At 38.7% G+C, this 72,089-nt stretch overlaps 3 protein-coding genes and 1 non-coding gene across 5 annotated transcripts; 3 read left to right on the top strand and 1 right to left on the bottom strand.

Annotated features, from left to right (window-relative positions):
* The first annotated feature begins 2,152 nt into the window (after nucleotides 1-2,152).
* LOC114481936 (neurabin-2-like) lies at nucleotides 2,153-27,264 on the top strand. Its single transcript, XM_028477012.1, has 10 exons — nucleotides 2,153-3,430; nucleotides 18,890-19,022; nucleotides 19,762-19,882; nucleotides 19,960-20,064; nucleotides 22,245-22,377; nucleotides 24,050-24,202; nucleotides 24,283-24,336; nucleotides 24,394-24,623; nucleotides 24,706-24,802; nucleotides 25,969-27,264. The coding sequence occupies exons 1-10, from the start codon at nucleotides 2,153-2,155 to the stop codon at nucleotides 26,017-26,019; spliced, it is 2,355 nt and encodes a 784-aa protein (XP_028332813.1). The 3' UTR covers nucleotides 26,020-27,264.
* Nucleotides 27,265-28,208: 944 nt separating this feature from the next.
* On the bottom strand, nucleotides 28,209-34,445 carry prdm9 (PR domain containing 9). 2 transcript variants are annotated; one of them, XM_028476214.1, is made up of 7 exons: nucleotides 34,281-34,445; nucleotides 33,895-33,988; nucleotides 33,155-33,247; nucleotides 32,010-32,281; nucleotides 31,871-31,938; nucleotides 31,595-31,785; nucleotides 28,209-30,393 (listed from the first exon to the last, which is right to left on the bottom strand). In XM_028476214.1, the coding sequence occupies exons 2-7, from the start codon at nucleotides 33,986-33,988 to the stop codon at nucleotides 28,391-28,393; spliced, it is 2,721 nt and encodes a 906-aa protein (XP_028332015.1). In that variant the 5' UTR covers nucleotides 34,281-34,445; the 3' UTR covers nucleotides 28,209-28,390. The 2 variants fall into 2 exon arrangements, with proteins under 2 accessions (XP_028332015.1, XP_028332016.1); XM_028476215.1 differs by having other exon boundaries at nucleotides 33,895-33,997.
* A 223-nt stretch (nucleotides 34,446-34,668) lies between these two features.
* On the top strand, nucleotides 34,669-34,739 carry trnag-ccc (transfer RNA glycine (anticodon CCC)). Its single transcript has one exon. It is a non-coding gene; the product is annotated as a tRNA-Gly (tRNA).
* A 1,394-nt stretch (nucleotides 34,740-36,133) lies between these two features.
* fbxw10 (F-box and WD repeat domain containing 10) lies at nucleotides 36,134-44,494 on the top strand. The gene is made up of 11 exons (XM_028476703.1): nucleotides 36,134-36,597; nucleotides 37,752-37,889; nucleotides 37,981-38,111; nucleotides 38,243-38,344; nucleotides 38,411-38,517; nucleotides 39,527-39,727; nucleotides 39,801-39,922; nucleotides 40,833-40,987; nucleotides 41,059-41,201; nucleotides 41,265-41,423; nucleotides 42,772-44,494. Exons 1-11 carry the CDS (start codon nucleotides 36,138-36,140, stop codon nucleotides 43,265-43,267), a joined length of 2,214 nt encoding a protein of 737 aa, XP_028332504.1. The 5' UTR covers nucleotides 36,134-36,137; the 3' UTR covers nucleotides 43,268-44,494.
* Nucleotides 44,495-72,089: the final 27,595 nt, after the last annotated feature.

Below are 72,089 nucleotides of genomic sequence, written 5' to 3' on the forward strand. Positions count from 1 at the left end.
GCTTTAATCAACAACTCATTCCTGGGTGTAGATTAGTGTTACAACTGTTAGCGGAAGTTTTCCATTCTGGCTCAACTTTGACCCAAGTAGGCAGAGCCATGTTAAGGGCGTAAGAAGAAATCGACTCAGAGATAAATCACAATATTTTAGCACATGATTATCGTATTGTTTCCAAAAATGTCCAAATCTATTTTTTAATCATGTTTTTAGCAAAAAAAAAAAAACAAAAAAAAAAAAAAAACACTGAATTGTGCTAATATTTGCATAGCACACGTAAACACCCGGTTGCTAGGTAAACCACATCTGACCTTATTAAACTACCTCACTCCTCAATACGTTTCAGCTGGAAGTTGATTGTGCTTTATTTTCATAAAACATACAGGGCACTTTTAAAATGTATGTGGTTACTTTTCTGAAAAATGTAATTGACAGATTGATAAACATACCACTTGTTTTTGATATTGGTATTTGAATTGGATTATTTACCATTTACTTGCTCCCACAAGTAAAAATAAATAAATAAATAAGTAAATTATATATTATTGTTTAGTACTGGGATATATCAGGGTATATTGTATCGTGACGTGCAAATTGTGAATTGGATCGTATCGTCAGATTCATGGTAATGCATTGCACACCCCTAAACCATACATTAACTGGGCCCTGGGCCACAGTACAGCATCTCTAGCTGGGTTTCCATTACAGATTTTCGTAAAATAAAAGCGCTATTTTTAAATGTCAACACAGTATCATTGCGCTTTGAATGTGTTTCCATTGAAGGCTGTTTTGGGCAGGAACCTTGCAACTCCTGGGAAATCTCAATTTCGCGAGACTTTGCTGCAGAAAGATGGACACTCAAAACCTTCGTATAACACTCCGTATTCCTGTTGTTTCACGTCTAATGTGGCAATAATAAAGCATAATGCTAAGAAATGTCCCGGTCTCCTCGGAGAGAAGTGGTCATGTGACCAAGTACGTCACACTCTGTGACGTGTATTTGCGGAAAAACTGTTTCCATAGCGCTTTTGCGACACTTTTCAATATCGAAACGTCTGAAAAACCTCCTCATAAAAGAGTCAAAACTTTTTAGCAAAATTTCAGTGTTTTTTTTTTTTTTTTTTTGAAATTCAGGTGTTTCCATGACCAGTTTTTATTGGATTTCGTGCATTTCCAAGGATAATGGAAACCCAGCTTCTGGTTCATTAAAACTGATATCCAGAGTTTCTGAGAGGACGTCTCGATGTCCCGCCCTCAACAGCTCCACTTCTTCCTCCTGCCTCTGCAATCTACCAAAAAGCTACGCCTCTACTTTTCTGCACGCGCATCGTGGAACATAACAAGGTCGTACCGGGTCGCATTGATATTGGTCTATGGGTCAGGTAAGAGCCAAAATCATATTTACCTGTTTGCTGGTGTGATGCGCGGCCTTGATTCCGTGCACAGTTCCACACTCACTTTGAATGACAGTCTCGAAAACAGGAAGTCGAAGCCTATTGGCTGGGCGGACTCGGCGATTGTTTTTTTTTTTTTTGTATAGGGGTCTATAGGATTTTTCAATCAAAGAAAAAAGTGTTCAAATGCAAAATATATAACTAATATAATATAACTTTTTTTTTAAAAATATATATCTATTTTTCTTTTTTTACAAATCTACTTCTATAGAGAGCCATATGTGGCCCCGGGCCACTGTACAGCGTTAAACAGAAGAGGCAGGCGCTAGGACCCAGCGTGCCTGCGCTCTACATGCAGCAGCAGAGGACCAGAGATCTGCAGCTCTCAGAATGAACAGATCTAAATGATGCTGTCTGCAAAAAGGGATTAAACACAACACTCTGTCATCAGCTACCTCCGAGCCTCCGCACTGCACATTTATTCCACGCAAACATGCGTTTTTTTGACAAACGTGCTTCTCACGGTAGGTTGCGTGTGCGCTGCTGACATCGTGCTCACTTTCTCCTTTGCACTGAAGCAGCAGCAGGAGGAAGAGGAGGAAGAGGAGGATCATCGCAGCGGATGCGCGCAGGGCCTTTAATGCGATCTGTTGTTTTTGTGTCTCCATCTGCTGACACCGGATCCTCCAGGATCGGCTCCGCGGGGTTGAGAAAAAAAAAAAAACGGAGACATGCCGACGCTGAGCATCCGCTGATCCACCATGATGAAGACTGAACCCACATCCAAGAGCACCGGCTCCGGCTCTACCCTCCGGAGCCCATCCCCGCACAGGAACGCGTACGAGGCGGGGATGCAGGCCCTGAAACCCGTCAGAGACAATGCGGAGAACGGGGACCTGATGATGCAGGATGGGCCCCGGGGCCGCAGGTACGGCTCCAACGTGCACCGCATCAAGAACATGTTCCAGCAGATGCAGAGCACGGCCCCCGGTGATGCTGAGGGGGAGCCGGACGGGCTGCGGACCGGCACCGGGGACAAGTCCGTGCGTCTGACCCTGCCCAGAGCCGGGAGCCTCAACGAGAACGTGGACCACAGCGCGTTGCTGAAGCTCGGTTCCACCGTGTCCGAACGAGTCAGCAAGTTCGACCCCAAGGCGGAGAACGGGCACCAGCGGGCGTCCTCTCCCAGCTACTCCAAACTGCAGGAGACCCGGCGCATCTTCGAGGAGAAGCAGCAGCAGGAGAAGCTTTGCTCCACCAAAGTCCTGCTGAAGACCGACAGACAGGCCTCGGGCTTCCAGGAGGGCAGGCTGGACGTGGTGTCCCGGTTCAACGGCAGCACCGAGTCCCTGGACAGCCTGGACACCAGCGAGGCGGTGTCCCCCACGGTGAGCCAGCTCAGCGCAGTGTTCGAAAGGGCGGCCGAGCTCAGGAACAACCTCCACCGCCTCTCCTCCACCCCCCCACTGCCCTCCAGGGGCGTCAGCACCAAGGTGGGGGTGCTGAACTCCAAGATCATCACCAAGAGGGTCAGTGCCTTGGCATCTAACAACCAAGAAGAGGAGGTGACCCCTAGGGGAAGGGCCACTCCTCCATCTGAGGGCATCAACGGGGGCCAAAGTTCTTCCCCAAACATTAAAGTTTCCACAAGAGAACCAAAGGAACTAAAGGGAAAGACTGTTTCAGATGCAGGCGTGGAGGCCAGATCTGAGCTGGAGCATCCATCCACCCACGATGAGCTCCACACCAGCATGGAGAATGGAGAACCAGCAGGAGACAAGGAGCCGTGCCCAAAGAGGGGGGGCGCGGACCAGGACGAGGACGACAGGACTGTGGATATCAGCACCTACAGCGCAGTGGGAGAGGACTTTGGGGGAAGCCACAAGGATGAAGAAGAGGAGGAGGTGGAAGATGAGGAGGAGGAGGAGGATGATGAGCGCTATGAGCCCGAGTCCAGCTGCGTGGAGATACCTGGACTCTGTGTGGAGGAGGAGCCCCCCCCCTCCAGGAAGATCCGCTTCAGCACTGAGCCCATCAAGGTGAGAGGGAATCAAAGTTGGAACAAATCACATCACGCAATGTGATTTCATATTCTGGCATTTTTGAGTTTGTATGTTCTCCTCAAGCGTGGGGGGTGGGTGGGGGTGGGGTTTCAACTTTTTTGTAACGCTTTACTTGAAGTTTTACACATAAGGCTGAGATTAAGTTGTCAATATTATCACATTATACTCATCATTAGCATGAATAAGGTGTCATCAAGGTTGTCATTAAGAGTCATTTGTTACCCTAACCCAGACATGGGCAACTGGTGGCCCCTGGGGGGCCGGTCTAGTTTTGTGGGGCCCCGAAAATAAATCTGCAAAAATTGTAATACGAGAAGTTGGAAAAAATAGCACAATGGAGTACAGAAAAAAAATCCTTAAATACACAAAATGACAACAAAGACGGACACAACATCCACTTAAACAAACAAAATGACCACAAAAACGCACAAAAACAACACATTACAAGAAAGCTCCAAAGACACACAAACTGTCATCAACAGCAACAACACAAATACAGAAAGTGACCCCAAAAACGCACAAATCGACAACATAAATGCAGAAAAAGACAGACAAATACACAAAATTACAAGAAGAACAGCCCCCGTATGAATGCGTTAATGCTCAGCAGATCAGTTGTTATTCTAAATAGTGACACAAAGGTTGATAATGTGGCTCTCGGACCAGATACAATCACATTTTTGTGGCCCCCAGTGTGATAATGTTGCCCTTCCCTGCCCTAACTCTTCGTTACCCTAAACCACACGTGTCAAACTCAAGGCCCGGGAGCCAAATACGGCTCTTTAGAGCATTAAATGTGGCCCACAGGGGAAAGTAAAAATGACAGAGAAAACATAAATCATTGTGTAAATTACAAACTAATTCAGTTGTAGATATTTCAGTCCCTCTAAATACAAAAATTCCCTAAAATTCCACAATATTTTTGGGGGCTTTCACTTTTCTTATTGTTTTTGTCACATGAATTTAGATTTATATTGTATAAAAAAAATATATCAATATGAGTTTTGGTCTGTATCGCCCAGTAATAGAGGAAACACTTTATTATATTGAAATTGAGTCAATATTTGACTGTTTTTACTTTGAAATGGAAACAAAAATGAATCCCCTGAAGAAAACAAACATATGAAAACAAAAGTTAGCCTTAAAATGAATGAATGGATTCTCACTGGAGTGTCAGAGTTCTTCCGTCTGCTCGTTTTGTAAAGAGTTTCCATGTTCTCCTTGATCATGTGACATTTCTTCTGGTGTTTTAACACCTTCTTCCCTAAAAAAAGGACAAAGTGAGCCCCTCCTTTGCCCTCCACGCAGGGCTTTGCTGCTCTTGACCTTCGTGCTTATCTTCTGTTTCCGTCAGCTTTTTTCTCACCAACCACCCGTGCGTCGTCCAGCCACACTGATGCTGACATATTGACTTCACCCCGTGTGTGCACTGTAGTGTGTAGCCTCCCTCCACATTCCTGCTGTGCAGTTGACTCAGGGCCCCCAAAAGGCCTCTGTCTAGATCAGACATGGGCAAAACCACAGCAAGAATACAGTAAAATATACAAAAAAATGACAACAGTACAGAAAAATACACTATAAGACAATAAAAACACAGAAAATACTACAAAAGACACAAAACTACTACAAAAAACTTAACAAAAAAGACAACAGAAACACACAAAATGACTCAAAAAACATACAGAATTACAGAAAATGACAACAAAAGTAAACAAAAATACAAAAAAAACCTCAACAACAGAAATACAAAAAAATGACAAAAAACTCCCCTAAAAGACAACACAAATTAACAATTTGACTCCAAAAGACTTAGATTTAACAGGAAAATTACATAAAAGGAAGGAAATAAATAAATTACAGAAAATACACTAAAGACAAAAGAAAAAAAAAAAAACTACAGTAAATACTACAAAAATCCAAACCAAAATACATAAAAAAACTCCAAGTAACACCAAACAACAACAAAAGTACACAAAATTATAAAAAAAAAAAACATACAGAATTACAGAAAATGAAAACAAAAGTAAACAAAATGACAAGAAAAATACAAAAATAACTTTGCAAACTCACAGTACTACGAGCAAACAAAAATACAACACAAATACACAATATGACTCCAAAAGACATCCATTTTACAGGGAAAATACACAAAAGGACAATAGAAATGCACATAATAAACAAACACACATAATGACAGAAAAACACACAAAATTACTCTAAAAACTCTTGGTTTTTTCCTATATTAATGCTCAGATTGGTCATTATTCTAAATTAAAGTACATATTGTGGCCCTTCACTCAATCAAACATGTTTTTGTGGCCCCTGTTGTGATAGAGGTTGCCCACCTCTGGTCGAGATGCATGTGCTACACAGCGAGGATGATAATGGCACATAATCGGTCAGTGATGGGATAAAATAAGAACAGCTGGGATAGTTAAATCAAGAAATAGAGAAAATTGAATAAAGGAAGAGTTGGCGTTTGAAGGGAGGCCAAAGGAAGTGTGACACAGCTGTGAGATGATAGAGCAGCTCAGACACGGAGGAGGAGGAAGATTTCATCTCAAGTGTCTCTCTGCGTCTGGGGTTTGTGTACTGAGCGTCAGATTCTCCTCAGCTCAGTCTCGCTGCTAATGCTGCGCTGTGCCTCGAGCTCTGGGACGTGCACGTTGGCTGCCACAGAAAGATCCTGTTGTTTATCACAGCCAGTCACAGCTGAAGCTGTCCCTGCACCACCACTCTCAGTGCTGTATGCTAGCTATGCTATGCTAACAATGCTGCTATATGCTATAATGTGTGCGCTATGAAATTATTTAGCTAAAAAAAAAAGCGTCAATAGCTGTGTTTCCATTACCCTTGGAAATGCGTAAAATATAAATGGCGCAATCAAAAATGGGAATGGAAACACCCAAATTTAAAAAAAAAAAAAAAACACTCAAATATCGCAAAAAAGTTTTTACGCTTTCATGAGAACGTTTCGATGTTGAAATGTGTCGCAAAAGCACTATGGAAACACTTTTTCCGCAAATGCACATCACATGACATGACGTACCTAGTCACATGACCACTTCTCTCCCACGTGGTACGTGTAGACAGAAGACCGAAACATTTCTTAGCTTTATACTTAAACAATTATTACTGCCACTTTAGACGTGAAAGAACAAAGGAATACAAAGTGTTATAAGGAGGTTTGGAGCATCCGCCGGTGGCTTCGTAACACGTACTTCCTGCAACACACAGCCTTGTTGTCCATAGTGATAATAATCACAATAATATTCATAAGAAAATGTGGAGAAAATAACTACTAAAACCAGAATGTAAACACTGCACCAGAATCAACAACTTGATGTTACATCTGGCCGAACACGACTGCTCCCTGTGAATTGTATTTAAAGGTATAAAATTGTTAGGCTCCTGCAACACTGATCAAGATAAGCATGTATAGAAAATGTCAGGATCCAGATGTTTGCATATTGAGAGAAATGCATTGTTAAGGCACGGATTATTTCTAAATTTTATGACCACGATACAGATTTTGTGCAGTTTTCGTCACACTTTGATACAAAGGGGAAGTCTTGTCTCTGCGCTGATGTAAAGTTGTATCTGATCTGTTGTGATGAAAAAAAGCAGAATGTGCTCGTGACCCTGCGGGTGTCACTGCAGAATGACCCCCCGCTGGGCTCGTTCACACTGTATCACTGTGGCCTTTGTTATGGAGATTGATGCCAGGATGGATGTGAGTAAAAGGATGGGGGGGGTTGAGGTCAACTGGAGGGACGTTATTATGCAGCTTAAATGTCATGCCACTGTGCAGCATGATGTGGCAGCACACTACTGTCAGTCTCTCAACACAACAGGAAGTGCTCATTTTTAGTGCATACTTCCCCTCAGAGCAGGGGTGGGCTGGCAATCTGGCATACTGGGCATTGTCCTGGTGGGCCGTCGACCCAAAGTGGGCCTGTCCAGTCCGCTACATTTTTTTTTTCTGACGACTGTGGGGAGGCAGACATGGTAATAGAAATAGATGGGCAAAAATGGTTCAAAAGTGGTAATAAAAGAGTGAAAAGTGACTAAAATGGGCCAAAAGCAGTCAAGAGTGGCCAAAAAATTGGCAAATTGGTGAAACTGGTGGTTTGTAATGGCAAAAGGGTAGCTTAAATGGGCAAAATGTGGCAAACAATAATGAAAAAGGGCAAGAATATGGAACAAAAAGTGGCAAAATATAGGAAAAAAAGGAAACAAGTGGTATTTATTGGGCAAAAGTTAGTTTATTTGGATGAAGTGGCCAAAAAAATAAAAGAAACACAATGAGCACAATATGCACAACTATAATATCACATCTCACTTTCACTTTAAAACACTCAACTCTCCCTCACCCCTTCCATTCTCCTTCCCTGATTCCCTCTTCCCTGTTCCCTTCCCCCTCACCTGTAGGTGTAACACTGCTCTCTCTTTTTTTATCCTCCCTTTAATAAAGTGTTTTTTACTCTTCCTTAGAGAGGGCTGGTCATGGTCACAATTTTGCAATAAAATAAATTCATTTATTTAACTGCGATAACAAAACATGCATTGCTGTCTTTGAAAGATTGCTCTTCTTGTAGTGTTGACCTTCAGCAGCATGTGCTGACAAAGGAGAAAAAAATGAAAGAAAGGACAAACATTTGATAAAAGTGGCAAAAAAAGAACTTGCAGAAATGGACAAAAATAGGAAAAAATTGATATTTATTGGCACGAGGTTGCCAAAGTGTCGTAACTTTTTGAAAAGTGGCAAAAATGGGACAAAGGAAGTTGTAAAATGGCCAAAGGAAATATGTGAAAAGGGTTAAAAATGTTTTTATATCCCCTTTTAAGGTTTTCAGAGGTAATATAATGAAAATGAAGACATAAAGAGCAACATATTGAGCATCACTGATGTAATAACAGCTTCTACATGGTGTCTCTGATAATATAGTGGACTGGTCTGGACACAAAATGCCAGGGCTGAAGTTTTGTCCCAGTCCACCACTGCCTCGGAGCCACATTCTGGCTCCTAGCCACAGTCGGGTCTCTGGATCTCCGTGTTTTACGTTCTTTCTGGAAGAGGCAAAAAATAGCAGCTCAGCTTCAGGGTGGAGTTCACACTCGTCTCTTTGTTTGCCTCTCCTCTCCCTCTCTCTTCTCCATTCCACTCTTTGTTGTTCGTCTGCTGCTGGCTGTATAAATAGCATCCATCATCATCATCATCCCAGCGTTGCCTCGCCGTCCATCGCAGGCCTCTCATGTCATATTTATCAGTTTTGCTTGTTTGTTTTGCTTCTATCTGTTTCACTCAAGAGTATGAATAGTATAGGTCCTGATGTGATTTTTTAATAATTTAACCCACAGCTTTAAAAAAAATAATAAATTAGGAGGATCCTCTGCACTGGATTTGTTCTGTGTTTCTTTCAAAGTAGAAATAATCACATGTGTTTTTCGTACTTCACAGTCATCTTGCTCACTCATCACCTAGCCCACACTGCTCCACCAGCACCTCACACACACGCACGCACGCACGCACACACACGCACGCACACACACACACACACACACACACACACACACACACACACACACACACACACACACACACACACACACACACACACACACACACCCGCCCTCTCATGTGGGTTTGCGCTGCCTACTCAGAGCTGCAATCCTTCCAGCTTGCTCCGAGGACACCTATAATTTTCTTTCACACTTGATTGTTGACTGCTGTGCTTATGCTGCTTCTGAACGAACCCCTGTAACCCGCTGTGTTGCGATCCTGCTACGGGTGCAAAGTTAAGGCAGCGTTCACGGGGATAACACCCAGTTTGCATCCGCAACGCACTTTTGGAACTGCTCCACCTTGGTGAAAGAAAAATTTACTTTATTGTATTTGAAGTATATTAAAAATGTACTTACATAAAATAACATCACACTTTCACGGAAACACTTTTTACTAAAATATACTGTAAATTAAATGTGTACTTGTTTGTAGTTCAATTTTACACATATTCATTTCAGAAGTACACATTTTAATATCAATACTCTGATATTAGGTCTGAACGTAATTTAAGGTTACATTTGAGTCTAATTGTGAAGTTATCTTGTACCTTATTTATTTGTCAAATTCATTTGGAAAGTGTCCAATAGTATTACTGCAAACAAGCATTCCAATTAGGGATGTAACGATTCACTCAACTCCCGATACGATTCGATTCACGATACTGGGTTCGCGATACGATTCTCTCATGATTTACTTAACAAAATGGGACTGTAGACAAATGATGACTGAAAAGTATTCCTTTATTTTTTTTGGGGAAAAAAAAAAAAACTATAAAAAAGTGTACTGTTTTCCCTTTATTTTTCATTGGAGGAAGAATCCCTTGATAAACTATTCAAAACAATGCAATTTAACTAAAAATAAATCTTTAATGAAATAAATAAAGGAATAATACAAATCAAGAAGAAGCCTATTAATTTAAATTCTGGTTCTATAGTAAACAATGCAAAACTGCATAATAGTTCTTTTTCTTTTTAAAAGTGTAACTGAAATTGTATTTTGTGCCTTAACAATTGGACTTAAAAAAAAGAAAACAGTCATTGCACAGTATTTGCGTCAGATATTTGTTTGGACCAGCAGAGGGCGCTGGTAACCCAGTGGTCGGTTGGCATGCAGATATCTTGCTGTGACTTTTACAGATATTCACGTAATATTACAGATATTCTTTCGGTGCTAAAGGGGTAAGGAATCATTTATGAACATGTGTAAGAGTAGAAGGCGGCCAGAAAGAAAGTATCAGCAGATTCCGCCCACCTCCAACACTAGCGCCCTCTGCTGGTTAAAAAAAGGTACTGCGATTCAATTTTCACAGTATCAATGTGAACCGTGATACCTATGAATCGATTTTTAACTGTCTTACGATTAATCGTTACATCCCTAATTCCAACCCATTTATTATTTTACAAATTTAGAATAAATTAGTATATTTAAAGTCATATACTTAAAGCATACTAAATACACTTTAAGTTGTTCCATATTAGAACGTAAAAATACACTAATTACGTTTCCAGTTGAACTTTTTTTTATATAATTTAATTACAATTAAAATGTCTTTAGTACAAAATAGCATGCTTTAAGTTAACTTTAATCATAGACACACTTGAAGTACAGTATATTGAGGATTAGTGTGGCTTCAAGTACACAAAAGTGCAACATTTTATTACACTTACGTTTAATTAGTTACAGAGCTGCTGCTTTTTGACGCTGTAACTCAAACCGTATCGTGTGGATTTGATTTTTAGCACCAAAATTCATTCAATTGAACACCAGCGAATCCTATAGAATGCTTTAGGATTAGTTTGTAAAAAAAAAAAGGCTGTTTAGATGTTTCTCCTGAAATGTGGAGCAATTCTGTTGCGTTTCTTGTCTAACGTTTTAGGTTGATCAGGAAAACATTTCTAGGTTAAATTTGTTGATGCAAAATGCCACACAGGCACATTTATTAACAAACAGCTGCACAGCGGGTTCCACTTTGGTCTTTTTTTTTTCTTTCTAAAAGACAGCACGTGTGACTGAGGTCTCTAGTGTGGCTTGTTTGGAGGAAGGTCTGCCTTAGAACGCACTAAGAAATCCATCTAACTGTGATTTTCACGATGTTCTGGGAAGTAGTGAAAGTAGATACTCCTAAAATGAGCAATTTAATACAAAATAAGCTATAAAAATAGATATATAAGCTATAAATGTATATATCGGTATAGGCGATATTGTAATTTGCCATAGCGCTAAAATAGAAAACTCGATATATCTTGAATCTCGATATATTGCCCACCCTTACAATGTAGTTATCACACTGTGGCCTTGTGGGTAATGTTTTTAAAATATGGGAAATACAAAGCCAAAACAGAGATGTTTACATATTGATAAAAAGAAGAGATGTTGTGTCCCACCGATTATTGCCATATGAGCGATTATTGAACGATTATAGTCCGGTTATTGACCGATACATTGGATATCTGCTTTTGAAAACCCTTAATATCAGTATCAGCCCCAAAAATCCCATATGTATTGTTTTCTAATGTGTAAATAATGTGTTAATAGAGAGCAATTGGCTCAGTTTAGGTGAGGAAAGATTTAAAATGTGTCATATTGCTGTTTTGGAAGGTTTTGTCTTTTGAGTTCACGTTCAACCAACCTTTTACGGGAAAAACAGTGAATAAATGTGTGGCATTCTGTGTCATATTCCCATTTCTGTCGGTTAGATTAAAAAGTAAGTACATTATAAAAATCACATTTACGTTTTAGGAGGTGTTCGATCAGTCTGAGTAGGCGGGGCCTGGATGAGGCTGTTTTTCTCTGAGAAATCTACTTTGAAAGACTTGAAGGTTACAGCTGGACGTGATCTTACCTTTATCTTTAACTCTATTTTATCTGTTATTATAAGAATATCAGTCAGAGCTGGCTTTCTATTCTGTCTGTGTGCTTGCTGAGCCACAGCACACAGTATTACCCACAATGCATTATACTCAGAGCATGAAAGAAGTGTGAGAGCAGACGGATTACCTACTCGGTCATGGTGCCCTGCAGTGGGTGGGTGGGCTGCAAAGCTTTTACAGCATGTGCCCACTTGTCCGAGGCTTCTTACGTAACGTCTCGCTCCCCAAAGCCAGAGTGGCGTTTTACACAGCCTGAAGTCTCCATGTCAGAGAACTGAGTGGCATGTTTGGAGATTCACTCGACATTAGTAGCTGGTGTTTGTTGCCACAGTTGTTCAATGACAGTTGTTACATTTTTTTGTTGATGTTTGATGTGTATTTTCTTTCTAAATGTGTCTAATCTGGTCTGGGGGGCTGTGTTGTTGTTTCAACACCCCAGACTGATGATGATGTGTGGCTACGGTTATTAAAAGGCATTTTGCAGAACTGGGAAATGAAAGGTCCATTATTATCAGGAGGTGTGGGAGTTAATGAGACATTTCAAAGTAAAAGACCAGTGGAGGAAACTGGATGGTAGCTTTTCTGATTACCCGTAGTGATTATGCTTTAAAAATAGACTAAAAAATCTGCACATTTGTTTTAAAAAAAGGGATAATAATAATAATAATAATAATAATAATAATAATAATAATAATAATAATAATAATAATAATAGCATAGCATTCCCGAAAATATTGCACTACATATAGTATTGATCTTCAACATTAAGTGCAGAGAAGGTGAAAAAAAAAATTTAATTAAATAAATTAAACAAAAAATATAAATAAATGTCCTGCATGGATGCTGTTTGACTCCTGGATGCTCTGCAAACACTGTGATATTATAGAAAATATTTTTATTGCAGATGTAATTTACCGCTGGTTCTGTTGAAAATTAAAATAAAAAAGGTAATAAAAATGGGGAAAAGTCATAAAGCACAAAATAACAATCCAAATTGTATTAATACAGTGGTGTGTAAACAGTGACACGGTTGTATCACATGACTCACACTGTGACCCTGTTGCCATGGTGGCGTGTCTCGTCTGAGGTCACCGAAACACCACTGCTGACAGACAGAGCTTTGGCATCATTTACCGTTGCCACGGCAACTTCATCAAATCCCACACGATTGCGGCCAACGTCTGCGGGAGGCACATCTGGAATCTAGATCAATCGCCCAATTCTGAACCAATAACACACCACAGTAGTACCGCCCTAGAAGAAAATCCACTTCTGAAAGGGAAAGTAACTATTTCCAGAGGAAGTAATCGTATTTTGTAATATTAGTGGATGCCATTGTGACCTTTTTCTGCATCAATAACTATGTATCGTTGTTGATTTAACATTTTATTTTTATGTTGCTGAAGTGCGCCACAAGCACACGCTGAAATCACGTAGTGCGAGATTTTGCGCGCGTTGTTATATACGTGAGTTTGTCCCAGTATATCTAGGTGAGGGTTTAGTCCCTGTTGTATTGTTATTTCCATTTCAGGAGGTAAAATCTGTCATATCGGAAGATTTGGCACAAAATTTGACATTTCCATCTCTTTGGCCACACAATTACGGAGAAAATGTGCGTTTTTATTGCGTGACATTGTCCCAAAACATACATATGAGGTTACATTCTATGTCAAATTGCAATTTCTGCTTAATTTTGTACAGAAAATAATGTATTGTATTGAATAAGAAGATTACCATATCCATTTCAGGAAGTGGATTTGGTAATTTCCGTCAGTTTGAAAATCAGAGGCCAGGCTAAACGTTGAGTTTTTTATGAATTACATAAGTCTCGAACATTGTGCACAAGACCCTAGTTCAGTCCATGATGTTCCCTGTCATGACGAGGGGGTGTGGCCCACAGTTTGAGAACCCCTGGATTATCCTAACACGTTTGTTTGGTTCTACCTTAAGAAGGCAGTGAGGGAAAACTGGCGAAACGGCGTTCCCTAAAGAATGCAGAGAGAGTGGAAGACACATCATTTCTGCTGTGAACAACCTCCACACATCAGGGGTGGGTTCCAAATTTAGATCTGTCTAGGAAATGAAGAGGACAAGCAGCACAGCGGTGGATGAGTCGCTTTGGGGGCAGGAGTTGTGAAGCGTTGACTTGTTACGCACTCACGTCATTGTTGCTGCATTTGACTTCAGTGACCTGATCGTTTCGTCTTCTCGATGACATCACAAAGGCCTAACTGTTGCTGTAAAATACCCTTCATTGTCATACGTGTGTGCTCTGCTAACTGCTAACACACTCTGCTAGCTGCTGTCAGGGTTGGGGTCTATTACATTTTTCAGTTACAATTATGTCTCCAATTTTCCATGTTCAATTATAGCTTGATTATGATTTTTAAAGCTGCAGTATGTAGAATCGTGAGACACTCCACGCTCCCCCCCTCCCCTCCTGAACTAAACTCACCGTTCTTCTTGTGAACGCTCGCGTACACACGCACACTTTCTCAATAGAGACTAGGAACAAATGTAGTGACTTCTGGTGTTATTGTATTTATGATGTTTTAGAGACATGAAAGCACGCTGCTGTGAGGACAGTAAGAGGCTCACAGCTGCTCCTCTGCTGTTCTCTCTACCTTAGATGATGTTTCTTTTAGGTTCTCAAGCTATTTATCCCGTCTGTTATCACTCTTTCTCTCTCTCTAACTCGGGATGTGGGGCAGACTGTGCACGGACTGAAAGCGGATCGCGCACAGTCCGCCGCACACACCGAGTCAGAGGAACCTCCGCGGAGTCTGTTCTTCATTTTTGACCAAATTACGCCAAAATAACTTACACACTGCAGCTTTAAATGAGCTGTAAAATACACAAAAAAATATTATCTATCATGTAATTTGTTTCTCATCTCTTGGATACCTTGTTAGGCTTCCTGATCAATGAAAATATTGGTATTCATATATTTAGCGTGGGTGCATTTTTTCTGTCAGTATACCCCTAGATTTTTATTATTTTTTACGATAAATTGATATTCAAGAGAACTGATAGGTAGTGGGAAAAGTGGATATGAAATATAATTTATTGATTGTTAACTAAGTATGTGTAAGTCATAAAACTGTAACATGGTTCCAAAAGTTTGCATTTAATTAAATCGTAAATTTATAGAATTTCCAAAGTCAATTACAATTACAAAGTCAATTATCTGAACTAAATTACAGCAGCAACAGATCTTTTTCAGTAACAATTATGATTGCGTCATAATTGTAATTCATTATCAATTACGCAATTACAATTATGATTGACCCCAACCCTAGCTGCTGTAGCTATAGCTATAGCTGCCCACTGATCGTTTTGTAGGACGTCCCAGGCTGCTGGCAGCAGAGGGAGGGAGGAAGGGACTTTCCTGACCATCTGTCTGTGCCTCTGACCTACTATCCACCACAACTGGAACAGCATCCATCTCCGGCCCCGCCCGCCCACCACCCGCCCCCACCCTTTTGCCCCACTGCCTTTAATCCCGATGTTTGTCTTCCAAAGATAACCAGCTCACCGTTGGAGGAGTTCAACTACAGACCTTACATAAGGCTGAGCTTTCACTGGCCTCATGCTGCGTCTGTGTGGGAAGAAAAAAAGCAAAGCTCCTCCAAACTTATGCACACAAGTGTCTTTTCTGTGTCTTTTCTGTTGACACGAAACGTTACAGAGTCTCCACGTTTGTGTAAAATGAGGGCACGGCGAGTTAGCTCTGGCTTCACCATCGTTCAAGGGTGCCACAGTGGGCGGGCAGGCTTTTTTTTTGCTGTTTTATGTTGTGTTACTTAGGATGCAAACCATGCTTGTGTGTGTGTGTGTGTGTGTGTGTGTGTGTGTGTGTGTAATCCACATTCTGTTAATCCGTCTAAATACAAAGGTAACCTAAATCAAAATCCATTAGAATTCAATGTGCAGTCAGTTGTCTGCAGTACGGCTTTAGGTTACACGTGCACACAATTATATTTTCATATTTTTCATAGCAAATATTATTACAAAGGCCAGTTGTTGTCATTTGATGACATGTTCTAATATGTGAAATAGAGCTAGGCAATGTAGACCAAAACTAATATCTCGATATTTTTTCCTCAAAATGGCGATATACGATAAAAATCTCTAATTTTAATTCAATAAAGTTAAATTTGCTGATGCAAAAAGCCACACAGGCACATTTATTAACAAACAGTTGCACAAAATGTTCCACTTTTGGCTTTTTCTCCTATAAAGGGACAGCACGTGTGAGTGAGTTCTGTAGTGTGGCTTGTTTAGTGGTCGATCTGGGTTTGGACGCACTTAGCAATCCATCTATCTGTGCTTTTCATGATGTTCTGAGAAGTAATGTAGCAGCGAGTATTTTGATACAAAATAAGCTATGAAAAATATGTATATTGATATAGGCGATCTAGTCATTTTCACCAAAATGGAAAACAGGGAAAAATATCGATATAGCGCACAGCTCTAATTTGGAATGAAATCCTGTTGCAGAACAGAAAGGAAGATGAATGAAAGCGAATTCAAAGCTTAAAAAAGGCTTTTTAAAAAGTCAATGGAAAACAAATGATACTAAATGCATGCATGCATACGTGCAACAGAGGCAGAATCTTTAACTACGTGTAAAAAAATAAAATGCTGGAAGAGAATCTGAGTGAAATCGGATACATTATTGGGAGGTGAGGGGTTTGTTACAGCCGTGATGGGCTTTTTATCTCTCTGATTGCCATGGCAACGGGACATCTACTGTAAAACTGAAGAGCTGCACTGAAGCTTTGAAACGATACTTTTGTTCCACAGATGGACAAACAGGGCAGTGCGTCAGAGGTGCTCGAACACAAAGAGGCGACAGGCACATGAAATGAAGTGTGAACGTGTTACAGCAGAACGAAAAGTTAATCGAATAAAGGACCCGAGGCTCCAGTTTTGAGCAAATGTTGTTCCCTTTAAAAATGGCACTTCTTGTGGATTGTTCTGTGTGTGTCTTTATTAGCATTCTGCTGGTGGCCGTGTGAACTGCCCAGTGGAGAAGGCCTTTAAACAGCGCTCTCTGTCCTCACAACTTTAACAACGCTGATTAATTCCCCTTTCAGTGTCCGACACACATTACCGCTGTGCAGCAATTGCAGACGTTGAGGGAAAATGCTCTCAGCAAAAGTAATCAATGCTTTTGACTCACATCACATTTGTCTTAAAGCTGCAGGTTGTAGAATCCTCTCTCTGCTCCGTTTTGAAACCAAAACCGAAAGTCAACCTCCCATACCAGTGTCTTTGTGAACGCTTTTAGCAACTTTTTTCTCAATAGAGACTAGTGACAAGTGTATGGACGTTATCTTGTGTTTGTGGAGATTTTTCTGATGTCTTACAGTCTCTAACATGAATGCACGTATCACTGTAGTTACTGCCCTGAGCCGCAGCCGCCTTCAGACTGTAAAATGAATTCACCTTGAATTAGCTTCTCTTTTCTTTTCTTTTCTTTACACTCCATTTATCCTCACCCTCCCTCTGAAGGAGGTCTGTGTGTGTGCTGCAGACCCTGCGCAGTCACGGAGGGACCGCGAGGACGCAAAGCGAAAGCGATCCTTTCCTCCTCTGTGTTTGTGACTTTATTCTGTTGCTTCTCCACCTCGATCTGCGGTTTTTTTTTTTTGCCTTATTTGCCGTGCAACTGTTGTTCCTAACACCGTGATGGAGACGTCTGCTGGAACACTTTTACTACCGATGGTCCCTGAACGCGTCTGACTTCAATCGAGCAGCCAATAGAAATGCCCAAAATAGCTCACGTGTTTGTAGAAGGATCTCTGATTGGCTGACATCCAGCGTCACACTCCTGGATTTATAAATGTCATTTTTCAGGCCCAGGAGAAGGAAAAGAGATTCACTCTTCACTTTGGATTACAATATGCTCAAAGATGATTATGGATTTTTGACCAAATGCCAAAAAAAGTTACAAACTGCAGCTTTAATGATGGTGGTCAGTTATTAATGAAGCATGAATCTATGTAATGATGCAAATATGTCAGAGCTGAGATCGCTCTGGCAAGCTTTGTGATGTTCTGTGTGTAAATGCTGGACGGCTGTCAGCATTTGAATTTAACCTAATTTACCAAAATAGCGGCAACCGTGGATCAGTGGGTCGTCCAATAACCGAAAGGTTGGGGGTTTGAACCCTGCTCTGTCCAAGTAACTGCTGTTGTATCCTTGCACAAGGCACTTTACCCACATTGCCTAGTATGAACGTAGTGTGAGTGAAGGACTGATGGTTCACTATGGCAGCCTCGCTTCTGTCAGTCTGCCCCAGGGCAGCTGTGGCGACAATAGTAGCTTACCACCACCGTGTGTGGAGTGTAAGAATAATGCACATCACTGTAAAAAGAACGTTGAGTGTCTATGAAAAAGCGCTATATAAAATCCAATGCATTATTAAATATTATTTATTATTAATTTTAGCGATATTTGGTAAAAATCCCAAATTCATCTGTATAAAATAAAATGTTTGTCAAAATTTACAGTTAGTTTTTAGATAAAATAACACCAATGAATTCAATTCAAAATCAAATAATTTTCAGGCTCTAAGTATAGCTACATTTATGAACTTTAAAACTGCTGTTTTGGCGCCATGCATTAAGTTTAACCTGATTGGTCGGCTATGATGTGATGCATTCGATTGTTGTGTGGTTAATACATTTTTTGTAGTTTCACAATGTCCGTTGATCATTTTACAACAAAAAAATTAAAATTTACTCAGGAATGGTTGGGTGTACAAATGTAACTACTTACTTTGATTCTTTTAAAACATACTTAAGTACAAGTAAAATTACTGATTTAGAAATATACTCAAAAAAGTACAAGTAGAAGAAAAAAGCAACTTAATTACAGTAACGCGAGTACTTGTAAACCATTACTTTCACCTCTGAGGAAGTTCAATTATAATCAGAAAAAGTCTGTTTTTGGACCGTACTAAACACAGTTCACTATTGCCTTTCTCCTCAGGTGTTTGCCACCTATAATAACGAGGACTATGACAGACGCAATGAAGACGTGGATCCCATGGCGGCGTCTGCAGAGTACGAGCTGGAGAAAAGGGTGGAGAGGCTGGACCTGTTCCCCGTGGAGCTGGAGAAAGGTACGTGATCGACGACGCTAAAGTGCTGCTGCTCAATTATTCCAGCATCTGTAGCTGCTCCAGGCCAATCAACCGTGATCTTACTTCACTACAAAACGCTAGAATCTCCCCTGTGGACCTTTCAGGACCTCATTTACCATGTATCATTAAAGATTTTATTTCTAACATTAAAAAGTACGCCAACTTTCTACTTTTCTACAAAACAAACCGGCCAATGGTTTATTTTCCCAAGTGAGCCGCACACCCAGCATTGTTCTGGTGCATGCATCTATGTATAGAAGTCTATATTTAGAATTGTTTAGAGGGCATATTGCATGAGATCATCATTTTAATTGTAAAGAATGCGCTCGTGTGCTAATTGCATTCAGAAAAAAAAGTGAAAAGCTCCAGTTTAAGATCAAATGCTACATTTTGCTTCGTTAATGTTTTCCATGTTAAAACTGATGTCATACTTAATCCTTTCAACCGCACAACAAATAAAAAAGATGGATTGACTTTTCCTGATGTGGAGATTGAACGATTACCCAGAAATATCTGAAAGATTAGTTCAGTCAGGATCACTTTCGTCAAATTGTTTTATTTAGCGTGCAGTCTGAAGCAAAGGGAGTTCCCCCTCACTCTTCCATGAGCTACATGGAGAGGCATAAGCAGAGAGAGCGGTCAGCAGGACCACCTGGAACAGAAGCGCAGATGTTAGAAATTAATATAACTGTTTGGGTTTTGCTCTGCCCTCTCACAGATAGCGACGGCCTGGGTATCAGCATCATTGGGATGGGTGCAGGAGCCGACATGGGTTTGGAGAAACTGGGCATCTTTGTCAAAACGGTGACAGACGGAGGAGCAGCACAGAGGGACGGACGGTACGTTCCAAGCTAACGTGCTAGTGCTATTATGTCACTGGCCCATGTGAAGATTTGTAAACCCGTTTCTCGTCCAGGATCCAGGTGAATGATTTGATCGTGGAGGTGGATGGAACCAGTCTGGTGGGAGTCACGCAAAACTTTGCTGCCTCCGTGCTCAGGAACACGTCAGGAACCGTCAAGTAAGAGTCCCGTCTTCCCGTTTGAGAGTCCTAACAACAAAAACACACAAGACAACTACAAAAATACACAAAATGACACCAAAAAACCCCAAGAAAACTACAAAAATACACAAAATGACACCAAAAAACCCCAAGATAACTACAAAAATACACAAAAAGACACCAAAAACATGCAAGACAACTAAGAAAACACACACGACTACAAAAAATACACAAAATTTGAGAAAAATACACAAAATAACACTAAAGACACACACAACGATTATAAAAGCACAGAAAAATTACAGAAAAACAACACCACTACATTAATACACAAATTTACACCACAGACGCACAAGACAACAAAAACACACAAAAATAACAGACAAATATACACAACAAGATACACAAAATGACACCAACAACAAACAAGACTGCTACAAAAATACACATAAAGACAACCAAAGCACAGAAAATGTCAGGGTAATACACAGAACAACAGAAAAAAGAAGCAAAAATGTACAACCCTACAGAAGAATACACAAAAGAACATCAGAAACATGAACAAAATTACTCAACCAACGCACAAGACGACAATCTGAAATATACAAAAATATAAACCCACACAAAATAAACAAAAATGACCCCGAAAACAATGAATGACTGTTGATATTGTGACTTCCTGATCAGACAATTCCATCACTGTGACTTAAGTTGCTCATCTCGGAGTCTTGCATATGAACAGAGTTGCCAGTTGAAATCCCTTTTCTTTCCCCAAACTGTTGAAAATCCATCTAAACTGCAGCAAAACCTCTGTGTATTTACCATCTTTATTCCCATCTTGTTGTTGGGATTCAACATAAACAAGTCTTCCTCCCTTTTTCGTTTTCCACATGCACTGAGTAGCCACAGCGCCTCACACAGGCTCAGAGAAAATACTACAGCGTGGGGTTTTTTTCTAGTTGTTTTCAGATTTTGTGAAAGTTACCAATGTGAACACAGTGCACGAGCGAACCTGAGCTGACTTCACCACATCCTGCCTCTGTAGATCACATCTCAACCGCGTCACGATTATAAGCCTTATTTTTAGAGCCACAGAAGATAAAAATGGCTCCAAAAACCAGGCGGGAATCAATTTTGTTGGGTTTGCTCATGAGCTACATTCATAATTCAGGCTTTAGTGGTCAGTGTTTGTTAAGATAATTGTCAGCGTTGGTAGGATCATCCATTATGAATGGAGCTTCAAGGGTAGAGCAGCTCAGACCTATTCATATAGAGACAGACAGAACAGGAAGTGCGTGTGTGCACGTTTAATTACCCGTTAGTGGCGCTGAAATGGAAAGGTCTGCTGCAACAGCCCGTCTGTGGTTTACTGGTGATTCACTGGTTTCTCCCTGCTTGCTGTTTACTGTAATTAGATGAAGATTTGTGGGTCTCAATCAGGACTCGGGCGGCTTCTGTAACGTAATGAAAGGAAGCTGCAGCCATTGGTCACTATTGTATATTTGTTTTATTTTGTATTTATTCTATTTATATTACTGGTGATTTCTCTCTTGTTATTCTTTTATTATCTATTTAAGGGCTTAATGGGGAACATGGGGATGCAAAATAATAAATACCAGGTGGTATGTAATGGCTAAAAGTAGCTTAAATGGGCAAAATGTGGCAAATAATAGTGAAAAAGGGCAAAAATGTGGAACAAAGAGGCAAAATGTCGGGAAAAAGGAAACAAGTGGTTTTTATTGAGCAAAAGTTAGCTTATTTTGATAAAAAGTGGCCAAGAAAGTTCAAGAAAGGACAGAAATTGTGTAAAAGTGTCAAAATGGACAAAAAATAGGAAGAAAAGGGTATTTATTGGCAAAAGGAAGCTAAAATCTGAAAAAAAGTGTCAGAAGTTTTTGAAAAGGACAAAGTTGCAAAATGGCCAAAAGAAAGAGGTAAAAAGTGGTTAAAAAGTTTCTCCCTTTTAAGGTTTTCTGGGGAATAAAAAATTAATTTAAGACATAAAGAGCCTCATGTTGAGCATCATTGACTTAATAACAGCTTCTACATGGTGTCCTCTGATTATGTACCTGGTCTGGATAGAAAATGATAAGGAGGAATTTTTGTCCCAGTTCACCCCTGGCGACCCCACATGGGGTCACGGCACTAATGGTTGAAAAACACATTACTAACGGATGCTCATCTGACTCTGAACGCAGGTTCGTGATTGGGCGAGAGAAGCCGGGCGAGCAGAGTGAGGTGGCCCAGCTCATCCAGCAGACCCTGGAGCAGGAGCGCTGGCAGAGGGAGATGATGGAGCAGCGCTACAACCAGTACATGGACGAACAGGAGGTCAGTGGGGACTGGTCACCACCTCATTCCCACATAACACCACCTAGTGCACATGTGTCAAACTCAAGGCCCGGGGGCCAAATCCGGCCCTTTAGAGCAGTGGTTCTCAAAGTTCTTTGGCTAAAGTACCCCTTTTTTCTTTCTTTTGAATCCAAGTTCCCCATTTAACTGACGGGAATATTTTGTTAAGACTCCTGGCACCCCCGTGGCACATACGGCTTAATGGGCCCATTCATATATTGGTACGTGTCAATGATTCAGTACCACCAACTGTCGCAATATTTGACTCACAAATAAATGAGAAAACGACTTTAATGGAAATTGCCAAAAAAATCGGGCCCCTAATCAAATTGTGCGAGGCATAATCATAATCTACGTTGGATTACCTTTGAAATGATATATCACACGACTGTGTTCTCATAAATTTGGAAATTACCAGAAATGATGGGTGGGTCCCCGGAGGAGTAGTCATTTGAAAAGTGGGGCCCCGGGGGCTCTCTGGCACCTCCGTGACACGTATGGGGTAATGGGCTCCATTTCTATATTGGTATGTGCCAATGATTCGGTACCACCAATCGTCGTAATATTTGACTCACAAATAAATGAGAAATCAACCCCAAATCTGTTCACAAATAAAGAAGAACAAAGTGAGTCCAGTAGCCCCGCCTAATAAATATAGATCATAATGATGGAATAAATGAGTGATAACACACATTTATTAACTTTGTAAATAAGTGGAATGGAAGATTTTTTCTGAATAGATTTAATTGTACAGTTTTGATCATTTATGGTCTTCTCTCTCGTAATGCAGAACCAAGACTGATCTGAAAATGGAAGAAAAATCAACACATAACTCACTAAATTGTCCATATCTCAGAAAGTATACATCTGACCAAACTAAAAGTTTACAGTGTGCCTATTGGATATTCACGGAATAATTGGGAAAAATGTCTGAATTTTTTTAGACCAAAGTGTGTGGGATGTCCTGAAAAATAGAAAAATGCCTTTCTCTCATCATTTGTAAAATTTAAAAAATGTGCATCGGTTCGTAATTAATCCAAATCCGATCCGCAACCCTCTCATCGCGATTTCTCCCCCCAAAAAACTGTATGGTTATTATTATGGAAATAGTGTAATTAATCCTTATACCAGGATCAGGTTTAAAATCAGAACTCTCTATACATCACGTGTCAAACTCAAGGCTCAGGGGCCAAATGCGGCCCTTTAGAATAACATCAAATTTGGCCCCCAGGAGACAGTAAAAATGACAGAGAAAACATGAATTATTGTGTAAATTACCAAATAATCCAGTTGTAGTTATCTCAAATTCACCAATTTATAGAAACTGCAATATTTTTAGGGGCTTGCAGTTTTCCTTTGTTTACACCACAGTAATGCAGTCATTTTTAATTGCAAATTGTGGAAAGAACTCAACAGTTTTCCACAAATTTTGCTATTTCACATAAAATAATTAATCTAAATTACACAAAAAATGGTTACAAAATTAAGAATTTTGAAAATGAAGATCCAGCAGGGACAGATGTTAAAAATGATTGAAAATTGTTCTTTTTTCCACCTTAAAATCTGCGGCCCACTTGAGATCAAATTGGTTCATATTTGGCCCCTAAACTAAAATGACTTTGACAACGCTACATTACATATTTTCTTGCAGGGCGGGGATTACGGCACAGATGAAGAGGAGGAAGACGAGGAGGAGGCCAGTCCTCCGTATCCCAGTGCCATCGAGGTGTTTGACTTGGCGGAGAACGAGGACATGTCGCCTCTGGAGACCGACCCGGAGAAACTAGCTCATAAGTACAAAGAGGTGAAGACACACCTAAACATTCATAATAGCTAAAGAAACTACTGGAGTGTTTAAAATATTCTCCTTTTTCCACATCAAAGCTTCAGATAAAGCACGCCGTCACCCAGGCTGAGATACAGCAGCTGAAAAGAAAGGTGAGGCTTCAAATCACAGCCCGTTTCGCTTCAGATTCCGACGCTTTATGTCCTCAGCTGCACCACGCCGAGCAGGAAAAGCAGCGCTGGCGTATGGACAAAGCCCAGCTGGAGCAGACGCTGCAGGAGAACAAGGAGCGCATGGAGAAGCTGGAGGGCTACTGGATGGAGGCTCAGAGCCTGTGCCAGGCGGTGGACGAGCACCTGAAGGAGACGCAGGCTCAGTATCAGGCGCTGGAGCGTAAATACAGCAAAGCCAAGCGCCTGATCAAGGAGTACCAGCAGAAGTAAGGCAGTTTAATCACCAACGTAGTGAGTTTTTATCAAGTTTTACATTAGAACTGAAGATGTGACGATGTCTCCAAACAGGGAGATTGAGTATCTGAAGAAGGAGACTCAGCGATGTGCACAAGTCGGGGCTGAAGCTTCTCTTTTGAAAGAAGAGTCGGGACAACTCCAAGAACAGGTAATGGAGGGGGTAACCTCGGGCTGGGCAATATATCAATATTCAAATATATCGAGCTTTTTGATTTTGGTGATATCGAAAATTATAATATCTTATTTTGTATTAAAACACTCATTTTAGGAGTCACTGCTTTCTTTCCTTCTCAGAACAGCACGAAAAGCACAGTTAGATGTATTAGTGAGTGTGTCCTAACCCAGGTCTACCACTAAATAAGCCACACTACAGAACTCACTCACACGTGCTGTCCCTTAGAGGAGAAAAAGCCAAAAGTGGCACATATTGTGCAGCTGTTTGTTAATAAATGTGCCTGTGTGACTTTTTGTATCAGCAAATTTAACCCAGAATTGAGTGACAACATTGATATTTTCCACTTAACAGAAATAGGGAAATTATTATTAAATATCATTTAAAAAAAATAAAAATAAAAAATAAATAAAGGGAAATTAAAATCCCAATAATTGGTACAATCAAATCACAATTTAATATGTTTAAGATTTCATCAAACAAATATAGAATAAATTGAATTGTTACTGTACTTTTTGGAAACTATCAATAAAACTGGGGAAAGAAATCATGTAATGTGTTATTTATGTAAGATTGTAGTAGATCTTTTCAATGAATACATTTTGGTAGTAAATGTTTTTTTATTTATTTATTTTTTACTTTGGACCCTTTTAATTAACCATATTTTTTTAAAGTATTTCTGTTTTTTTTTTTTTTTTTACAATTTTTATTACACTTTTATAAATAATAGTTTTGCTGCTTTGATTTAACCCCCAAAAACTGAACTTATATAAATAATCACATTTCAGGACATGTAATCACACTTTACAAAACAAAACAAATACAATAAGTGTTATGTTAAGTAATAAATATAATTTTGGCATTTTAGCCATAGCATTAGCCCTGGATGTGGCGAGGTATAGTTTTAAGCTAGCAATATTTCCTCTTGGCTACTATAGACACTTAAATCATAAACTGATAATATTCTTAAAGATTATACCTTTGTGAATTTGTATACATGAATAAATAAATACAGTTTTGAAGTTATAGCCTATTTGGTTGTTTGAAGCAGTGCGTGACGCTAGGTGGTTGTAAGCTAGCACTGCTGAGTCAGCACCGGCAGCTAGCATCCCCTCAAACGTGTTGTTTTGTGTGTTTTCCAGGTTGCTGATCTGGAGTGCAGAGTGGAGGAGCTGAAATCTGAACCTTTATAAAAAATAAAAACAAAACCTCGCTGTCCACCTGTATCACCCTCACCTGATAATGGGAATGTTTGTGGAACCAAGACAAGCTCTGGGGTCTTTTTACTCCGACGTGGGCTCAGTTTGTGTGTCTTAGGGCTTTGTATTTCGTTAACTTTCCAGGGAACGTGTAAATGTACCATTCCTTTTTCTACTTTTCAGTATTCAATTCCTTATTTTGTGTGTTTTTGTTGCTTTTATTTGCCAAAAATTCCAAACCCTTTCTGTTCTTTTGCCTGATTTGTGACCTTTCTTTAATTTTTTTTTTTTCTTTGTACAGATGTGATACCGTGTGGTTTAACAATCAGTTTGATTTGTAAAAAAAAAAAAAAAAAAAAATTCTGATGTGTATAACATAATATAAACTAACGGAAGTGGAGGTTACGTGTATATTTTGATGGACGTGTGTACATTGGATGAAGATCGATTGACAATGGTGCTTTTACCGGAACGTTTGGTAGTATTGAACAATTACGGGACGAGTTTGAGTTGAAACTGTAATGTTAACCCAACCTTCCTTGGAATCTAATGAAATAACCAAGAACCACCCGCTGCCTACCTTTCAGAAGTGTTTGTGTATTTATTTTTACACGAGACTCTTTAGGAGTAACCTTTCCTCATGTCTTTATGGAAGGATCATTGGAATGGAAACAAGCCTCCACAGCTGCAGTGCCACAAACTACGACGGATCAATGTTCCCCCACCCCACCCCACCCCCTTGTTGTGAGGAACTTGTATGGTTCCTATTATGTGGGACTGGCGATGGGAAAGCCCTTAATAAATGTGACGTGAGCGGAGCCTTTTACCAGCCACAAAGAAGCTCGTCTCCAACCAGCAGCTGCACTCGACACCTAAAACACTGCCCAGTTTCTACCTGTTTCAATTTACGCACAGCTCGAAAAAGAAACAATTGTTCATGTTTGTGTCATACCAGTAAGTCATTATGGTTTGGGTCATTTTTACTTAATATTTATGATATAGTTAAGGTGTAAACATGAGCCTTTAAACAAAGTTAAAAAGGTTACCAATAGCCAGTTTGATTAACAGTGTTATGTAAAATGGTAGTGAATGTGGAGGACGGGGAAAATGAAAATTTTAATCATGAATTGATGGAGAAAAAAAAAACAGGCATGGGTATGATATTTTCATATTAATTAAGGCTTGTACAGTGCACATGCTTTGCATTGTATGTTTTGTGGAATAAATGGTCATCAGTGGTTGTTGCATCTATTTTCTTTTTTTATGTATTTTTTCTTTTAGAAATGGACGCAAGTCTGGTCCCGGAGAGCCGCTGTTCTGCATGTTTGTAGATCAGATCAAAGTAACTGGTGGTACAATTTTGTGCAACCCTCAAAATTGTGATTTAAAAAGTTAGAAGGAATATGAAGCCCAACATAATATACAAAAAACCTAAAAAAAACACAAAACAACCACCAACAACCTATAGATAAAAAACACATTCAAAATAACTCCCACAACGACAACAGAAACAAACCCACCTAAACAAACAGCAGATATATACAAAATAAGACACAAAATTTTAAAATGACAGAAAAGTATACAAAACAAGAAAAATACAAAAATTGACCACAAAAAAATCACAAAGAATTAAACAAAATACAACAAAAACACACAAAACAAAGCAACAAATCTGTTTTTAACATTTTAGCAGTTATCTGGATCAATTGATCCTGATCATGGTATAATGATCATTCAAACTCTAAAAACGTATAACTTTAATAAAAATCGGGTCAATCACAAATCAGATAAGAATTTTTGACATTTCGCCAACGATTGATCTCAATCCCTCCATAAATTAACGGAATCTTCAATGACGTACAGTTTCTTCTTTTGCCAAAATCAAGTACGTTTAATGTAACCCTACCAACAAACCAAAAATCTAAATTACTGCCCTTATTATCCCAAGTATAAAATGAAAGCCTTAAGAAATGGCTTTCTAAATGAAAGCACAACCTACTTTTAGGGGTCACAACCCACAATTTGAAAACCTCTGATTTAGATCACCTCTTGCCATTTATTATTTTCTAAGGTTCTTCAGGATCAGTGAGAACTAATAGAGGCCAGTGATTTAAATATTTTCTCTTTTAAGAATAAATGTGAGTTGGATCAGATGAAAGTTTCAAGAACGTAAACATCAGGCAGGAGGATGAAACTTTATCTGTTTATTCCTTAATTAAAAAAAAAAAAAACCTAAATCCACATGTTAATGCAAGTATTTTACATTTGTGTAAAGTCAATGATGTACAACAAATACTATTAATCAACTTATTTACAAGATTTACAAGTCACGTGCTGAGACTCTGAGCTGTGGTTCTAAGCGTGTTTACACAGAGGAACACTGGGACGTGCGTTGGATTGTCGTGTGCATCTTCTGATGGTGCCTCCTGAGGTGGTAGTTCCTGGAGAAGCTCTTGCCGCACTGCGCGCACTTGAACATCCTCTGGCCAAGGTGCAACATCTGGTGCGCCTTCAGGCTCTGCGGTCGGCTGAAGCTCTTGTTGCAGTCGAGGCATGTGTACGGCCGCACGCCCGTGTGCTTCCGCTCGTGCCGCTTCAGGTCTCCCGACTGGCGGAAGCTGTCGCCGCAGTGCGTGCACAGGTAGGGTCGCTCGCCGGTGTGCGTGCGCAGGTGCACGTTGAGCTGGCCCACGTGCGAGAAGCTCTTGCTGCACTCAGGGCACGTGTAGGGCTTCTCGCCCGTGTGCACGCGCTGGTGCTGCTTCAGGCTGTAGTGGTTGGTGAAGCCTTTCCCGCAGTCGTTGCACAAATACAGAACCTTCACCTTCCTGAAGCACGGGTGCGATTTATAAACTTTACTGTTTGCGTATAGCTTTCCACATTGAGGACACGAATATTCTTTATCTTCGTCTTCGTCTTTAGGCTCCAGCTGCTCTTTGAGGGCATCCGACTCATCCAGCGACAGATACTCAATGGGGTGGTGCCTCCTTATGTGTTTGAGCAGGTAACCTTTCATGGTGAAGGAAAACTGACAGAAAGTGCACGAGAACAGCTCCGAGCTGCAGTGGAACCTCGTGCACGCGTCGCTGTTCTGATGCTCCTCGAGGTGTGCGGGTGTGGTGAAGATGCTCTTGCAGTGTTCGCAGCTGTAGCTCTTGGCCTTGGCGTGCATCATCTGTTCGTGTCTCCTTAGGAAACCCGTCTTGCTGAAGGTCGCCATGCAGTGTAGGCATTTGTGCTCCTTCATGGAGCAGCGGTGTGCCTTGAGGTCCGACGCACTGCTGAAGGTTTTCGTGCAGTGGTTGCAGCGGAAGCATTTGGATTTCAGTACGGGTCCCCCTGTGTCGACATCGGAGGGACTGCTCACTCTGCGTTTGGGCGCTACCAGCTTGGTGACAGCGGAGACTTTAACGCGAGCGTGGAGCCGCCGAGGCCTTTGAGACCCTGCTCCTTGTGTCTCAGCTTCGCCGGCGCTCTTCGTAATCTCCCGCAGATTCTTCTCGGCGGCGACATCGTCCGAGTGATTCTCGTTTACGTGTCGTTGAAGAGTGTCGACCGAGGAAAACGTCTGCAAACACTTGGCGCAGCTGAAGGGCATCATCGACACGCCTACGGGAGGTTTCTCCACCTGACCTTTCTGCTTGGTTTGCCTTTTGTGAACCCGCAGGTGTCGCATCAGGTCGTTGTATTGACCGAAGCATTTCTGACAGACTGTGCAGACGTACGGACGCAGCTTCTCGTGGACAGTCCCATTGTGCCGTTTGAGAGACGCCTCATTAAGGAAGCACTTCCCACAGTCTGAGCAACAAAGCGGCGAACTCTCCGTCTGCGTTTCTCCTACAGAGGCCGCAACGCTTTTGTTTGCGGTGTCTTTTTCTACGCTAATGTCCTCCGGCTGCTCGCACACGGCATCGGCGTCACTCGGAGTCGCTATATCAGGGCTTTCTGCAACACTTTCTACGTCGTTTGGTTGGCAAGGGTCTGGAACGGGCTTTTCTAAAATCTTAACCACTGCTCCCTTGCTGTGAACTTGCTGGTGTCTGATAAGGCTGGACGCCTGGCTGAAGCTCCGCCTACAATGCGGGCAGCAGTACTGCCGCTTGCTGGAGTGCATGCAGAGCCTGTGCCGCCTGAGGTGACGCGCTTCCCTAAAAAATTTCCCACAGTCATCGCACTTCACGGCCTCGGCTGCAGCCACAACTATCAAGTCATCGGAGTCGTCATCGTCGTCATCCTCGGCGGCTTCCGGAGCTTTTGGTGGCACCACGTGGCAGTTCTCCATGTGTTGCTGGAGGAAGGCTTCGGTGGTAAAGGAGAGCTGACAGTTGGAGCACACGAAGATCTCTGATGTATCCGACACAATAGCATCTGTGTGAAAGACAAATAACTTTAATTTGTAAAGCACTTTGCATTTAGCAATCTCACAGTGCTACGCAAACAAGGGGCAGAAAAATTATTAAACAGATAAAAGCAATAACAAAACCAACAGCGTAGCTTATGTCTATATATTAATACAGTATATATTTTTTATACCTTATTTTGCATTAAAATACTTGCTTTACATGACACTGCTTTTGTTACTTTTCAGAACCGCATGAAAATCCCAGTTAAATGTTTTACTGAATGCGTCCTCCGAACCCAGTACTTCCCCTAAACAAGCCACACTACATAACTCACTCACACGTGCTGTCACTTAGTGGAGAAAAAGACTGAAGTGGAACATATTGTGCAACTGTTTGTTAATAAATGTGCCGGTGTGGCATTTTGCTTCAAAAAATTTACCCCAAAATATCAAGATTTATATCGTATATCGCCATTTTGACAAAAAAAAAAAATATTGATATGATTTTGGTCCATATCACCCAGCCCTACAACAGCGAATAAAACATGACTTAGCTAAATGCTCTTGTATACAAATGTTGAAATCCAGAGCTCGTGGTCATGTGTATAGTCAGGGTCAGTTTTAATTGTAATCACGTAATTGATAATTAATTACAATTATGGCATAATTATAATTGAAAAGATCTAATCGCAGCTGAATTGTAATGGAGCTTAGACAATTTACTTTGTAATTGGCATGGAAATTGTATAAAAACTGTCATTTACAATTTAATTAAATGCAAACATGTGGAACCATGTCACAGTTCTATGGCTGAAATATGTTTCATATTAACTTTTCCCACTACATGTCAGTTCTCTTGACGGTAATTTTACCATTTAAAAAGATAAATAAATAAATCTATGGGTATACTGACAGAAAAAAGTCTCAAATGCCCACACAAAAAATCTTAATAACAATATTTTCATTGATTAGGAAGCCGAACTAGGCAACCAAGAGGTGAAAGACAAAATGGATGATTAATTACAATATTTTTTAGTGTATTTTACAGCTGATTTACGTCATGGGTCACAACTGACCCATTATCGTAAAAGATGCTAACAGAAAGCTAACACAAGAAAAAAGGATATATTATACTGATTATTGATGACAATAAATGTAATTGGAAAATCATAATTGAGTTGTAATTAAACACGTGATTGTAATTGAGCCCAACCCTGGTGGACGCACCTGCTGCACTGGGCTTCATGAGCCACTTCTGGCTCCAGTCCTTACTGGAGCGAGCCAGCAGTTTGCTACTGGGCCAAACCATCAGCTCGTCTCCTGCGTTGACCGTGCGACAGCAGTGGAACAGGATGCTGCCTTTGTACTGGACGGCTAACAGGTTGCTCTCATCTTTGTTGCGGGCACAATTGATGTACCTGATTTAAAACAGATTTAGAAACTTAAAAAAGGGAAAATATCTGGAACTCCATTAAAAGCAAACTATTGAATTGCTATTCCCACCTGGTCCAGTTTGAGTGGGATTCTTTGCCTGCATCGATGTACTCATATTGATCTTTGTCTTTGCAAATCTGATGAAAAGATAATAAATTTATCATTTCGTCCTTTAAATTTAAATTTTTCATCTTTCATGTGAGCTCACCTCCCAGGAATATTTGCTTGCATTTTCTCTGGTCGTCACCTCCCCCTCATACGGCCCATAATGCATCCCGGGCGACACAACTGGGCCACTGTTTATGACCCCGACGCCTGCGTTGGGAATACTAGAGCGTCCGATGGTGAGGCCGTGGGGCAGCGTGAGGAGTGCGCGCTGTGGGTCGCCCAGGCCCGCGGGAAAGTCGAGGATAAACGACGGGCCTGTGATGTTATGGGGGTCACTCTGGTCTTGGAAAAGAGTCAGACACTCCTCACAATCTGGAAAACATCAAAACCAAGAAAACAGTAAAAAAAAATATTGTTTAGATGAAGGCTGCAAAGATTAGTCGATATAATCGATTATGCCGAGTATAAAAATGTGTCGATGCATATTTAATAGCAGACACATTTTTTAATCTTATAAATTAATGATAAAATCCAGCCTGAGGCTGCTTCCTGCTGCAGTACCTTACAGTGGCTGTTAGGGGCAGTGTAGCACCACTGACTTTGTGCAAGTAAACAGCGAAGAAGAAGAATGGAGGAAAGAGAACAAAACTGAAGAAGCTTAACGTGACCTAAAGTTTCTAAAGCTTCAGAACTTTTCACCGAAAACAAACTGGTGAAAGACTTTAAGTGTAAACTCTGAAGTTCATCTCTCAATCATTGAAGCACGACGGAGATCCACGAACACCAGAAACAGAACCACAGCAGAGCCCCGGTTTGTACACGGACCGCGAGGGGAGTGACATCACTACCGCGGATATTTATCCAATCTTTCATTTCTAATCACATGCCCCGAATGCCGCATTGAATGTGAATGAGGTGTAAACAGTCACAGCTCAGAAGGGTTTGGTGAATTGGAAACGAGCAGGCAACAGGAGGCCTTACAGTTTTCATTATGTCTAATATTCATGTCATCGTCATAGTCAGCGCATCAAAATTTGCAACGCACAAAGCTAACATCATCTCAAATAGGATGAAATCTGGCAGTATAAACAGACTTGTTGTGCTTCAAAACAAAATAAATAAAATAATCGAGACTAGTCGTCTATTCGAAAAAATAATCGTTAGTTGCAGCTCTATTTAGAAGAAACCATTTCACCCATTAATAATGAATATTAGACAGGTTCACAGGGGCATTGTTTGACTTACAGAATCCATGATCCTCCTCCTGGTTTTCTTCTTGTCCCACACTGACCAGTAACTTCTGGAGGGAATTCTCTGCTCTCTCTGCAGCTGACATCTCTGCAAAAACACAGATTGTAGTAATTCTAGGTATTTTTTTATTTTTTTTACAATTTAATTAATAGACCGCATAGTGTTTTTAAATTTACACCATTTAGAATAGAATAAAATAGAGTTTATTGCCACGTGTACAAGTTAAACATTTAATTATTGTGCATGTCCCTGAGTCAGAGGGAAAAATAAATAAATAAAATTATAAACAACAAATCAGCCAAGACAGTATTACAGTAGAAAATGCAAAACAAGGAAAAGAACTGAAGTATATTCTACAAAAAGATAAATAGATAAAAATAACCTAAGTTGCATGTACATATTGCCCATATTGTATTTATTGTTTGCCCCACACCACATATTTAATTGTCTTTTGTCGACAGACTAAATGCAACAACACACCCTAAAAATAGTCTGTCCATGAAATATTTAATGTCATTATGTCCATATTAACTTTAACTTTTCCATTTTACTGTTAGTTTTCTCGCATTGGTCCTGTATTTACTTGGAATCGGATCGATACTAAATCTTACAGTATCGCACAGCACTATTTATATCCCGCAAAAGAGGTTTTAAAAGTGTAATCGGCGGGCGGGAATAAAGCCAATCTGGCAACGCATGAATGCAAACATCCCGGATACGTCATACAACAGTACCTGCAGACTCGCTCTCAGCAGTGATGGTTTCCTCCGTGACAACTACCTCCTCTATTTCCCCAGTCCATTCCGCTTCACTGTTTCGGCCCGTCATCTGTAACAACTCAACAAAGAATATATGATGATGTTTTAAATCATTTTGACAGCAAACATGAGCGCACGACGATATGCGCGGCTAATTTCGCTAGCAGGCCATGCTAAGTTTAAAGTATTTCTGTTTGAGGTAATATGCGTGTAAGCCAAGTTATGCACAGTTAGTGAAGCTCCAGTAAAGCTCACACAAAATGAGTGACTTATATTGATGAAAAGAAAAGTTTTAGATACGTTAAGTTTTCTTAGTCCAGCTAGCTACTCTACGTACAACACGATAACACAACATATCTTACATTTGCAGCTTTGCACGGGTATACACACGGAGTATGACACGCATGGGGTGGGCGACAGTTGAATCTCCGGGAATTTGAAGTAAAAGTGCAACAAATTGAGTGAAATTAGCTGTATCTAAGCGAAGCGCCGATTAGACACCTCGGAACAAGTTAGCCAAAGCTATCAACGATTAACCCGGAAGTGAATACCACGCCCGTCAGCATGAGGGGAAACGTCATCATTTCACATTTTTAGCTAAAAGGACATAAATATTCAGCTATATAAATTATGTTATGTGCTTCTAGTTATATCAAATGATGTTTTAGGGAGCCAAATTAGGTGAACACAACTGTACAAACGTTTATTTTGTAGTATATATTCTCTACTGCTGGACATTGCATCTTAAGGGCGCCGCTGGTGTAGTGGTATCATGCAAGATTCCCATTCTTGCGACCCGGGTTCGATTCCCGGGCGGCGCACGCTGTTTTTATACACAATTTTTAGGATCAATAATCAATTTGTTGACTATACATTTCCTCCAACTACATTTTTTAAAGTGACAATAACTAAACTGATACTAATTTAAAAATTACATGTAAACAAAATCTAAACATTGAAGACATGTTTTCGTTGACCATAAAAACTATAAAAAATATAATTTTGTCACATGGGACGAAATTCAATCAGCAAAAAGTCGTAAGCTGTATTTTTTAATCGACTATATTTGCCAACGTTTTGTCGATTAAAATCTTAATTAATTTAGTCATTGAGTTGACTAAAACTACACTATAAAGGAAAAACTCCTGATGACAAAATGTTAACTAAAACTAAGTTGCATTTTAGTCAAAAGAGTACGACTAAAAAACATTAAAAAAAAAATAATTAAAAAAAAATCAACGCTGCTTTCACACACAACAAAACTGTGAACAAGTCTCGGATTCCAGCAAAAAAAAAAAAAACACCTGAAAGATTTAAATAGTACTACTATCATTTCTTTGTCCACTACAGTGGACATGTCATATGTCTAGACTAGAATAAAGACTTTTTATTTGTATTAAGCTGTGAGTTGTTGCTTTTGCTCCAAAAATAGAAAATCACAAAAAGGCACAAATGAACACTTGTTTTTAATCTCATGGTTGTCAGGAAGTTAAGATGCTTTTAATTGTGCCTTTACTTGATATATTTAATAAACACTATTATTTGTGTGCAATATTTGTGATAATTGTTTATCAATTTTACATGTTTTAGAACAATAGTTTAGCAGTGGTTCTCATACTTTTCAGGCTCAAGTACACTCTTTGTTCGACTACAACATTTTGCTCAGAATACCAGTAATAATGATGACAGTTTTGAATAACAGCATTTTGTAAATAAGTGGAATCAAACAGTATTTAGCACAGTGGTTCCCAACCTTTTTTGGATATTTTTTTTTTTTTATTTTTTTAATCGATTACTAGACTTTTCAGGCGACCACATTTATACCAGACAACCCCCACGTGGGGTCACGAGCCCAAGATGGAAAAACATTGGTTTAGTGTCTCCAGAATAGTTTTATTTCTATAGTTTTGTATAATTTCCAGTCATCTCCTGCCAATACTTACACTCGAATTTTCATTCCATGTTCTAATCAAGATCATTTCATCATTAATATTATAATTATCATTAACTAAAATTCATTAAAACACATTTTTCATGCTCACATTTGTTAATTTTCACTCTCTCTTTCTCCACTGTAATGCCATCACTACCCCCATTTGAGAAACACTGGTTTAGCGTGCACCTGTTGCTTGGCAACCAGCTATAGTCATGTGTGGTGATTGTAGTCAAAGTAAACCCTGTGTTGCTTAGAAACAAAACAAAGTGTGAACCAGGCCAACATGCCGTCTGGTGGATGCACGAGCATGTGCGGGCTCTGTCCCTCGTGCGTGTTCGCTCCTGAGCGTCCGGGCTGCACGCGCGTGTCGTGGACATCAGGTGATCCGTTCAGGAGACGCTTCATAGCGGCGTTGCTGCTGCGCTGCGGGGACGGACAGCTGCTGCAAAGCCTCCAGAACCATCTCAGCATCTCCCAGTGCAAGTTGTTCACTTACCGCAGGACAAGACACCAGGATTACCCCGCGCACCGTGCGCGTCCCACCAGTGGGAACCAGAGCCAGACGCCGCTGGGTGTGGACAGGAGTGGAATCATGGAGTGGTTCGACAGAAGTCCAACATGGATGAAGTGCAGCTATCTGTGTCGGATGTTCTTACTGTGTGATGCAGAGCTTTTACGCATGGCTTCTAATTTAACCAGTGTCCTTCTCGTCCAGGAGAAATGTGGATTCATGAACATTAACGGTAGGATCAGACATGTAGAACTGCATTCCCTCCTCTGCTCACTAGAGGGCGACAGAATACCCACACAGGCATGAATTTACACCAGAGATGGGCAACTTCTATCAGAAAGGGGCCCACAAAAATGTGATTGTCTGATCCGAGGGCCACATTATGAAAATGTATGTTATCATTTAGAATAATGATCCATCTGAGCATTAACACAGGGAAAAAAAAACGGTGTTTGTCTTTGTCGTCCTTTGTGTGGGTTTTCTTTGTGTTTTTAGACATTCCGTCATTTTGTCTATTTTTTTTTTTGTCAACATGACGAATTTCTGTTGCCTTTTTGTGTGTTTTTGTTATATTTCTGTGTTATTGTTGTCTTTTTGTGTTTTTTGTTGTTGTCATTTTGTAAATTTTTCTGTGTGCAATTTCATTGGCATTTTGTGTGTCTTCAATAAGCCCTTTTGTATATGTTGTTGTTTTTGTAGTCATTTTGTGTGTCTTTGTTATCATTTTGTGTACTTTTGTTCACCTTCAAACATTATGAATTACAATTTTGTTTTGGGGGACATATAAAATTAGACCGAGGGCCGCATGTGGCCCCCGGGCCACCAGTTGCCTTTGTCTGATTTACACTAAATTCTGTCTTTCTTTCTTTCTTTCTTTCTTTCTTTCTTTCTTTCTTTCTTTCTTTCTTTCTTTCTTTCTTTCTTTCTACAAGTATTTTCTCAAAACTGCCCCATAACAATTTATCAAGCAATATCTGCTGAGCAAACACTACAATGATTTTACGAATAAAAATGGCTCTATGAAATGTAATAATTAACTCTTAGTGTGCGTGTGTGTGTGTGTGTGTGTGTGTGTGTGTGTGTGTGTGTGTGTGTGTGTGTGTGTGTGTGTGTGTGTGTGTTAGGGCTGGACGATACGGTGCAAAACTCATATCTCGATATTTGTTCTCAAAATGGCGATGTACGACATAATGAAGTTTTACCAGAAAGACAATTCTGGGTTAAATTTGCTGATGAAAAATGCCACATTTGTCAGGTTCTGGAATTTTATTAATCAATAATCTCTCATGTATTACTATTTTTGTTTTGAAAATCATTATCTGAAAATGTATGAAAGTGTTTCATAAATAAAATGATTGAATATCTGTCTTTCTTTCTTTTCTCAAGGGAGAAACCAACCTTCTGAGGACTTGGACGAGCCTGCGCTAATGGTCGTACCTGGATCATCAAAGTCTTTTTCTGGAGTCAGCCGATACAAAGACTTCATCAGATGTTTACCTGTTTGTTTATCAAAGAGAATATTAGGCAAGTCAACAGACAAACACAGGTTCGGGGCTTGTGTTGGACATCTCACAGCTTTTGTCTTTTAAATAATGTGTTGTGTGTTGTCTATCAGGTCTGCTGGAGGCGCCAACACTGAACAACTGTATGATGGTTTGTCCGTACTGGCAACGCCTTGCACAGGAAACCAGAAAAGAGCTGGAATTCAGGAGAAGCTTTCAGGAGAAAATCAAAGCCATGATGAAGGTTGAAATCCTGACCTAAATTTAATATTGGACAATATCGACAAAGAGGATAATCAAACATCCTAAATGTATTAGTTTCCTAATGTGATGATATTTCATTTCTTGTTGTTTGTTTGTTTGTTTTTGTTCCAGAGGAGGTACACGATGCTCAGCCCAACGTATGCTAAAGTCATTGATGTCCTGGTGCCGATGAAGGATGAGCAGGATGAAGATGCTGATTCAACTCATCCAAAGGTTGACACGTAACAAATCAGACCTGAAACATTTTTTTTGGTCTAATGATCTCATTGGTTTTCACAGGTTTCATCGTTTGAAGCAGCTTACAGCCACGTTAAAACCAGAACAGTGCAAATGGAGGAGAGAAATGTGTACTGTGGCTTATATTTCACTGAAGTGCTGATGGCTAAGTGAGTTTATTTTAATCCAGATTCTTGTTAAGGGGCTGTACTACGAAGCTGGACTTCCTCTTATGGCGCTAAACTTATGGGATTTATGGGGTGTACCGCGCTAAATCACCATGGTAACTTAGGCTGAACACCTAACCTCTAACCCACCTACGGATAAACTCATTCATACATACACTATAGTAACGCTGACAGCATCAGCAGGAACATACTACAGTGAAACAATGTGCTCTCATCCCAGTGTGTGTGTGATAAAATGAGGAGGACCACCTGAATAGAAACACGTCTGTGCTGTAATAAAGTAAAACTGATTAAATCGCTGTCCATTCATTATCCTATGGATTAATATTGTATAATCTCACGCTTTTACGCAATAACAGTGCCAGCAGCTTCCTGCCTGTGTTCCTTCCTTCCTGCTTTTTCTGCAGCAAAAGTTTTGTTTTAGGTCTGAATTATGGATTTTAATTCTTCACATTTGTTCGCTAAATTATGACACCTTTGGAGCTATGTTGGCATTTTTTGGATTAGGTGGAGGGATCTCGTGGGGTTAAGTAAGGTTAAGGTTAGGGTAACAAAGGATTAGGGTTCGTGGTTAGAGGTTGGGTAACGAACAACACTTAACCTTCATGACACCTTATCCATGCTAATGACAGGTGTCATGTCATAATAATGACAGTGAAATGTCAGCCTTTCTGTATAAAACTTCAAGCAAAGTGTTACCAAATTATTCCTGAAATGTGACGTAAATTGATCTCCACAGTTCCCCTGTGATTGTGATTGGTCTGTGATTGTGATTGCTCCACCTCTGTCACAGGAGTGAAATCAACGAGCTTCAAGTGAACATATTTATATCCTGCTTCATAGTACAGGGGCTCTCTGACGGAGAATGTTTGGTTAGGTGAAGCCCCCTAACGGAGATATATCTTGGATATACTTATCCAGCTTTGTAGTACAGGCCCCGTGTGTCGACCAAACTTAGTGGAAAACAAAGCTTGTGTGTGTGTGTGTATAGAGAAGACCGTCACCGAGTGTTGGACTACAAAGGCGGTGTAGCCATGGCCGTAACTTCAAAGGACCGATCGGTGCGTTTACTTCACGTGGCCTCAAGAACAGAAGGAGCAGGGCTGAGAGGACACGTAGGGCGAGTTCGTGCTTTGCTGCTGTGTGAGGACAGAGATCTGCTGATAACTGGAAGCAGCGATGCAAGCATCAGGTGAACAACGACCCAAGACCTCGGGAAGTGAATCACGATGGAAGACGTGGCTTTAACTGTGTGACTTTTCCAGATGTTGGAGTTTAAAGACGGAGAAATGTGAGATGACTCTGTACGGTCACACAGGCCCCATCACGTGTCTGGATGTGGAGGCTGATACACTGGTTTCAGGAGCCAGGGATCGCTTAGTGAAAGGTTAGCAGGCTTAGATGCTCAGGACATTTATACAAATAAACGCCTCAATCTGTGCATATTTTCATTGATTATCAATACATGTATTTTAAAAATATGTCTATTTGTATCCAAAATGATGCAGTAGTTGGAAAAATCATGATTTTCATTAAATAATATTTAGTTATTTATTTTGTTAATTTTTCTTTGGTTCCATTTTTAAAATAGTCATAGATTTTGCAATTCTCATTACACAGACTATTTATTTTTTATTATATTTTATATAATTTTTATTTGGTTATATTCATATAAAAATTGTTGTAGGATCTGTAATCCTCATAAAAAACAGTGAATTTATATAATAATAATAATAATAATGATTTATCTTCATAATATTTAGTTACAATCATAAAACAATTTTCATTGATTTTCCAATTTTCATTTAAAAAGTTGAATATTTAGTTATATTTGAATGTATTTATTTAATTGGTTATAGACCTTCTTTATTTTCTTTTTTCTTTATTTCCATTTAAAAATCAATAGTTGTAGATTTTAGAAACCCCTTTTTGAAATATTATTTTTCATTTGTTTGTTCAGATAATTACATTTGTAAATATGTCACAGATTGTGCAATCCTCACTTAAAGTAGTATTCATTTATTAATTGGGTTAACTAGTTTTTTGTTATTACTTTATTTAAAATTTTCTTTACATTTTTTAAAATTTGGTAGACAGTTGTCATCTTTATTAAACAATTTTTTATCTATTTTATCCTGTTTCATTTTATGGAATTATATGAAATGTAATTTAATTTCCCCATGACTGTAATTCATGGCACAACTTCAGTATTATGTCATCCAATCAAATTTAGTGTTTCAAATAAGCATCACGTTTTCAATAAAATAGAAAATAATAGTTATCCGTGATGTTGCCAGGTTGGAGTTTAAAGACTGGAAAGCAGGTTAAAGATGTGACTTTCAAGCACCCGAGTCCTGTTCGCTGTGCAAAGATCAACAAGCGGAGCGTTTACAGCGGCTGTGAGCGAGGCCTGGTCAGAGTGTGGAGCGTGGAGGAGGCGGTGCTGCTGAGGGTGAGGATGGGTTCATCTTCTTCTGAACTATGTAAGAAAACAAGCTCGTCCTCCTCATTGTCTCCGTCCAGGTGATCGATGTCCACAGGAGCTCAGTGACTTGTCTGTTTCTGGATGAGTTTCATCTTCTCTCGGGGGATTCCAGTGGGAAGGTCACGGCCTGGAGCAAACACCAGGACACGAAGGAGTGTCTGATGACCTTCAAACACCCTCAGTAAGAAAACTGAAGATGTGAAGCATTTATCAGGAATCCACATGTGGCTTTTTCTCCATACAGGGAGGTCATATCTCTGACTCTCCTCTACCTACGTGTTGTTACTGCTTGTGTCGACGGTAAGATTCGGATCTTTAACTTCTTCACTGGAGACTGTTTGAAAGCAATAACAGCAGAGACGGACGCCGCCTGTATCCTTTCCACGCACTTCACAGACAACCGGTGAGTCCTACGTAGAGTCCAGGGGCCTTATTTATTAAACTGTGCGTAGGTAAGATCACTTCAGCTGGCGTACGCTAAAAACCACGATGTGCATAAGCGAGACGAGGTCAATTTATTTGTATAGCGCATTGATTAATCACACTTTTTATTTTTGATTAATCGCGATTATTTGCAGTTGCTTATTTGCATGTTTCTAAAGAAGAAAAGAGGAAGTTCTAAGAAAACTTTTTCCATTTTTTTTCTGAAAGCGCCAACAATTCTGCAATATTGCAGAAAAATAGCGCCGATGTAAACCTACAGTAAAAAATGTAAACATTGGTTGTAAACATTTTAGTTCTGTAAACATTTTAGTTCTGTACTGCTATTTAAGTACACTGCTTGAGATCATATTTAAGATTATCTTCCTACAACCATTTACTTAAGCAAACAAGCTTATTAACATTCATATTCAACTTATTAACAACGCCCCAGAGTTGGTTGAGCCAATGAGAGCCAAACAGGAAAAAACGTTGTATCCCCTGCGCAAAGCAGTATTAAAAAAACAAAAAAAAAAAAACGTGGCGGCCGACACGGACAAGACCTTGGCTGCTGCACTCTGCCTGTCTGTTTTAAAAGACCTGGATATATTGTTGAAATCACAACAAGAAGAGGCTTTAAAACCGTACGTCTGTACCGTACATGCTGTTTTTGTCTGCTGGCTTTGTTTAGGGAAAAAAGAGCTACGCTTGTTGCGCTATTGTCATCAGGTTTGAATGGTTACTCTGTTTGTCCTGCCCCGCTCGGCCACCAGAACTGAGCGCTGTGATTCCAGGCTACATACATACAGACAATGCGATTAATCTGCGTTTAAATAAAGCAAATGAGTTAATTTAGAATGATTAATTGTATGCGTTAACGCATTACATTTGACGACTCTAGTAAAAACATTTGAAATGATCAATAAAAACATTTAAAATCAGCAACAAACGCATTACTGTCAGATTTATAACAGTGGGTGTACGCACGACCTACGCCTGTTTTCATTTCTCAGACGTGAGAAAATGCCTTGCTCCGACCATACGGTGTCTATAATGAATATTCACTGATTCAAATTTCATGGTGGACCGAGGGGGAAAACGAGCTAATAAAACACATTTCACTAAAGCGCTTTACAACAACCAAAGTTGAATGTGGTGTCACAGTGCGCATTACGAATGTTTCCCGTTTCTTGTGATTTTGTACGTACGGCAGGGTCAGAGCGGCCGTGGACGTGCACCCATTATCTCGCCAGGTTTTTTTTACAAGTCCCAAATGTTCCCCCTGGTCAACAAACCAGTGTGATCACCTTGTTCCATCCTTTTCCTCCCAGTATATTAGTGAACACGTCTTCCAGTGTGAAGCTCTACCAGTTTGCCGACGTGTTGTGGGATGATGATGATGATGATGATGAGGATCGGTGCGAAGGTTCGGTGAAATCTGCAGCATCGCTAAAGGCTAACGGAAAGATTCAGGAAAGACAGGAGCTGCTTTCCCGTTCCCGCCGTCAAAAACCAGTTCAGCAGAGGAAAGGTTTGTGTTCTGGGTGTGAGACTGTCAGACACTCTGTGGTGATGAGTGAGAGGGCCATGTGTGAAAGGGTGAAGAAAAGAGGTCCTCATCACCCTCGAACGCGTGACTCAATGCTCCTCACGGTCAGCGCCATCCAGAGGGAGCAGCGCATGGACGAAGTGAGCCTGAACACAAAGAGCAACAGCAGGCTCGGATATTCATGGGGTTCACAAGATCCAATCGAGAGTCCGGCATCTATACCTTTAAGAAGCAGTGACAGCAGGAACACAAGAGAAAGACTCAAGTCAACACGATAAGCAGAACAGCATCAAGTCCGGTCTTGGTCTCCAGGTCATATTTTGAAGGACACAATCTGTACTAAACACTACAAACTCAATGAGTATATACTGTCTACTATTAGTATGATTAGGATGATTTCCACTGAAGGATTCTTTAAAGTTTCTCAAGATGCGTTTCGAACCTACAGCAACAAAAACCTGAAATAATGTATCACCAGGGTATATTAACGATGTTATGGACAATTTTGTGCAAAATTACTCCCAAATTTTGTCTCTTTTTGTCATCACGTCAAAATAAGTTTAGAAGTGACCCAAATGATGTGTCTCGTCATTGTTGACATTTATTTTGGTACCAATCATGACATAAACAAATGTTTTGAGGTAAATGTATTTGACATAAATGCATTTGCGATTAATCTCAAAAATCTCCCTCAGGTTTCATCCCTAAAATGCGCTCAAAAACACCTCTGCCACCAATTCTGCTGACCACAAGAACCATTTTCTTACTTCTTATATATTCTACTTTGAAAAAGATACAGTTGTGTTTCGTTCCTAATGGGTAAGGGTATCCTGGCCACAGACCTAATAAAGGAGTTTAAATTAATGTGAAGAATTATTTCCCCACCTTTCCAGACATTAATAATCTGATTTGAAACCCATGTATGTAACCAAGAGACATGTCGTTTTTTAATGTCACACTAGAGGTCAGTATTGCATCACTTGATGAGTGGAAAATAAGTCTTTATATGTGTTTGAGAGCAGTTTTCCTGAAGAATTTTATTGATTCATTTAATTTTGTAACACATTTGATAGGATAACATGATTAGAAGACACAATACATACAGTATGTTACATTATATCTATGTTCCATTACTTATGTACATCAGGGTTAGCGTGTAAATTAAGTAATTGATAATAAAAACAAAACAAAAGGTAAAGCCCCGCCCACCCAAACAATGAAACCAATCAAAGCAGGTTTAAGGTGTGCTAATCTACTACAACAGTGTAAACATAGACATGTGATGTGTTAAAACATTGTGTTATGGAGGGAGAAACCTGAGCATTTGTTGGAGCAGTTTTTTTATACTTCATGTGGCTGACACAGGTGATCCCAATCTGTAATTAAGCCCCGCCCACATTACCTGGAGGTGCGCACAGCAAAAACAAAATAATGTATACACATAAAAATACGTAAAACATAGTTTACTAATAAACAAAATGTGCGCATAATTATATAAAAAACAAACAAACAAAAAAAACAACACATACTTTTTTTGCACATTTTTTTGTGGAATCAGTCATTTTTGGTTGGATGTGAACTTGTGAAGTTGTGCCTTTCCCATATCTGATTTCCTTCATTTTCTCTTGCTGTTTTCCTTTTATGTATTTCAATGCATGACACAAGGAGTTTCTTCTGACATGTATGAAGCTCTTATTGGGAGCTCTGGTTGTACATCGGAGCAGCCACAGGCGGCAGTCGGCAGCACCGTTTACACACGACACATGACGGAGATTGTTCTGGGAGGTGGGGGGTCTGGGAGGACATTGGCCACATTTACATGGGAGCTTTAATTCCTCTTTAATTTAGAATGACAGTTAAATCATCTTCTTGTAAACACTTAATTCCTAATGCTGATTTAATTCAGAATTAAACTTAAATTCGAATTCGGTGGCTGGTTTATTCCAATTTTAATTCCAAATTAAAGAATTCCTCTTTAGGTTAATTCTGGGTGTTCTGCAAATGAGCGACTCTCCGCGATGATGCGCTGGTAACGATATAGTCCAAGATGGCCGTCTGGACTATGACTATGTCACTCGGGGAGCCAAATAGTGTCTCATGGACTAGGAGGTTTTTCTAAAAAAATGGTCTTTTTTTTTTTTTTAAAGAAATCATATTAGTTTAAACTAATTTAGTGGTTTTTAATATTTTGTAGGAGGGATTAGGGTGGAAGTATGATTTTTTTTTTAATTATTTTTTTAAGAACCGAAAAATAAAAAACACATCATTATAAAAGTCTATTTTTTTTTTCCTTTGAGGGGCTGCATGTGATGTTCCTTGTGCTGGTACTGACTACACACCTCTACATGAGGTATTAAAGGCTTTACTGAAGCCAGATAACAAATCTCAGTAGACTTTGGGTTCTGTGGTGGCTCAGTGAGCAGACTTTGTACTGTTCCACAGAGACGCCGTTGTCCGGGGGCATGATTAGGGGCGACGAGGTTGAAGATGGAGGAGAGAAGGTCCAGCAGCTGGTCACATGTGAATAACAAAGGGTCGATGAGGAGAACCGACGGAGACGTTAAGACGTCCCACTTTATAGAAGCTCCAATTCTTTCAGGAGCTAATTTGATTTGGTTTTCAGAAAATCAGGAAAACAATGCAATAGTACACACACACACACACACACACACACACACACACACACACACATGGGCTCAGGCAGTACCAGGGTTCCTACAGCGTCAGTCAAATTAAATCCAAGACTTTTTGTTGCCGTTTAAATTTTAATTTAAGACCAACTTCACAGTAAACACAGTTGGAGGGAGAAAAACGCCACATCACTTAGGGAACGTGCAACGTCCTCCAAAGTAATAAACACATAAAAATACACAAAATGACAGTAAAGTGCACAAAAAAAAAAAAAAAAAACAGACTTAAATAACCAAAATCCCTCCAAAAACACACATGATGACTAAAAAATAATCCAGAAATCTATCTAAAAATAAAAACCATTAAGAAAAAAGTTCGTTGGACAGGCTATTTTTGTTGAATTTACATTTCCCTGTGTTGTTTGAAGTTGCTACAAGCATGACACGCATCTGCACAGAGTCCCGATGCAACCACGTCACTGTTTCAGAGTTGGTTCCGCTCAGTCATGACTGCACGAGGTTACGGTAAATTATACATGACCATTTATTTTGAAAAGTGTGATTAATTACAATCACAAAATCATGCTTTTTCTGTGTTGAAAATTGAGGCAATTAAGGCTGCATTTTTGGATCCATGAATTTAATGCCTTTTAAGACTTTTTAAAGATTCGCGGGAACCACAGCCCCCATTTGTTTCATCAGGCATTGTTTCGTCTCTTCTAACGGGGGTGAGGGGGGGTAACAAGCGTAAAATCAAAGCAAAGTTCGAAAAAGGAAAGTCTTCATGGAGGAATTCTCTAAGACCTTCTGATCTCTTGAGGAGCCGACTCGGTTATTTATGCAAGAGGCGAGGCCTGAAAGAAGCGACAGTTGACCCCCTCGGAGAGAAAAGGTTTCTCCTTCTGACCTTCGATCTGTCAGATCTTAAAACTCACATTTGCATCACAGTTCATTTGTCAATATAATTTTTGGACATTGGTCATGCTGTGTCACCAGCATTTTTGAGCCATCAACTCCATCTTGACACCTTAAATCTTTCCAGTCTGGACCAGTCATGGTTATCGAATGTGATTAAGCTCCACGTGACCTGCACTACTTCTCTATTTGCATGTTTATCAGACGCTTGGCTGTCGTGCCCTGAAGCCTTTCAGATATCTCACCGTCACCAGGTCTAACAATATGGACATCAGATGCAGGGACTCAATGAATATGTTAATTCAACCATTCACTGAGTCATGCCAGAATGGCTGTAGCCTGAGTAATGGGAAACCACACGGCTGTGCACGTTACTGTGAGAGAAAACCAGCCATAGAGCACAACCTGGGGTGGAACAAAGATCTAACCCAGGCAATGACAACTGCCTGCGTCCAAGGACGGAGCTTTGCAGAGCGGCCAGGGCTGAAAACCAGATCACACGCCAAAGGGGATAATGCCACAATAATGGCAGGCAATTAACAGGAGCCATTAGTGAGATATGAGATTGATTACCGCACTCATGCAGCCAAGCTAATAGATAAGAGGGATTCTGATAGCGGATTAACGGGAGGGGCATCAGAAGTAGGCTTTGCTTTGCTTTCAGGATCATGAACACATAGTGAAATGCTTGGTAAATTGTAGTCACAAAAATGCAAGCCAACTATTACAGCAAAGTTTTTGTATGTTCACACAATAATAAATAGGTCTTACTTTAAAGAGAAAAATGAACGACTTCAGCTACTGAAACCTGTCTGCCTGTCTTTTTGCGCCATGTGACCATGGCGCAAAAAAGTTTATTAAACCAAACAACTCCCACTGAGTAGAATTATTATTTATTATATTATTTCAATGTGTTTAAGTTTCTGACAAAATGTAATTGAATTCTACTCAGTGTAACATACTCTAGATAATTTTATACAGTTAAAAACTTAGTGATACGTTTTTTTCCAGATGTGTTGAATCCAACTCAACGCCACACAGTCTTTTTTTAATATGTAAAGGTTACATTGAGATGTATTAAGTAAATATTGAGCCCAAGTCCCACTTTTTACAGTGCATGTTTGAGCCAAATGATGAGAATCAAATACATTGTGACTGTCAGACTTCACTTTGGTATGTATTTTACTCTCTAAATGTATTTAATTTCATTGTGTAGTGCCTATTTTACATTTACGAGAGCTGTTTTATTCTAAAAAACCCAAACAAAACCTAATCTGCATAACACTGACTTACTTAGTATGCCTGACTCTCACATCCAGCAGGGTTGTATAGTTTATGTACTCTAGGGGGCGCACTATGCTTATTTATAGGCATGTTAAGCCTTGAGTGGTCAGTTTATTCTATAAATGCTGATTCAGCAGTTTACAAACTAATAACAAGTTTTTTCCATACACCTTTTATGTACATACATTTGTTTAATTTAATTAGAATGCATTATTTTTTTTTGTCTGTTACATTAATCATCAGTATTCTGTATTTTTTTTAATTATACCCCATATTCACAGGGGTAGTTGAGGAAAGGACAACATGTGTCCAATGGGTAACTAAACTCTACTTGCAATGAAAATGGTCTGAATGTGTAGCATAGCATAAGCTGTGGTTATCATGCTAGTGGCTAATGCTAATCATTTGTTTTGAAGCACGCAGATACGTCATGTTGGGAACACGCAAAAATAAAGCTTACATGTGAGAGTTTAGCTTTTGTCTGGAGAAAGTGTGAACTACCGAAGCCTTTATTAACACACCCCACATTTTAAGCCCAATCTTACCCCTAATGTTTAATTAGATTGTTTGAAATCTGCACCTCAAATTTCCTTAGTAAGTGCGATTAGGGCCCGTTTCTGGATATACTGTATGCAGACTATGCATCGGGCTCCATAATACTTATCTGAGGAATGCCATTGACCTGTTTTTATGTCTAATATGTCGTAAAGTAAATTTAGGGATATTAGTGTCGGTAGGTTTCAGTTTATTTGTTTCAGTCTAACATAAATGAATAAATAATAAATAAATAAATAAATAAATAAATAAATAAATAAATAAATATAAATAAATCACATTTTAAAAAATATATAAGTGAAACAGGCAGAAGAAAAAATGTAACATTCAAGTTACTTTTCTCAATAATTCACACACATAGAAATGCAAGCATTCAACAAGGACATTTGAGTTGCCTTTTTTCAAATAATGCAAAAACCACACACACACACACATATATATACATACTTTTTCTTTTTGAAAATAAATAATGTGTCACTCATTTTGATTTCTTTATCAACAATATTCCATAGACATCTTTCTTTTACTTCTAATCTTGCTTTTGGTTAATATTAGATAAACTGATACATTTCAGATGTGGGGGGTGGTTGTGTTCTTGTTTTCTAATATGAAAAATTTGAAGCTTAATATCTGCTTATTTGGTTTTCCTCGTTGCGTTTTATGTTTGAAACAAACCGACACCTTTCTATCCGTTCCAACGTGAGCTAGCTAACGTTGATGATACAGAAGCTCATGTGTTGGACGGGACTACAATGGCTCTGGTTGTGGAGCTGCTTCATCTGGCCTTCACAATTCAGCCTTTGACTCCACTCGCCCATTCCTCCTGCGTTTTTAACACTTCAAATTACTGACAAAATGTTAACTTGATATATGTCGCTCACTGACACGTGAGACAGAGTGTTATTCACTCTAATGTGTCAGTAGTCGTAACAACAACTGGCTATTGTGGTCATAGTGGCTTATTGCTGCAAATCAAGTTATTGGTTCTGCCTTAAAGATCAGAGACTTGTTTTGTGTTTTTGGGAAAAAGCTTGCGTTAATATACAAAAGAGCATTTAATATCCATGTAATTAGTGTTACACAATGTTGGCTTTGTCTCGAGTCCCAAACTATTGTATTGGCTTTACAATCCGTCTGAATGCACCATTTCTCTCATGGTTATGTGATTTCTTTTTCTGCAACTTCACCAGTGAGACCAGTGTCACAAACTGACCTGTGTCTCAATGGGCCCCCAGTGCTCCCAGAGCTGTTCCAGACACATGTAGGCGACAGTGTTGAGTGTCATAATTTCACTGTTTTCACAGACATAAATGCGATAGATGTGAAAGTTCAAGGGTCAACGGCAATAAAACGTCCTTGTTGGAGGTCAGTGGATGTACAACTGTCTCAGGTGATGGTTTGGGAAGTTGTATTTTTGAACAAAGGAGCAATTCATCATCACGAAACTGTATTTAGTTATTTTTACTGTTGAAAATCTAACTGAACCAATCAAAGAGAAGAAAATGACTGAAGATCTAGTGACTGTGGATATTTTGGTTTATTGAGTATAGTCTAGAGCAGCGGTTCCCAACTAGGGGTACGTGTACCCTTAAGGGTACTTCGACATACCTCAGGGGATTCACAGAAACATTTGTCAATTTATTTTTCTAAAAATGATGAGACAAATTTACGTTTGCTCACAGACATTTCCATCTATCGATAAGTACCAGTTTTGCAGCAACAAACTCTTTAAAATACATTAAAAAAGGTGACGATCAACACTAAATGGTCAAAACTCAGAAAAAATATGGGTGAAGCCAATTACAAATTACCCAAATAAAGGGGTACTCACCTTAAGACAGAAAAGATAGGGGGTACATTGAACAACAAAAGGTTGGGAAACACTGATTTAGAGCAGTGTTTCTCCTAAAAACACACAAAATACCAGAATAATACACTGAATAATAAAAATAACAAAATACACAAAGTGACACCAAAAACATACACACAAAGAGAGAAAAAATACTATAAATAGCAACACACAAAACAACAACAAAGACACACTAAATGAGAGAAAAATACATATCACTACAAAATACACAAAAACAACAAAGAAACATACAAAACGACATAAAAAAACAACCAAACAACACCAAAAACACACACACTGAGAGATAAATATTTTAAATTATACCAACAACACACAAAAACAACAACAAAAACCCACAAAGTAAGAGAAAAATATAATGAATAAGAAAAAGAACAGACAAAAAAACACAAAATAATCTTGATTAGAACATGAACTGATAATACAAGAATCAGTCTTTGTCCCACATCAGGAGGGCGATGACTTGAAATTATAAAAAAATATAGATATAAATCTATTCATGAGACACTAAGTACTGTTTCATTCACTTATTTACAAGGTAAATATTTACTATACTTACTCCAAACATTCAAAAGTTAAATTTTGGCTTCCTAAAATTGCATAAAAATCAAGACTGCTCAGAGAGCGCAAACTTCCGTTAAGCACCAAATCATCTCTTTGCCAGATATTAATAGTTAACTAGATCAGTGATCCTGATCATGGTGTCCTAAACATTTGTGCTTTAAGGGCTTTGAAGAACTGTATATCCCCATTAATTATGATACAGTAGGTCCAAATGTATGAACACCACAGTTTCCTTTGAACAATCGCGACAAATCAGGATCTGATCCGGATTAAACTCTGAGGGGTAGGTGAGGACCCAACCCAACATAACTGAATCAAATTTGATAAAGATCGGTCATTATGGACGGAGATATTTGAAATTTCACCAATGATGAGAGATTAGAATTTTTTGATTTTTGAAACTGATTCAGAATCAGAAAATTGATCCGGATTCACTCCAAAGTGAATCCTTGGTTAAAATATTGTCAAAATCTGTTGAGTACCTTTAACGTAATCCAGCAAACAGACAAATAAACATAGATAAGTTGGTGGAGGTAAAAAGAAAGTTTTTACTTTTGTTTTTTTTTTTATTTTTTATTAAAGAGCATTTTAATCAGAAAAGCACAGACAAATACTCCCACTTTACCGAAAGCTATAGTGACGATGAGCCTTACTGGTCATTCTGAAGTAAAACGGGCTTTTATTATTTTCTTATTTATTTATTTATTTATTTGTTTTTTACCTTTTCTGCCCATTCTGTCAAAGGTCAACACTATACATGTAGTTCAATCTTGTCATGACAACAATGCATGTTTTGTTATTGCAACCATCACCAGCCTTCCCCAAGGAAGGGTAAGAAAAACTTTATTAAAGGGAGAATATATATAGAGAAGGGAACAGGGAAGAGGGAGTCAGGGTAGGAAATGGAAGGGATCGGTAAGAGTTGAATGTTTTAGCGGTGAGAAATGCAATGTGATAATTGTGCTTATTGTGTTGTTAATCAGTTAAAATCAGCTTTTAAAAACCTTTTTTATTGTTCAGTATTATAAGTCCTAAAGTGTTTTTTCAATGTCTGCAATCTCAACCATTGCTTACAAAGCTGCCAGGCAAGGTGCTGATCTAGCACTGGGAGCAACTGATGGTTCAGTGTCTTGCCCAAAGGCACTTCAACATACGGCAGGTGTAGTCCGGGGTTTAAACCCCCAACCTCTTGATCCGAAGATGACCCCTCTCCCTCCTGACCTCTACCTTATCCTCTTCCCTTGTTTGAAACCGGGGAACCATCCGGAGTCTTAGTTCGATGTTTCACAGCTCGGTCGGGTCGGTGCCTTGTTATGTTGATACAACTGCTGGAAATAACAGGTCGACTCATGCCATCAGTGTTTTTCTTTTTTTTTTCTTCTTTCCAAAGATGTTGGAATGAAACCCATTCATTTTAAGCAGCAGATGTTTTGGGGTCACGGAGAGAAGCATCCGCAGGGGCTTGTGGTGTGAGAGGAGCCTTTTGGCCACAACAGAAAACAGTTTGACAACAAGAGCTTGTAGGCTGATGGCATCGTGACTATCAGCAGAAGACCAAGTAGAAACTCAGAGGGGGGTCAGGATCATCTGGTGGCGGAAAGATGAAAAGCTTCATTTATCAGACTGTCACCAATGCCAATGTGGTGTGGTGTGGGAAATGCACAGTAGGCTTCACCACACGGCTGAACACGACTGGCCACCAAACCAAATTTGAAACATAGCAATAGTAGCTACTCTCTATAGAGGGTTTTCACCTACGTCACGTTCTGGGCAGTAACCTGGATTTGCGGTCATATTGAGGCACTCGGAGGTAAACACTGCGATAGATAAATGTCCGAAAGAACAGAAAAGCTGCTCAAAATGCGTTGTAGATACTAAGGCATACAGGGAAGGACTTGGTCACAATATTTGGAAAAGTTTGGGTTTATTGGTGGTGAATGCGTGTATCATTCGTTCATTCGTTTTTCAATATGTAACAAAAACATGAAAAAGGAAAAAAAACCCTCATTATTTGATATTTGTTTTCAAAACCAAAATGAAAAAGCGGAAAATGCCTTGTTTTTCATATTCAAGCTCTTTTGCTTCGGTACAGAAAACGAAAAAAAATCTAAAACCTGAAATCAGATTCTGAAAGATTAGACTCTCTACTTTCATCAGAAAAATGAAATATTGTTTTTAGCTTGTTTCGTTCTTCTGTATTCAGCAGTTGAATAGAGGCAAGTTTCACACAAAATGCCAGTTTCTGACAAATAGCTCAGAAGAAACGGCTTTTTCTGAAAAAATCTGTCAGTGACTTTGAAGCTATTTTTTTTTTTTTGCTTTAGGGAAACCTCAAAATTGGTTTCCTTCTATAAAACAACACTGAGACTGGGCTTTTGATGGGAAAATGATCATTGATTTGCTATCTGGGTCAGAGTTTTATGGTTCCATCACTGTGTTTTGGTGTTCCTCCAAGTCTCCACACACCCAACTTCCTCCTACTGCCCGACATGCCGAGTCTCACCACTTGCCCTGGGTTGTTGATCATTTTCTCTCACGATCACGACACTCTCAATAGTCCACACATGCTCTGCTTGAGTGTGAGTGCTGGGAGCTTCACCGTCAACTCTCGTAGCGCCATTTTCTGCCTCTTCCTTGGTTTCTCCCTCCCCGCTGATGGTGCACTCCACAGCTAATCTCTCATCCAAAGGTGCACTGCTGCCACCTACACAGCACTAGTTGGTCACTACATCATAGTAAAAGGCTGATGTTCATGTGATAGCTATGTCACACTGTCTCCTAGCAACCCCCATTGAAAAACACTATTGACTTATATATACGTCATTGGCAGTGAGCGTTTGGATTTGAAATGAAGTATAGTATATTTAGGTCAATGAGTTAATGATGACGTAGAGAGAGATTTCACAATAGCAAGCAGGGACTAGCTTGAATGCTAGCACATAACGCATGCTGTCAGCAGCGCAGTAATAAGCGACAAATATACATCTGAAATAATGGAAAAAAGCACCAGAATTAGCATTAAACAATGCAACAAGAGCTCAAATGACTTTATGAAATGATAGCACTTTGTGTAAATAGTTTCTGAAATTTAAAACCCCTTTTTTCACATCAAAACAGACTTTAAAAACTCATAGAATCCCCTCCACACGCACGACAGGTATCCTTAAAGACACATTTGATTGATTGTCAAATCATTCCCTACCCAAATATAACAGCTATGCTGTCAACATTTCACAAACTGCTCAACTAGCCTGTCATTTAGAACATTTGAGAGGCTGAAATATATATTTTTAATACACATATAAAGTATCAGTGAATTGGATACGTTGTGGAGATGAGATAGGTTTCCTTCCTTGTCATTCATTGAGTTCCACAGACTCTAACCCTGCCCTCCCTCTGTCTACAGCTGTTAAAACAGCCCATAATATTCCCATAAGTGTTTCAGTGTGTGGGCTGTTGTTTTTGATGTGCCAAGCTGGATGGGTCAGGAATCAAAAAGTGTTGCGGTAAAAGGCATTTTCTGACTACTGACGGTCTTGTTCGATGGTGGAGAATGAGTCTTTGGTCTGTATTAAACAAATGTAATGTGATAGAAAACCAAGTATGTTTGGGTGGGGGGTGGGGAGGGTGGGTGATTAGGCTACAGCAGTGGTTCTCAAACATTTTTTGGCTCATGTACCCCCTTTCTCTAACTTCTGAATCCAAGTACCTCCTTATGTCCGACTACTACATTTTACTCAGAATACTATGAAAAAACAACTATAATAACACACATTTTAAAGAATCTCATTAGAAATAAACAGGATCTAGTGCCTCTTGAATAGATTTATTTCTATAGTTTTTTGTATCATTTATGGTCATCTCCTGACCTTTGTATTTTCAGTTCATATTCTTATCAAGATCATTTATATCATCATTTTGTGTGTTTTTGGAGTCATTTTGTGTATTTTGTTGTTGTTTGTCTGTTTTTTTTTATATTTTTTTCTCTTATTTTGTCATTTTTGTGTGTTATGTGCATTATTAATTTTGCAGTGATCTTGGGTATTTTTCTCTCATTTTGTGTGTCTTTGTTGTCGTTTTGTGTGTTGCTGGTAATTTTTAGTATGATTATCATTTTTTAACCAAAAATAAACATTATAAAACCCTATATTTTTTATGTTTTCATTGGTAATTTCCTACTACCCCATGTAGTGTACCCCCATTTGAGAAACACTGGGCTACAGTATGTCTGGGTGTATTGTAATGTATGAAAGCATATGGTTTTATTATGTTTTGTACATTTATGTGACTCTCTTCTCTTCTTTAACATACTTGTCTGAAGTTTATACAAAGGATACAAACATTTGGGATTTTGATTATAAAAAACTGAATTTTCTAGATACTTGAATCACCCCAAAAATAATTATTGATTGTATAATTTAGACCAGAAGAGAGAGACTTGGATAACATGATGCTTTGGTGTACATTAGGGATAAATGTTGTCAGATAGACTTACAGCTCAATAATGATTTAAGTCCTGCAACAGTTCTTAAAAACATTTGCACACCTTGACCAAGATGTTTGTCAACCTCTGGCTCATTTGCTCGAATGAATTATTGGACCTCGTTTTAAGGAATTTGACTTGATGTTTTAGTCAATTCTTACATGGAATCGTCAACAATTTAAAGCCAACAATGGGACATGATCAGAAACTGTAAATTGATTTAAAAACAAGAATAATCAGAGAACATCTTGATAGAAATGTCGATCCCCGTTGATAACCATCTAGTAGGGCCAGATATATTTGCACCCCCATTTTTTTCGAAAAATCAAGATGCAATGCATAATCCAGATCCCATCCACAGTCATATTTCATAAAGATCGGTTCATTCTGAACTGATAAATTAATTTCTTAAGATTTTGCCGATGTTGAGAGATCTGTTGAATTTTTTTAACTGATCCAGAAACATTAATTGATCCGAATCCCCTCCAAAATGTAATTTAATCTTCCATGGCTTAAGGTCTATCTTTAGTTAAAGTTTTGTCAAAATCCATTGAGTTCCTTTGATGTAATCCTGCTAACAGACAAACAAATCTAAATAAATAAATGCCGGTGAATACGTTAAAATATCTCCTTGGCAGAGGTCAAAATTCTATATAAAATTCACAATATAGAAAAAAGATATTTGATATACTGTTTTTATATTGAACAAATACAATAATATAAAAAATAATATTACAATAAACCAAATATTTATTGCATATGGCTTTCCTCCAGAACAAAAACAGAACAAATACATATATTACTGCATATATTTTTGTGTTTGAAATAAATGTACATTTCAAATGTTGATACTGGCTCACATATGAAAAGTATGCCAAAGGAGGGTTTTTTTTTATGGAGGTAGATTTGTGTGTATTAATCAATCAAAAACAAACTTTTAAATAAAAAAAAATAAATAAATCACTTTAATTTGAAAAAACAACAAAAGAAAAATCCTTCAATCAAAATATGTATTTTTTTTTTTTGACATTTGAACACTTTTTTCTTCATGAAGTAATGTCACTTTGAGACGATTTAATGTAAGAAATCTGATGTTTCTCAGGTATAAGGTTTTCAGGAAGATTTTTTAATCAAAAGGTCATTTTTAAAAAAAAAGGTGAGCAGTTTACATGTTCTGCCTTACATTAAACTTGGAGGGAAAAACTTAGTGTTCCAGGTCAGGATACATTGACATCATCTTAGTGCTTTCTTCTCCTCTACGAGGCTCTTGGTAGTTGAATTTTCTGCGAGTTTGTTGCATTGCATTGGTCTAATAACAGACGCATTCATAGCTTTCACATAGAAAATCTCTATAAAGTGACAAAAAAGTGAAAAAGTATGTAACGGAATCCTTTTGCAGCTGCAGCTTTTTAACATTTGTGAATGTATAAAAGGTGCTGAGGCGTACGTGTGCTGTTTCACTTCACCAATAAATGCATTGAGTGAGTACGACACAGCCAGAGCTGTCCTTCCAGCACAGTAATGAGAGTGTGTTGAGTTGGGTTGTCATCTAAGCACAACTAAACAGGAATTTAAAGTTTGGTGTTTGGACTAGAAAGAAAGGGAATTCCTCATAAACCCCTGGTAAGCTCCAACCAATCCCTAAACAACATGTTAAAGGTCGCAGCGTAGGGGAGAGAGGGAGATAGACGCAGCAGAAATCAAAGTCAGAGGAGGAACGAAGGGTATCATATGAAGGCTAATCTTTGGCTGACTGAGTAATGGCAGAGTCCATGACGACTTTACCAGACTCTTTCCAAACACCAGGCCGACCCTAAATGGACACAAAGGAAACAGGATACCTGATGTGATCTGCTGGAAATGTCAGACTGCACTTTTTGCGTATCACACGTGTCTACGTTTGTGTAAGGGGCGCTCCGATGCGGCGAGATCAAAAAGTCTGTCTTTATGCTCTCCTGTGCAGCTCATGTGTTTTAAATAAAGACTGTCAGAAAGGCAGTGGACATGGACAGTTTGTGTCTCTGAGTGAGCAAATATTTACAATGTCTATACATGTACATTTAGTGTGTTTGCCCTAAAGAACACACGTGATGTATTACATGAATCTCAGAGCAGATTAACAGATCCACTTTTAAAGACAAATTGAGCCAATTTTAGCTTATTTTTACCATTTTTCTGCAACTACACCAAACTTACCGTATTTTAACCTATTTTCATCACTTTTTCTCGCCCTATTTTTGCTCTTTTTTTATGCATTTTGGTTACATTACTCGCATTTCTGTCAGTTCTCCATCAAATTTCAATGCATTTTCTGCACAAATGTTCTACTTTAAAGACATTTCCACCACTTTTTCCACCTAATGTCACATATGTTGACCTATTATTATAACCTTTAACCTATTTTCACCATATTTCACGCTTATTTTTTTTTTGCTAATTTAACATTCACGATTTGTCATGGTCATTACATATATAACTTTGGTCATTATATTTAACTATTTGTTCCTTGTTTTTTTTAAATTACATTACCACAACCCCCGCTCCCCCTATTTCTGCCACTTTTCAGCCTATATTGAAACTTTGAACCCTTTTTTTACTACTTTTTCTGTCCATTTTTGACCACTCTAATTTCCTACTTTTAACCGATTTCTGTGGTTTTTAAAATCCTAACCTTTTCCCCCATTTTTGATCACTTTTACCCATTTAACCCATACCAGTGCCTTATTTCTAATCAAAAATACTGTTAATATTTAAATGTGTCCTCAGTTTATCAGTGGCTTTTAAATACTTACAAGGATTTTTATGAAAATAATTAGTTGAATACATGCATGTTGTGCTTTGAAAGAGTCAAATGTCAAATGTATGTCAAAGAAAACTGAAATGAAAGAGAGAATGCTATTTAAAAAGCCATAAATAGACTGATATGCAGATGTGCAGCAGGCGATTGTATTAACTCAGATTCAGAACCAGAGCCTGCCACTGGAATGCTTTCAAAATGAAATATTCAAACCTTTGTATCAAATTAGGAATTACAAGTCCAGCGTTTGGATTCACTTGGATCCATATATCTTTCATGCAGACGTGTGGACTCACAGATCGAGACACTGCAAATATGCTTCAGTTCCCTGACTTCACTTCAACCCTGTGAACAATTCTCTTGGTTTTCCAATTTTTAAAAAATCATTTTTCAAACTACAATCTACCGCAGAATAAAGTGATCCAAGAGAACTAAATCACATTGATGAGAGACTTCATAACATTTATATTATATTGAAGTTGAACAAAATTTCAGTACGTTTGCCAATTCAGCCTTTTATTGGACAGTCAATAAAATGCTTGGGAAATTATAGTTTCACAACTGTAATATTATAATGGGATAATTCAAGACAGCCTTGCTTTTGTGGAGCCGTTTTACGTTGCATATCAGAAGCAGAAAATATACTTAATTGATATTTTTAGCCAAACTGCTAAAAAAGGTCAAGGATAAATTGTTTTATATGTCTGACTCCACAATGGTGGAGAAGTTTGATGATAACTTTAAAAGTCGAACAAATGTAAAATGCCTGAGAGAAAAGTGAGCATTCCACTATTCTGATGGGTGACAAATACACAAAATGACTCTAGAGAACACAAAAAACAACAACAGCACCGCAAACATGCAAAATTACTCCAAAAACACAAAAACAACAACAACAGAAATGCAAAGTAACCCCAGAAATGCATACAAAACAATAAATACACAAAAGGACTCCAAAAACGCACAAAATGACTGCTGCAAACCTCCCAAAAACAGGAAACAATGCTAAAAGTAGAAAATGGGAATACACAAAATTACTAAAAGAAACACATCAAATAAAAACAAAAACAATACAAAAATGACGCCTAAAAAAAAAAAAATCCACACACAATAGCATCTCATAAAATAACTCCTAAAATCCCCCAATCAAGAAAAATTACAACAAAAACATACAAAAACCCCCCTTTTAACCCCCTGTGTGTTAATGCTACATTTTTGTGGTCCCTGCTGTCAAAACATTTGCCCCCAAAAAAGACCCATTCATAAAAAGTTAGCGCCATGCTAACGGTGCTAACTGCGCCCCCGTTGCAATGTCTAAGTGCTCATATGAGATAAAAACCCAACCTCAAAGAGCAGTGGAGGGACTCTGTGGAGACTAATGTTTTTTAAAAATGGGTGAGTCACATTAAAACCCATCGGAACTGCTCTTCATGGATAATTAAAATAAACTGGTGGCCTAAAATCATGGATCCAGTTGGCAAAGTCGGAATAAACAAGGTATTGCCTTAAAAAGAGGAAACGTCTTTGGATGGATGCGGTGGTGAGTCCGGTTAGAGTGAGAGTGCAGGGCTGGACGACATCTCAAAGGCCACATCTGGGATCGCTATGTCTTTAAAAAAAAAAAAAACCTCCAGAGATGCTGAGATATCGGCAGAAAAAGGCGCCTGGATTATTCTCCAAACATCTACGTGAATATTCCACATTAGCCCCGGCTGCCGTGCAGTTAACTGTTTACCGTACCTTTGGTACAAGTGGCACGGAGACGTGACGGCGAATTTTGGCATCACACATGATCCGTCCCAAATGGGTTAGCCATCAACATGACAGTAGGTGAAAATAAATACCGCTCCAATCTCATGTGGGCTTAAGTTTTCCCACATGGGAAGAAAGACACGCTAACGGCTGTTGGCATGGGCTCCGATGTCAAACCTGAGACGCGTGTAGTGAAACTCGTCGTTGGCGAACAAGTGGCTCCCGCTCTACTTTCATTCTTTTCGGGCACATGTGTCAAACTCATGGCCCGGGGGCCAAATCTGGCCTTTTGGAGCATCTAATTCGGCCTGCAGGAGAAAGTAAAAATGACAGAAAAAGCATGAATCATTGTGTAAATTCAATTTAACTTCATATAGTGCAAATTACAAAAATAGGAACCTCGAACCTATCAAAAATAAACAATTCTTAAAAAAAAAAAAAAAAAAAAAACACAAATCCACATGAACATGCATCAGCTGCGATGGGGAGAAACAACTTTTTTTTTTCTTTTTTGAAAGGAATGTTTTAAGGAATATTTTAATTGAAATTTACATACATTATTTGCAGGGACTAACAGTGTTCTTGGTGCTTACATTGCATGATTGTCCTTTTGAATGTTAAACAGTGGAACAAAAACTAAAAATTCCTACAAAATCCTTCAATTTTCTTCAAATTAGGAAATAATATTTCCCTTAACTAAATTGAAATTGGTCACAAAATTGGGAAAATTTAAAATGAAGACCCTGTTGGGACTGATTTCTGTCACCTATTGCTTGGATATGGTCGGTTTCTTACATATTTTGTATTTAATATACTGTAATGGCACATAATGGTGTAATTACTTGTTTTCCTGTTTAAAATCTGTGTCCCACTTGAGATCAAAATGCTCCATATTTGGTCCCTGAACTAAAATTATATGAAAAATCTACATGCTGTGTTTAATTTATCATGCATAGATGCAAATATTCACACGGGGAAACCATGATGCTAACATGGAGAAATATCGGAGACTGTTTTCTGGCTTTTGGTGCCAGATTTATGAATCCATTAAATTCTTGATTTTTTTACTTTTAAAAACAATAACACAACTGTGCCAGAAAGCTCCTACTCTGGTTCTTCAGGCTTTTGAGACCAGAAATAAAGAATCCGTCTAACGAGTAAGATGTGCTGCATCCTCTGTGGGTGAGATACGTTGAACATACGTGTTTTACTCCTCACATGATAAGCAGACGCCAGTAGCCAAAAGAAACAAAACCCTGAGATTTTAATTACAGTACTTGTCTTATCATTCTGAATTTATTTTACCTTTGCTCACTGGTATTTAATCATCATAGAATAACACATGTTGAACCACACAGAGCTCGGCTGTCCAATATGAATCCCCAATCATTTCCATGCTGGAATATAAACAATTCGCTGTAGGTTAGAGTCTGGGGCACTAGTGCAGTTACAGCACATATAAACACAGGTTACATGATGGAAATGGTGCTGACACAATGAAAGGAAGCCAAAAAGTCAACGACAAAAAAAAACCCTCTGAAATGACTTGGTCTGTAACTTTTGCTCTCAAAGGAACCACTTTGCTTAATCTCACCTGGATTAAAGTCATTCCGGAGCCGAAAAAAATACCTTCTCAACAAAGACAATATAGAGTAGAAAAATAATATACGTAGTTAAAATCATATCAAATTATATCATTTAAACAATATATATCGATATTTTGAGTTCATGTATTTGTAGGGCTACAAATAATACGATAACGGGATCATGTCGGTCAACACATGCTAATTGCTAATTTCTCGCGATATATCAAGCGTGCTATGTGAGCGGGAATGTTGGCAGTTGATTAAATCTTTCCCCACACAAATAAAATCTCTTCCAGCATTGGTTTGTTTATCTTATCAGGAATCTAAAACTTAAGGTTAGCCACAGGTACGAGGAAAGTTAATGGTCTGCAGAGGTGAAGTAGCATTTTAGAACATGCAGTGATGATGTCATCATCCTACCTCTGCAGTGATGATGTCATCCCTATGTTCCAATGTTGGGAGGGGCGTGGGGGTGGGCTCTCCAGCATAAGCGGAGTTTGCAGGGGCAGAGGGGGCAAGTTTCAGTTTAAGTTTTCCCAAATTAATTCGAAAAAATAATATACACATTATGTATTAAAAACACAGTGACTGGGAAATGATAAAAATAGCAACATAAAATTCAAAGGTTTACAAAATAAAACCAAGTAAGAAAACATAAAGCGGTGGATTGAGCGGCTGTTGTGATAATCTACTCGCCGTCTATCGGCGTCCACCGGCCACGGAAGCACGTAGACGATCAGCGATGGGGGAGTAACATTGTTAGAGACTTTAAATGCCATAATCTACGTTGTTGGACTTTTAATCCACATGGATCCTTTTATTCTCTCCTACTTGTTGTTTAAGTTAGTGATTTACAACTGACAGCTAGTCTCTCCCTCTATGTTAAAGTGTGTCTCCCATATTAAAGCACATGTATCCAGTGTTGTATGATATATCATGTAGAATGTAATACATAATAACACTGCTTAAATTGAGCAACTTTACTCTCTCATTCTTTAAGTTACAGTGGGTGCTGAACATTTCTAACTGCATTTTGCATTTATTTTGGTAGGTCCATAATACAGCTTTAGAAACTTACAGAAATGAAAATAATAATAATAATAATAATAATAATAATAAAAACAGTTAGATTGGTTCCGAAAACAAGCGAAACTTTTTTATTATTTTTTGCTGCCTTTTTGTGTATACGTATGGGATGTTTACTTTATTTGTTCTTATTTGTGTATAATTATATATTTTGAGTGTGTATGTCTTTGTGTGTTGGGGTGTGTGTATATATGTGTGTGTGATGTTTTTGTGATTGAAAAATAGCAAAAATAGGTTGTATGTAACTTGAGAAGAATATATTAAAGAATATATCAGAATAAAAAAAATGCAGTCCATTCGTGGCAGATTTTTAATATCGTCATCCAAAAAAAAAAAAAAAAAAGGAATCAGGATACCGTGAATTGATATGTTTTTTTTTCATGCTTTGCAGCCATGTTGCTGATTGTCCTAAACTCATAGAAAAATGTTCAACTACATTTGTGTTAATGTCACACCTTTCAGATTTAAAGCGTAAATGTTTACTATGAAATGTAACCAATCCAACGTTTCTTCATCTAAAAAAATCGAGCCAATGTTCACGTCTAATGAAACACTTAACCTGATTATTTTTTCAAGTGCTCTCCAGGCTTCAGTTCTCTCAGAGATAGGCGGCGTACACAGTCACAGTCACTTTCAGAGGAAAACAATCCCGTCTGGATAAAGCTGAGAGCAAAGCCAAGCATAAAATCAACTGTATGAAAGGGAAATTATATCTGCAGAGCCACAAAGTGCTGAGCGGCGACATGATGAGTGAAAAACACAGATAGGTGCCATGGAAACGCGGCACAAGCAAACGGCGGGAGGGGAAACGGAGAGATTTCCAGTCGAATGCCAATTAAATGATGCTCTAATGTACTTCCTGATGACAACAATACAAATAGATGCTACTTTTTTTTATCTACCAACCTCCTGCAGGCTGTGTGAATAATCTGCACTTTTTCTCCACTGATGACTAAAGTCTGGGTGAAAAGATTCAGTTTCCAGCTGAGTTTCCCATTGATCTGGGACCAGTTGGTTTGGAAGGTGTGAGGATGATGAGGAGCTAGAGCTGGCACGGTCAAACCAAGTCCAATCCCATTAGTAAAAGTCACCCACACCATTAGTGACCGTTATGAATATTTTTCTTTTTTTTTTTTCACTGCTTTAAAGCAACAAGTGTGTTTAATGCATTACGTCGTCGTTTGGTGAAATTTCGATGTGTGCTTTGGCGCGGAGCTGCCTGGAGATATTGTGTGCAGAATCAAGGCTTTAAAGGCTTTTGAAGTCCACATCTTTGATGAAAATCCAAAGTTAGAAAGCTTTCATGTGTGTGTGGGTCAGTGTAATCAATCACTTGCTTATCAGTAACCACCAGCAAACAAACACGACTTCAATGACCACGTTTTGGCCTTGAAGACCCAGGCTTTGTGCTTTGACTTTGGTTTTTCTCTCTAAGGAATAATTTAGATTCATGGTATTTAAAGCACCATCGCATTACATTTCAATGCCATACTGTAAACCAGTGGTTCTCAAATTTTTTTGGCTGAAGAACCCCCTTTCTCTGACTTTTGAATCCAAGTACCCCCTTATTTCAAAATGTCAGAATACTACATTTTGCTCAGAATACTATGAAAAAACACCTGTAGAGCATAATGATGGAATGAATGAGTGATAAACACATATTTTAAAGAATCTAACTTTGTAAATAAGTGAATGAAACAGCATTCAGTGTCTCCGCAATAGATTTATTTCTATACTTTTTAGAATTTCCAGTCATCTAACCGTTGAATATTTAGTTCATGTTCTAATCAAAAGCACTTCTATCATAATTTTGTTCTTTTTTTTGTGTCATTTTGTGTGTTTTTGGTGTCATTTTAATTATTCTCCCTCTCAATGTGTATGTTTTTGGTGTTTCTTACGTCATTTTGTATGTTTCTCTATTACTTTAATGTATTTTGTAGTGATCATGTGTGTTTTTCTCTCATTTAGTGTGTCCTTGTTGTCGTTTTGTGTGTTGTTGGTAATAGTACGTATTTATCTTCTCTTAGTGTGTGTGTTTTTGGTGTCATTTTGTTTTATTTTGTTCTGTTCTTTTTATTATTCAGTATGTTTTTCTCTTATTTTGTGTATTTTTTAGTTGCTGGTTATATTCAGTGTGATTATTATTTTAAACTAAAAATAAAACCTCATATTACATGTCAAAGCCATGTTATTCCATCCCTGTGTTATATATTTGATGAATGAAGCAGGATTTGTTGAAATCAGGTGGGCACCAGGTCTCGGGTTTATAAGTTCAGGTTGTCACAGAGAGCAATGATCCAAATCTAAATTCTAATTACTTGGCCGCGTTCAGCTCACTGGATAAACAGGAACAATCCCAGAGTTTTGTGCTGCACTCATTTACAAAACCAGCACTTTTTTTTTGGCACAACCGCTATCAAGATATCCGAGTCGGTTGTTTTCTCAGTCGTACTCGTTACAATTTGCATTTTTCAACAAATAAAGCAAAAAGTTCCCCTAGTTTGACTTGGTTCCATAAGTTTGATGAGAAAGGTAATGTGTAAATGGAAATATGAAACTGTGCCAAAGTAACAACATCAAACTGTTATTGTTCCTCGAAGGCTTGCCGATTTCATACCTGGACTTGACGTTCATTATTATCCACTGCCAAGAATTTTAGGATCATATAAACACACTCAAATTGAGATTTATTCCTTTTCGTTTTTCGCCAAATCTATATGTCATATAGAGAAATAAAGAGGAGCTAAAAACTTCTTTTGAGGCTACTGCTTGTTTGCAGCTGTTAAAAATACTAAATAACTTCATTCCATGATTATTTCTACAAGTGGAAACTGGGAAATTACAATATTCAAATCTATATATATATATTAGACTAAACTATCAAATTGAATAGCTAGTAGCTAAGATATTACAGTAGATGTAAGCGAGCTAAAATAGCTAATCTAATACCTTTTAGAGTCAGTCAGTGGTTCCGTGTGTGCAACAATCATGTCTTTGCCATTTCATTCAAATTAGACAATAGCTTTGGCTGATACTGTGGTAATGGGATACATTTAGCAAACATTGAGATGCTAAGTATGTTGCTAATAGGCTACAAGCCTTAAAAGCTTGCTAGCACTTTCTTTTTTCCAACCTATGTGTGCTACAACAAGCATTTGTTACAATTAGCTGACAACCTGGGCTTTTTTTTTTTTTTTAGTTCTGTGCATGATAAATAATGGAAAACTGTCAGTAAAAAATAATGTAGTTAAAAACAGAAAAGGCTGGCTGTTTGACTCCTTTCATCTGCATGTGCATAGCTAAGCTAATTAGCTTCATGTTGCGTTTAGCAAGCCTGAAGTAAAGGTAACACTTTACAAAAATGGTCCTTTAATTAACATTAGTTAAGACATTATTAACTTCAAGTACACTACTTTTTGCTAAGGGTTCACTAACGTTAATAAAGGGAACCTTATTGTAAAGTGTTACCGAAACCAAAATTTAAAAAAATGTCGTTTTTAAGTCAAAGCTAATTTGCTCGATATGGTACATTAGACAATCTGTTTAATTATTTATGATTTCATGCTGTAAAAGACTGTTTGTTTATGAATGAATACGCACACATTGATGTGCTTAAAAACAGAAAAGGCTTACTGTTGTTTCTGTATGAGTCTGCTAAAGGGAAGCTATGCTAATTAGCCTATTATGTTGCAATTAGCTAGCATGAAACACATCTTTAACAAAAACTTACCAAATGTCATTTTTAAGACTTCAAACAGTATATTTATCTTTTGTAAATGTAGCAAAAGCATATAATATAGTCATATTTACATTCCTTTTCCTAGACTTTATGTAAAACACAAAATTGAGCAATTATAAGAAATTAAATCATGAATAATTGCCTTCATTAGGTTTGAAAAGAAAAATCCTTACAGCTTTTCTATGTTCAAACTCCGGTAAGTGGGGAATTTACTCCCACAATATCAAAAGATTCTACTTCATGAGATAAAAGCTCTCATTAATGATAAACACGTGTAAACAAATGAAAGTTTCCTCCTGTTTCTGAATGCATTGCATGTTCAAAAAGGAGCTTTTGGCTGAAGTCGTGAAACTTAATGCTGGCTAATAGTGGAAGGTTTGTTTTCCATGGTGCACCCCCACAAAGGTTTGCCCCCTCCACTTATCATTCCTCAGCCATCAACAGCTCTACAGAGGGTAGCCACTTGAGCCCTATGCCTAATACAGTACACACATGGTGATGACAACAAGCATGTGATGAATAGGACAGCGGATTAATGGAATGCCCATAAAGGCTGTAATTCATGTTCGATCTGTTTGTTTTTACTCGTTTTCTGAGCTCGACTTCAAATGAAAAATTAACAGATGTATGATTACACTGTTAGGTATGGACTTCACAGAAACCTACACACTTGTAAAACATTGTATATCCTGTGACCACAGCCTATATGTGGAGCTCCGACTCTGTAAAAGTTGCAGAGTGTGAAACCTTTCAGACGTCTCGCTCTGTGGCAGCCATCCAGAGGGTTTGCCAGCACCATAAACTCCACTGTGCCCTGCTAAAAGCATAGATAAGCCAGCCTTTTTATAGCCGACAGGAGATGTAACAAAGAATTAAAGCTAAGTAGATCAGCAGACAGGAGAGAAGGAGTACGACTTCAAGTTGGTCTCAGCCACTTCAAAACAGACAATGTGAAGACGAGGAAAGACAAACTGTTGGAAGGAAAGGGGCCACGTCGTAGATTCTTTACATCCATCTCAGGTTATCGTTTTTACCTCTACGCTACATTTGCGTACACAATCGGACATTTTCAGCGAGTTGTCAAAGTGAAAATCTCGCATTTTAGTTTGAAAAAGATCAAAGAAATATTCATAGTGAATGTAAAGCAGATGTATGACACTAGAAAGGAAACTCTGACTAGTAACAGAGAAAAAACAAGAGTTTTCCCAACACTTTGGTCTCAAGCAGTTCATTTAGGTGTGGAGTAGTAGTCACACCTTTTCCATTAACAGAGCAGGATTATTATGGTTTTATACCCAATAGAAAAGCAGATTGAGGTAACGCATTAATGCAGACAAGGGGAACAGGTAGCCTGGGCGCCAGATTCGTCCCTCAGTGTATATATTTGTGGGCCCCTATAAGGTAAACACAATAAAGGACTCCAAAATGACAGAAAAATACACAAAACAACAGCAAGACTATACAAAACTACAGCAAAACTACAGAAAACTACAAAAATGACTCCAAAAACATGACATCACAACAAAAATGCACAAGTTTACGACTCAAAATAAATAAACAAAACGACTCTAAAACACACACAACTAGAACAAAAAAACAAAAAAAAAACATGCACAAAATCAGGAAAAATCAAACAAAATGACACCGAAAACACAGAGAAATGCTTTTTTGTTATCTCGTCTATTAGTACTCAGACTGGCCATTATTCTAAATGCTGACATGAATGTTAATAATGTGGCTCCCAAATCAGAGAATCACATTTTTGTGGCCCTGGTTGTATTTAGAAATAGAAAACACGACATCAGATACAGACACTAACTCAGCAATGCCTAGATTTGATGCAACATTGTAGAACTAGCTTTACAAATTCATTAGCGTTAGTCCTTTTGTTGGTCCCTAGTTTAGGGAACACCTATTAACCATGAATTAGTTGCTTATTAGCATTAATAACATATTAGCTCTTAATTAGTCATCATTAAGTACTTATTAATTCCTTATTCTTATTAATGCATTATTATACACCTAATGGTAGTCTTGCAGTCCAAACAGGGTTAGAGTTAGGGTTAGGATTAGGATAAGGGTTAGGATTAGGATAAGGGTTAGGATTAGGATTAGGATTAGGATTAGGGTTAGGATTAGGGTTAGGATTAGGATAAGGGTTAGGATTAGGATAAGGGTTAGGATTAGGATAAGGGTTAGGATTAGGATTAGGATTAGGATTAGGATTAGGGTTAGGATTAGGGTTAGGATTAGGATAAGGGTTAGGATTAGGGTTAGGATTAGGATAAGGGTTAGGATTAGGGTTAGGATTAGGGTTAGGATTAGGATAAGGGTTAGGATTAGGATAAGGGTTAGGATTAGGATAAGGGTTAGGATAAGGGTTAGGATAAGGGTTAGGATTAGGGTTAGGATTAGGGTTAGGATTAGGATAAGGGTTAGGATTAGGATAAGGGTTAGGATTAGGGTTAGGATTAGGGTTAGGATTAGGATACGGGTTAGGATTAGGATAAAGGTTAGGATTAGGGTTAACCCTAGCATGTTGAGATCGTAATTCATATACAATAACTTCCTTATTTACTACTAATAAGTAATCATTCTGATGTTAATGAGGGAAAACTGTTAGTTAATGGCTTACTGGTTATATAATGATGAATTCATGATGAATTCATGTTGGGTGTGGGATACATATGTATGTGTATATACGTATATATGCATATGTGTGTATCCATAAAATGAAGAGTCCGTCCTTAAGACTGCTCTACTGTTAAGTGCCTTGAGATACCATTGGTTATGATTTGGCGCTATACAAATAAAGATTGATTGATAATAAGGCCATTCAGAATAAGGCATTAATAAGTACTTAATAATGACTAATTAAGAGTCAATATGTTACTAATTTGCATGCAAATAAGCAACTAATTAATGATTAATAGGTGTTCCCTGAACTAAAGTGTTACCGAAACCTTTTGTCTAGAACTGGCCTTAATTTATCACGCTATATAATCACATTCTTGCGCAGGATTTTGTGCAAAACATAAGGGTTAGATGGCATCATTTGGCATAAAATGACGAACTAAACCCTAATTTTTCTTGCACTATATCACACATTTGGGTAGCAAAGACTCAACTATCAGTACTCTATGTCCAAAACGTCACAAGGAAAGCCAACATTATCATGACAGAACCCACTCCCCCCATAGACAAGTCCTTCCAGCTTCTACCATCAAGTCGTAGAGAGAAAGTCCCCATGTCCAAGAAGAACGTTTACGGCAACTCTTTTATCACCATAGCTATCAGCACTTTTAACTTCAACTTACCACGCCTCACATTATAGCATTTTTATTCAACCTTGTATAAATTATTTATGTTTCAGTATGCTTAATTTCTGTTGTGTTGTATGAAAGAAGATTTTCTGTCACGCAACATTTCGCAACGTAATGTGGCGTCATTTTAGCGCAACACTCCCGGCTTTCGTAACTCTTCTGAAGCATGTGAATATAAAGTTAATAACAGTTTAATTAACTGTCGTACTCTATTCTCTTTAACATGTTTGGGATCATTTCAGGAGTTTACTAGCCAGTGAAGTCATTGAAACACGGAAAGACAATGAAACGGAAAAGAAATGGAAAAGGGTAAACTCACAATGACTCTGAAACGGAATTAAGGAAATCTGAAAAAGGAAAATCATGGTCTCTCTATATCGAGCTACAAACAAACCATAGAAATGTCAGTTATGTCACGTTCCATGTTATTAGCTGTATAGAGAACGGTGAGCTCGTGGCAAAGCAGCGGAACCGGAGAACAGACCTGGCCTAGACCGTGGTTTGCATGGAAAGACTTCTCCTTCACAGCGTGACTCCTCTGGTGTTTCACTGACACATGAGATGAATGGCACCGCCGGCTGACCAGCGCTGAGTGTGGAAGACAAATGAAAGTGAAGCCCACCAATCAGAGGACACGCCCCTGTCACCCACGAGGCGCTGGCGGAGTGAGTAATTTGTTCCAGGTTGGAATTTATCACCAGGACTGAAATAAATGAAAGTTGCCTCAAAACGATGAGAGCATTTGTGGCCTTTTTTTTTAACTAACTGATTGCTGCCGATGACTTTCTTGTTATTATAAGAAGGATTAGCCAAGTTTCATCAAGTGTTTAATCCTCAAGAACAGGCACCATCCTCAAAAAATCAAGCACTTATGACACAACTTCTGCTTCTCTTTCAAAAACTTACCAAGTCCTCATAAAAACTCAGCTAATGGCCACATAAACGTGGATGAGACGATGCAAAAGTACGGCCACATCCCTCTCTGCAATGATGTGTGTATTCCCGGGGACTTTTATGACTCTCCGTAATGGATTGTGGCCCGTTAAAGATTCTCTAACTGCTCCTCTTTACTGCCAAGCAGATTTGCGTTTGGCACTGATGTTTTCTCTCCCGGGATCAGCACGGTTTCAATTATGTGCAACTACCAGAATCGGGTGCCTTCAAACCTCCACATTTTTCTTTTGCAACACTCAAGTTGATGTTTTTCATATTTACTGACAAAGGAGGAGTTATTCCCCGTCCTCCTTTCTTTTTTTTAACAAGAATCTCGGTTTGAGATCTGCATTCATTTCGTAAACAAAGGCTGTAAAAACAATGACGATGACGTGACGTTCAAACTTTAGTCCAAAGTGAGCGTGTTCATGGAGGAACACACACACAAGCTAATTATCAGTCTGTTTATACCAGTACTTTGACATCAACACGACTGTGTTTTGTCAGGGTGTGAAGTTTGAGACTAAAGTCTTGCTCTTGGCTTGCATCACTGCTTCTCGCTCCAGGACCTGGTGGGGGGGGGGACAGAGGGTGAGAAACGGTCGAGTTGTGAGTTATGTGTCCAGCCACCGGTGCAACAAGGACAAGATTAATTCCTCTGCACAAACACCAAGCCCCCTTCTCTGATTAATTTCACATTTATTATTCAGTAATTGCTGGATTCAGACAGTTGGATATACAGCTAATGAGATTTACACCTGCTTTCTGGACTCAGCTCAAGCTCAGCTGTGAAACCCCTCCCCCCCCTTTTTTTTTAAGTAGAAATCTGCTGCGTTACTTAAAAGGACTGACTCAACAACCTGATAGCTCAGCTGCTTTTCTACTTTGGTGTGAGATAATGGGAAAACGTTCAAGCAATGATGCAAATATACAGTTTGTGTTTTCTACTCTGAGCCTCACTTTTGATGCTTATTTGATTGTTCACTGTCACTCAAATCTTGAGAAAACCTTCAATTTTAGTTAAGAATATATGGTTTAATACAACACTTAGTCTCAATTAACTATATTGTTCAGATAATTTAATGTAATGTTATGTTTGTGACTGAATCTTTAGCATTTAAGATAAACTTTTTAAATAAAAACCTACAACATTTTGTTTCCCCTTTTGTAAGTAAATTAATAATTTTTTTGTTGAAGTGACATCTCGCTCCCAAACCTAGTGCTTTTATTTTATTGTAGTTATCTTAAGTTTGTTGTCACTGTTGACCTTGATTCATTTTATGATCACCGTAAATCTGAGTCACTCATTAAATTGACAATGTTCATTTAAGTCATTTGACTCTGGAGTGTTTCAAGGAATCTTTCTGTCAGTCTGTGTAAAAATGTTGCTGTTTTGTGTCAATTGTTTTGTCTTTTTGTTGTTATTTTGTATGTTCTTGTGTTATGTCTGTGTATTTTAGTAGTTTTCTTGTGTGTTTTGGGAGTAGTTTTGAGTATTTTTGTTGTCTTTTTGTGAGTTTTTCTGTAAAATGTAATATTTTTTGGAGTCTTTAAATATTCAATTTTCAATTTTCAATTTTTGGTGT

The sequence above is a fragment of the Gouania willdenowi genome, chromosome 19 (genome assembly GCF_900634775.1).
Source record: "Gouania willdenowi chromosome 19, fGouWil2.1, whole genome shotgun sequence".
Classification (NCBI taxonomy): Eukaryota; Metazoa; Chordata; class Actinopteri; order Blenniiformes; family Gobiesocidae; genus Gouania; species Gouania willdenowi.

What these genes read in the sequence shown, in the direction of transcription:
- LOC114481936 (XM_028477012.1), top strand. Translation starts at nt 2,153, where the DNA reads ATGATGAAGACTGAACCCACATCCAAGAGCACCGGCTCCGGCTCTACC. An exon ending in AGTACATGGACGAACAGGAG is followed by an intron (nt 22,378 to 24,049) that starts GTCAGTGGGGAC and finishes ATTTTCTTGCAG; the next exon opens with GGCGGGGATTACGGCACAGA. An exon ending in TAGCTCATAAGTACAAAGAG is followed by an intron (nt 24,203 to 24,282) that starts GTGAAGACACAC and finishes TCCACATCAAAG; the next exon opens with CTTCAGATAAAGCACGCCGT.
- prdm9 (XM_028476214.1), bottom strand. Translation starts at nt 33,988, where the DNA reads ATGACGGGCCGAAACAGTGAAGCGGAATGGACTGGGGAAATAGAGGAG. An exon ending in TGCTGAGAGCGAGTCTGCAG is followed by an intron (nt 33,248 to 33,894) that starts GTACTGTTGTAT and finishes GTGTTTTTGCAG; the next exon opens with AGATGTCAGCTGCAGAGAGA. An exon ending in GGAGGAGGATCATGGATTCT is followed by an intron (nt 32,282 to 33,154) that starts GTAAGTCAAACA and finishes GATGTTTTCCAG; the next exon opens with ATTGTGAGGAGTGTCTGACT.
- fbxw10 (XM_028476703.1), top strand. Translation starts at nt 36,138, where the DNA reads ATGCCGTCTGGTGGATGCACGAGCATGTGCGGGCTCTGTCCCTCGTGC. An exon ending in AGCAGCGATGCAAGCATCAG is followed by an intron (nt 39,728 to 39,800) that starts GTGAACAACGAC and finishes TGACTTTTCCAG; the next exon opens with ATGTTGGAGTTTAAAGACGG. An exon ending in CAGGGATCGCTTAGTGAAAG is followed by an intron (nt 39,923 to 40,832) that starts GTTAGCAGGCTT and finishes TGATGTTGCCAG; the next exon opens with GTTGGAGTTTAAAGACTGGA.